Source organism: Cibotium barometz, chromosome 45 (genome assembly GCF_041138505.1).
Source record: "Cibotium barometz isolate CiBa-2024 chromosome 45, ASM4113850v1, whole genome shotgun sequence".
Classification (NCBI taxonomy): Eukaryota; Viridiplantae; Streptophyta; class Polypodiopsida; order Cyatheales; family Cibotiaceae; genus Cibotium; species Cibotium barometz.
Genome location: NC_141090.1, coordinates 43,264,221 through 43,319,675, shown reverse-complemented (window position 1 = coordinate 43,319,675; position 55,455 = coordinate 43,264,221). Strand labels below are relative to the sequence as shown.

The 55,455-nt window shown below is 41.3% G+C and overlaps 1 protein-coding gene across 3 annotated transcripts; it reads right to left on the bottom strand.

Moving 5' to 3' along the window:
- Window positions 1-16,415: 16,415 nt before the first annotated feature.
- On the bottom strand, window positions 16,416-50,852 carry LOC147612794 (protein S40-7-like). Of its 3 annotated transcripts, XM_086783407.1 has the most exons (3): window positions 50,676-50,852; window positions 50,260-50,438; window positions 16,416-16,828 (listed from the first exon to the last, which is right to left on the bottom strand). In XM_086783407.1, exons 2-3 carry the CDS (start codon window positions 50,315-50,317, stop codon window positions 16,560-16,562), a joined length of 327 nt encoding a protein of 108 aa, XP_086639533.1. In that variant the 5' UTR covers window positions 50,318-50,438; window positions 50,676-50,852; the 3' UTR covers window positions 16,416-16,559. The 3 variants fall into 3 exon arrangements, with proteins under 3 accessions (XP_086639533.1, XP_086639531.1, XP_086639532.1); XM_086783405.1 differs by lacking the exon at window positions 50,676-50,852 and having other exon boundaries at window positions 16,416-19,548; window positions 50,260-50,433; XM_086783406.1 differs by lacking the exon at window positions 50,676-50,852 and having other exon boundaries at window positions 16,416-18,354; window positions 50,260-50,433.
- Window positions 50,853-55,455: the final 4,603 nt, after the last annotated feature.

Genomic DNA, 55,455 nt, shown 5'->3' with positions numbered 1-55,455 from the left:
TTGCAAGATATAGGTTTAGTTCCAATACAAATTTCAGCTTCAAAATAATCGACAATCATGGATTGGAGATTGTTTATGCTAGTAATGCTTGCTACGGAGTGCGAGGGGTGGGTGGCCTAATGAGGGCCACATCTCCTAAGACAAAACATTGTGGCTAGGCTTGGTGTCAACATCCCATTCATTACATCTATAGTAATGAAGGAATCTAGTCGGATTGGTTCCAGAGAGAGAGGATCTGGAATTGGATATTTTTGTGGCCTCTTAAGAATGGTTTACGGTATTAGTCAAGGGCTTTAGTAGGCGCTAAGGTGTTCTCATTGGTTCTATGATTGGATCTGGAATGGGATCAGGGATTTGCTCAAGTGAGGTCAGTTGCTTGTACTCGACCACTTGCTCAAGTATTAGCTCTAGTTCAGCAATGCGCCTTCCTTAGAAGCTCTTGGGCTTTTTTCATTTACTCTTTCTCCAACACGGGATTGGGGTAATCTTTGAGTTTATTTGGAAGGTTTTTGTAGTCAATGGGTTTCTTCTCTTTGGGAAGTGCTGGTTGGAACAAAAGATCGCTTGTGGTCTTCTATGAATGATCTTCAGAGCTATCACCTGAACCACTTTCATTGTCACGATGTCGTTGTGCTTGACAATTGATCATGCATTGCATGTATGCACGCTCTTCAAGGTTTCTAACATTTGGGGCTTGTGCCTCTAGCAACACACATAGATGCAGCAAGCAAGGAGAGAGACATAGAAGCACAACACTTAAATTAGATTGATGAGAATGAGTGAAGTATGAGTGAAGTGACATGATAAGGTCATAACACACTCATAAGAGTGTGTATATATGCTTGGGGGAAAAAACCTCCTAAAGAGGGAAAAAGTGTCCCAGCCCATTATAAGCCTACATCCACACATCACTACCCAAACCATCACTACCATATAAATGCTACAATATCTATATCAATGGTAATGATATACTTAGAATGAAAGCTTGTCGCTTAGATATTATTTGTGAGATCTAACATGTATTTCTCATTGCTTTTTAGAGACATCACAATACATGTGCCAACTAATAGCAAGATCATAAATGATAAAATTTTCAAGCTTTTTCCCTACCGTGTGCCTCTGCATTTATAGAGGGGGAAAAAGAAGTTAAAAATAGCTTACCAATTAGACCTTGAAATATGTACAAGTAATTATATTAAATATACAAACCATTTTATCCCTCACATATATTTAATAAAACATAACACACAAAAATTTGAAGTTTAATTAGTCAGAGAATTCATGGATACATTACATGCTCAATCCAAATATGAAACATTCTTCTTACCTTCATCTTTGTGTCATTGTATATTGATTATTGTTCCAAGTCACCCTCAACATTGAATCATTCTCCAAACCTAATTAGAGTCGATTCAATACCATATTATCACGCCAAAAAAACTTTAACTCAACTTTTAAGTGAAGAGTCCTACCATCAAGAAAAAAAGAAAGTAGCGTATTTAAAAATACGAAAGGTCTTTTTCTTAAATGAACAAAAAAACCTTTGAGATTCTTCCCTAATTCTCTTGACATGTTGTCGACCAAATAATCATTAGATTTTTTCTTTACAAGTTCCAAACATAATGAGATTAATAAAAAAATAAAGAATTTTGAGTCCCACTTTCGCATGGTCCTTTAATTAATAAAAAAATAAAGAATTTTGAGTCCCACTTTCGCATGGTCCTTTAATATCATATATTTTTCTTCAATCTCGACTCCTCTATGATGGAATTAGATGCTTTGAGCAAAGAAATATCTTTGAGTGCTACAATAAAATATGATTATAAAAAATAACACATTGCTTAAATTTTAAAAAACCAAAAAACGTAACGCTATGGTTCTTTCTTTTAATCTTAGACCAAGAAATAACTACTTGATGCACTTAGCTTATGTACTTATCAAAGTCTCCCCACCCCTCATTAGTGTGTGACATCTCCATATCCAGAGAGCAAGCTCCCCCCACTAACCTGTAGATTTCTAGATGAAAACCATGCCAATATCTTGATCTCTTACAAACCTAAAGATAAACTTTTATCAAGATAAAGGATTATACTTTTATCTATGTTTCGAAGATGGAATTGATTTTTGATGACCTTCCAAAGATTCCATTTGCAAGGTTGTGGGACCCCAGAGGTCGTTGAACCCTTTTGTTTTGAATTTTTAGGCTTACTTAAAATAAAACCCGAGGGATTCACTGTTAGAAAACTTGTGATATCACGTGAGTGTACAAGAGGGTTTTTTTTTTGAAATGAGGCATAAGCTTATAAGGTAGGGGTAAGGCCATGTATTTGGGTGAATACTAAATCTTAAATTAATTTAGGGGGAGGGGGCCTTGGGGGGGATGGGGTTGGCTATAGCAACATTAAGGATATGTCATAAGTACTTTTGATGAACATAGTTGTACAAAATTCTTACAATGTTTTGGTAGCATTCTACTAATACTTTTAGCAATGAAATTCTTTGAGAACATAAGCATTCCAAAAACCATTCACTTGTACTACATTAGGGATCCCAAGTACTTTTAGTTATGTTAGCTTGTTATCACTTAGCTTGGGGAGATGTTTTGGACACCATGTGTATGTTGTGTCATTGTTTCACATCACTTTTATGGTGCATATATGGTAATGATATCAAGAAATGATCACAACATGCTTTAATAATAATAGGATGTGGTGATTTATAGTGATGATTTCCCTAGTACTTAACATCTACTTCTTAGTAGCATGCATGAAGTACTTATGTTCGCTCAATAAGGTTCAAAGTAACATAATTTAATCTAAGGAGAGAGAAAAAACATAGATATAAGGAGGGGGGTGACATAGTCATTTTTAAAGGTATCCTTAAAAGCTCAAATAGGGGGGGTGTTATCATCTTATGAGCATCATATATAGGGGGTTTTCTTGAGGTTCATGCACGCAGGTGACATCGCCCTTTATTGTGGGAAATAAAATTCCATGTTTGGAATGTATGTTAATATCTAGATGGATTCTTGAGTTACTCTCGTAAATCTCACTTGTATGTAAGTATTTAAAATCTAAGAATCATCATTTGTGGTTTGAATAATGGGATATGCTCATTCTTAAACTATGTAATGAATTAATTTTTTAGGATATACATGCTCACACTTGTGAGCGTGGCTCACATTTGTGAGAAGAATGCGGGGGGAGAGAGAGAGCTTGAGCTCCTTATAAGCAAACTTCTTCACACACACACACACACACACACACGAGAGAGAGAGAGAGAGAGAGAGAGAGAGAGAGAGAGAGAGAGAGAGAGAGAGAGAGAGAGAGAGAGAGAGAGAGAGAGAGAGATGGATAACTAAGAGTAGACAATCACACACATGAGAGAGATGGATGAATAATTTTTCTTATTTCTTCTTACTTATCTACCACCATAACATAAAGATAAGAGCACATACTATATGACAAAGTACTCTACTACTAAAACATACAAGGTCTATACTTTGAACTTGGCTATATGAGTGGCACTATAGCTATGCCATAACTCAATTAACCAAAGTGGCTATCATATAGTATGTAAACCATTGGTGGCATATTACCTTGCCCCACTGGCATAAGTGCAAAGGTGTCATCCATATCCGCACTACTTGAGCTCACGATATCTCAACTATATGCCCCCAACTTCTAAACCTATAAAGCTTCTTTATAGTCAATGCCTTCATGAAGATGTCAGCCACACGTTATCTTCTATGCTGATATAAACGAAATCCACATCATTTGCTAGAATTGTCTCCTCATAAAATGATAACATACCTCAATGTCCTTTATCCTAACATGATACATTGGATTATTGGCCATATGTATGTTGTTCATGTTGTCCTATCCATGGGCTGATCCATATTTGCAAGTAGCTTCTACTACAGCCAAGCTACCTCATATGTCACCATATGGAGCTTCTACTATAACCAAGGTACCTCATATATCGCTCGCATATATCGCTAGTAGTAGCCCTATATGTAGCCTCTGTACTCGAAAGAAACCATAAGATCTTTCTTATTGCTCTCTAGCTACCACAACAACACTCCTAAAAGGGAACAAAAAGCTGTTAGTAGATCTCATGTGTAAGACACTACACGAGTCCAATTTACATCTGTTTACCCATATACCTATACATGTATACTAGCCTTATAGAGAAATTCAGAATGTAGTGTGGACTTTATCTACTTGAGTATCCTCCTAGCTATATCTAAATGTGTCTATCAGGGCTTGCATAAAATAACTTACCAAGCCAACCAAATAGCAAATCTAGGCTTGTGATAGTCATGTAAATCAAACTATATACTATGTGCGTGTACATAAGTAGGTTCCTCCAAGAGATCTCCACCAAGAAATCACCTGTATCTACAAATAATATCATGCTGTACACTGAGATTGGTTTACACCTTGTTATTCCATACTTGGACAACAATGTCCAAATGACACGGGATCTCATGTACTTTTTGAAGAATAAATCAAAACTCACATATAAATCAAGGATTAAAGCATAGGCTTGAATTAATTGACAAAATTGAAGCATAGCTTAAAATAAAACAAGAGATAGAGTAGACATCACCATCAACACAGTATTAGGTGCAATCTCCCCCCTTATGTGTGTAGCTCCACTTCCATGACATGAGTATTTTGAGAATTATATTCAATATATAGCCCAAGGAGCTATTAATAGTTGTGCGTATAAAATAGGGCTTGCTTTTCCACTTTGACAAAAATAGCTCAAGCACTAGAGCTTGTTCATATACTAAGTGTAAATAACTATAATCCTTTTAACATATGTGCTAATAATATAGCAATGCCACGCACAACGGCATGAATAATTTGTATAACCTTTTGGCAAGTGGCCAACAAAAATAACTCGTAAAATAACCTTGTGCACACTCGCACATTAAATAACCTTTTGCACATTCGCACATAAAATAACCTTGTGCACATTCACACATTCAATTTATTAAGTTGGTTTCTGCACACAATTAATCAAGCATATTTTTTATAATTATTGTGCATAAAAAATATAATAAAATATATATTTTTAACACTCATGTTTGAAGAGCAACTATCCTCAGTTGTGTAGAAGAAATTAAATAACACAAAATGTTGCAACAATAACATCGTGTTCGTCTGGCTAGTGGATGACATAATCTGCAAGGTAAACCTAGATGTCCGAACATGGCTAAGAGGCTAATTAGGCATGGATCACAGATTCTTATGGACATGGAATACCACAAACAGACTCATAGGTTTAGTGACCGAGCATGGCTCAGAAACACAAAGGCATGGCTCAGAGGCTCGGGTGAACATGGACTCCATTAATAAAACTCGTGCCACACCTAAATCGGTGACCCTCGCACTTGTAAGATTCCTCCCTAGCCTCTCAAAATGTCCAGCATCTTCCCCTGTAATCAATCCCCTCTTCAGAAATATAAAAGACCTTGTTTCTAACTGTTTTGACTTAGAGAGAGAGAATATTCTAGAGAGAGAATATTCAGATTTTGAATATTTGTAGATAGAAAAATTTCTTATCTTATTAAAATAAGTTCTCCTAAAACAGAATTTCAAAAAGAACTTTCCAATGTGCAATTAGAATTAATTGAAAATGAGCATGAAGGACCTTAGCCTAAGGGTCTAGATTTTCAGAAATTTTTGGATTATGGTCCAATTAAGGTTCCTATGGGCCAATAGCATCAATCCATGTGTAGGGAGGAGATAAATCCAATTTTGTAAAAGAAGATACCCAAAAATGAGTAAATGCTCACATAAGATGAAGAGTTGACTATGTACAAGGTTTATTAGTAAGAAACTATGAGTAATATAAAAAATATGAGATATTTTGGGTATCCAAAAATGAGTAAATGCTCACATAAGATGAAGAGTTGAAAATGTACAAGGTTTATTAGTAAAAAACTATGAGAAATATTAAAAATATGAGATATTTTGGGTATCCAAAAATAAGTAAATGCTCACATAAGATGAAGAGTTGAAAATGTACAAGGTTTATAAAAACTATGAGCAATATTAAAAATATGAGATATTTTGGGTATAATAATTTCATTTTGACACATATGTAAGGAAGGGGAGTTTTTTAAAGGAGGTGCATATTTCACATGCTTGAATGAGTTTTAAACTAAAAAATAATGTGATATTTTTATCTCTCCTCTCTCTTGAACCAAACCAAATCAAAATGGAACCAAACCGAATAAAAAAGGAACCAAACTAGATCCAAATCTAGTCCAAATTCAACCAAACTGAATTTAAAAAATTCTAGAATTCAGTTAGCTTTGGTTAGAGCTTCCCTCTCCTATAAATAGGACATGAGTCCTTTGAAAAAAAGGAGAAGAATTTTACTATACTAGAGTTATGTTGAAATAATGCTAATTTCTACTATTCTCTAAAATTCTCTCCGAATTGAAGAAATTGAAGCTTCCCTCTTTCTTCAATCCCCATTGGTGGCTCCATCAACACACTTAACCAATTGATTGGTTGGGAGCCTCTACCGTGAACAAAGAATCAAGCAATTTGTAAGGTAATTAGTGAATTTTGATCATTTTTTATAATTTCTCAATGTTTCTCTCTTCTCAATCCCTCTCAAGCTTGAGAAGCTTAATTGGAATGGTTTTTGAATGCTATTGAAGTAAATTGATGAATGGTAGTGAAGAGTTACATAATTTGATGAATGCTATTGAAGTTAATTGATTAATGATAGTTAAGAATTACATAAATTTTTATTTATGCTTAATTCTAATGGTTTTTATGTAATTTCTCTCTCTCACTCAAGAAATGGTCAAACTCATGACCCATTCTCAATCCAAATGAAGCTTTTCATAAAGCTTAGATTAATCTATGCTTGAGGTCAAATTAATGGCTTTTTTCTATGCTTTTAGTTTATGTATTTCATGAATATTGATGATTCAACCCATTATTGGGTTAATGATCCAATTAGAGATCATTCTAATCATTTTCTTAATGATAAGCTTTATCCTTCAAAATAAATTGAGATTTATCAGTCATAGTAGCGGAGCTATGGCAAAACTTTTATAAAAATTACACATAAAATAATTTTATTCAAAGCATGAAAAGAGAACTTTCTACCATATTCTAGGAATTATCATCCTAGATTAATTGAAAGAATTTTATTGTAATCATCGAGAAATTGATTTTTATGTTATGCATAATTGATGATTATTTTATTGTAAAAGTGTTTCTTTTATCATATTTGGATTTCATGCAGAGGTATGCATAAAAGTTGATTATTTTATTATAAAAGTGTTTCTTTTATCATATTTGGATTTCATGCATAGAGGTATGCATAAAAGTTGATTATTTTATTATAAAAGTGTGACTTTTATCATATTTGGATTTCATGCATAGAGGTATGCATAAAAGTTGATTATTTTATTGTAAAAGTGTGACTTTTATCATATTTGAATTTCATGCATAGAGGTATGCATAAAAGTTGATTATTTTATTGTAAAAGTGTGACTTTTATCATATTTGGATTTCATGCATAGAGGTATGCATAAAAGTTGATTATTTTATTGTAAAAGTGTGACTTTTATCATATATGGATTTCATGCAGAGGTATGCATAAAAGTTGCTATTTTATTGTAAAAGTGTGACTTTTATCATATTGGATTTCATGTATAGAGGTATGCATAAAAGATATTGTTTTTATACTAAAAGTGTGATTTTCATCATAAATGGATTTTATGCATAACTTAGATGCATAAGAGAAATTCTTTTATTTTAAAAGTGTAATTCCTATCAAATTGAATTTATGCATAAGAAGATGCATAAAAGATTGATTTTTAATTCAAAAGTGTCATTCTCATCTAAATTGAATTTATGCATAGGAAGATACATAAAAGATTGATTTTTAATTCAAAAGTGTCATTCTCATCTAAATTGAATTTATGCATAGGAAGATGCATAAAAGATTGAAATTCAATTTAAAAGTGTCATTTTCATTTAAAATGAATTTATGCATAGGAAGATGCATAAAAGATTGATTTTTACTTCGAAAGTATTAATCTCCTTAAATAGAATTTATGCATAAATAAATGTGTAAAGAAATCTTATATCAAATATAAGAATTCTCTTGTATTCTATAAATAGATATGAGATGTGACAGGATGTGATAAGAGATGTATAAGATGTGATAAGAGGTGATAAGATGCTTATGAAATAAGTTAGGAGGTGATAAGATGAATTAAGATGTGATAAGATGTGTATGAGATGAGGTAAGGCGAGAATGGATGTGATGTAAAAGATTAGATGTGAAGGCATATGGGGTTATATGAATGGAAATGTGAAAATGGATGTATGTATGTGGATGTGTGGATGTGGAGATGGGAGTGTGGATGTATGAATGTGAAAATGGATGTATGCATGAAGATGTATATGCATAGATGTGAATGTAGATGTAGATGTGGATGTATAGATGTGAATGGGAATGTGGATGTAGATGTATGTGAATGTGGATGTATAGATGTGAATGTGGAATGTGGATGTGGATGTATGTATGTATGTGGATGTATAGATGTGAATGGGAATGTGGATGTGGATATAGATGTGGATGTATAGATGTGAATGTGGAATGTGGATGTGGATGTGGATGTATGTATGTATGTGGATGTAGATGTGGATGTATAGATGTGAATGAGAATGTGGATGTGGATGTATGTATGTATGTGGATGTGGATGTATGAATGAGGACGTGATAATGGATGTATGCATGTGGATGTGGATGTGGATGTATGGATGTGGATATGGATGTGTATGTATGAATGTGGATATGGGATGTGGATGTATAAATGAGGATGTGAAAATGGAGGTAAGCATGTAGATATGGATGTATGGATGTGGATGTGGATGTGGATGTATGGATGTGGATATGGATGTGAATATATGATATGTGAAGTGAAGGAATCTGAAGTGAAGAGTTGGAAAATGATGTGATTGGATGAGTACACATATAAATGGAATGTGGAATAAGTAATGTGAATTAATGAAGGATAATGTGGAAAAATGAGAGTTAATATAGAAATTGTATCTGTAAACTGTTTGTAAATGCTGTTTGTAAATGGCTGTTTTATGTCAAAAATGCTGGGGAAGCATTTTGATCGTCTTGTGATTAAGGTCGTGGAGACCTAACTGATAAAGTTGCAACTGCTGACGGAGAGTCAATGGAGGACGTCTCCTCGCGTAGCAAGGTCGACCGAGGTCTTGACCAGCCTCGGTTCGATTAAAATGGTGAGCTTCCGGTACGGTGGATGAGGGACCAAGGAAGCGGCCTATGAGTGAAGCGCTAGGTCACCTGCGAAGGATCCTAGAGGGTGCTGACCATACGGTGCTCGGGCTCTGGGTCGCCCAGGATACCCACGCGTGCGTCGAGGAAGATATTGGAATAAGGAGTAAGAGTTGTTTTCTGAAACCGGGCATGGATCTGGTTGATTGACCTTGCTGGTCTTCAATGGATGAGTCCATGGCTCTTTATATGGATCTGTTGGTTGATCTTGCTGATCTTCAACGAGAGTCCATCTTGATAAGTGATTATATTGCCGAGTATTATGGGCTAGGAACTATTGAAACGGCCCCTAAGTGGACAGGTGGTGAGCGTTCTAGTTGCCAATGATGCCATAGATACTTTGATGAAGGAATGATGGGAAATTGAATCAACCGGATAAATTGGAAGATTGTGATCAGTGATACTATGGTTTCATTAAAAGATTGTTTTAAAGTTAGCTAATGTTGAGAAAAAGGCAAATTCTAATTGGGTGTGTAAGTGGTGTGACTAGTTTTATGTTTGCATGAACTTCCGGCTAGGGGGCCTTGGAACTCTTTTCCTTGGTACCCGGGACAAAACCTAACCAAATTCCTAATTGGATCCCATCACTACAGTGGTTGGGCGGTTGGCTAACCCATGGGACTGGATGGGATTAGGCTGGATTGATGGATCCGTAAATCGAGACTCAACTTTTGTTATTACGATAGATAAAGTAAATCCCCGACAGTAATTGTTCTATGGATAGGAATCAACGGCTGTGCCTCTTGAATGGGAAAAAAAGCGTTGATCCCAATGATCCAAGTGCAAGTTTCTTCCTTGATCTGATCAAGTATCTTGAAGATGCAATTGGATCAGCTTGATCAGAAATGATCTTGACTACGTTAGAGTAAAAAGTTATCCTGGAGGAATCGCCCGTGCTTTCCGGGTAAAGGAAGTTTTTCCAGGTTCGGTTTTGGAACAACCGACGGATTAGTCTCTTATCCGAATATCCGTGGGTGAGGCCTCGAATGTGGGACCCCTGTCTCACGCTAGAAGTGCTACTTCCGCTGCCAGTATCTTGAATCCGTTGCTCGGTGGGAACAGGGATCTCACAGTTGGTATCAGAGCGAATTGGCTAATAAAGATCAACTGAAAAGTCAAATATGTCAAAAATTTATCAAGTAGCACAAAAAGGTTGTAATTGTGTGATATAATTCATACAAATTGATATTCAATCTAAAGTTCGTAAATTAGTAATTGGGTCTTCAAATGGAAGTACTGCAATTATATGGAACCCTGACTTGCTTGAGGCCTAGACATGATGGTATTTACCTTATAGTTCCAAGTAGCATGACTACCCGTATATACCGAGGGTATAACTGCAGCTCTTTACCGGCAGTATATACGAGTAAATCTAAGACTTGAAATTATAAGCATTAATGCTATCCAGATGATGATTTCGAATGTGGTTGATATGATTTTTAATTCTGTTTGAGAACTGATGAGTTGATTTGGATTCTGATTGAAAAATGTTGATCCCTGAAATTTGGTTGAAATGTAATAAGCTGAACGAATCCTCAATGAGGATGAATGGGACGAGTCCCTGTGATGATATTCATAACTGGAATGATGATAATGATTTCAGCAAATCACTATGAGATTAGTGGATTGTGCTGTCAAATTGCTACTGTTAACTCTTATCACGGTAGATCAAGTTAAGGGATGACAATTTGAGAAATTGCTTAACTTAAAATTCCGTGGAGGAATGTTCAGAAAGAAATTTTTCGGTCTAATGGACCATTATCGTGTTAAAAATATGGATGATATGATCTGAATGAATTGTTATTGATGAGTTCTATACAAGGGATACTTATCCCCGTATTCTGTTGGGTTGACCAGAATATAAGGAACCCCAGAATAAATTGGATCTTAAGAAAAAAGAGTTGTTCTCTACTTTGCGAGATGAGGACATCTCGTGCCTTTTTAAGTGGGGTAGAATGTAAGATTCCTCCCCCAACCTTCGAGGTATACAGGAGTAAGAATCTCCCTTTTTGATCTTATAATTATTCCCTCTCTAAAATAAAAGAAAGATTCTGTTTAAAAAGGGAAGACACTTTTCCCATAATATCTTCTTAGGAGCCCGCCTGTTTTAAGGATTCAGAACAATGAGTTCAGAAGTGAAAATCGGTGTTTTGGATACCAAGGTTTTGGTTCTCATTCGAGTACGGCCCAAAAGAAGTTCTTTATCTCTTGGGGAGTATAAGAAGTTATCCCCCAGATATTGTGAGCCTTATATCTGAATTCAATGAAAGTAGGTGACTTAGCCTACAAGCTTCTTTTACCTCCTCATCTCAAAGTTCTTAATGTATTTCATAGAAATATATGCCAAACCCAAATCATGGAAAGACGGTAAAACTTCAGTGGCAAGATACCGTTGGCTTCTAAGTTACGCTAGTTCCTTTCTTTATATAAGTCGTAACTTTTACCTGTCGCTCATAGTAATCTTACTTCCATCGATCTCCCTTCTTCTTAATCTCCTTCATGGCTTGGCAACAGGAATTAGTTTTATCCATGATGATTTCTCACCTTCAAGACGCAAGCGAGTCTGTGAAGAAAGATTTTATAGAACAGTATGAGCCCTCACTTTTTCCTCACCTAGGAACTTCTGTAGCTCAGACCAAATGGCGGACCTATCAAGACATAACTAGGGTAACACCCTGGGGTCAGCAGCACTTTCGTAACAATGTCCACTTGGCCATGGTTATTGAAGCTTTGGGTTTGGGTCCCCGATACTACTGCGTCATGAGATCAAGACATCTTGAGTTTTCTGAGCGGGTCTTCTTACTGGCGTGTTTTCTTCCTCATCAGAAGATATGCCTTTACCCCGTTTTTGGCTTGCCTCTCAGAGGTCCTTTTGTTAGATCACCTCATACCACTGAGATAGGTGCGACAATAACCAACAGAATTATTCCCATAGATGAGTTACCTTATACGTGCGCAGCTTGTGAGTGCTGCTTTTGTGATTATATGATGGACGGACTTATGGAAGTGTAAAGAGTTCTTCTATCTTTACTGTGTATGTTCCAAGAATGAATAAAGTTTAAATCTTGTTCTTGTCTTGACCCTTACTCTCTTTGAGACTTTTTTATTTGGTGGTTAATCTTAATTAAATTTTTCTCTAAGTCTCATGTTCGTGCATCTTGCGAAATTATCCCAAGTTTGCGAGATGAGGACATCTCGCGTTTTTCAAGTGGGAGAGAATGTAAGATTCCTCCCCAGCCTCTCAAAATGTCCAGCATCTTCCCTTGTAATCAATCCCCTCTTCAGAAATATAAAAGACCTTGTTTCTAACTGTTTTGACTTAGAGAGAGAGAATATTCTAGAGAGAGAATATTCAGATTTTGAATATTTGTAGATAGAAAAATTTCTCATCTTATTAAAATAAGTTCCCCTGAAACAGAATTTCAAAAAGAACTTTCCAATGTGCAATTAGAATTGATTAGAAATGAGCATGAAGGACCTTAGCCTAAGGGTCTAGATTTTCAGAAATTTTTGGATTATGGTCCAATTAAGGTTCCTATGGGCCAATAGCATCAATCCATGTAAATCTGCTTCATAAGAGAACTTAAATATGCATAAAAATATAAAAAGCACATGGACAGAAGAAGACAGGATTAGGTCCTATACTCAATAACATTTGACAACAATCCTGCCACACAAAGGGACATCATTCACAAGCCAATTACTTCAAATGATGACTGTTGCTTCAATGAATCAAATGAGGAACTCAAAATCATCATCTCATTCTGATGATTAAGTCTACGTTCCTCTGGATCCTTATCCCTCTTCTCTCCCATTATTAACATCTCTTAGTGTCCCCACTAACAAAAATCACATGTAACCTTGCTGATGATTTGCCAAAGTAAGCAAAAAAAAAAGACACAAATATAAAAATGTAATCATTCGCAAAAACCCCTCACCTTGCTAGGAGTTTCCAATACACCACTAACCTCTTCATTCATTAACTAGCTTTTCTTATTCCTTCCGGAGGAACAAGGACCATTGAACGTCATTCAACATCAAAGCCATCAACAAAGCTTATTCCTTCTCCCCACACAAAGGTCTTCAACGCAATCGCCCCCATCTCAGGAAGGGGGGAATGTTAATCCAAATCTGGGATTAACAAGAGCTACCGCCATTATCTTATATCAAGGAGTCACGGTAGATACACCAAAGGGTTATACATTCAAGATATGAAGCAATAGTGTCCAAAGCTACAACTTGGACGGGCGCCCGTAATGGTGTGACGGAGTATTTATGGCGATTCCCGCTTCAAGAGTGTGTGGTAGCAAGTTAGGATGAAGTCCTAAGTGATGTACTTCATGGATATATTATAGGAGTAGTCTCATCATAATAGCATTAGGCCTCTTATGAGCCTAAAATGCCCGGCCAGCCACAGTTTAAGTGAGTGTCAAACTTATGGGCATGTATATAAGTGAATTTCTCTCATAATACAACATACTCTCCCATTGTGCAATTGAGTCTTGCTCTTGCTAATCTCTTTCCCACCCACCCATTTGCTATGGGTAAGGAGCTTTGATGGTTGAAAATTTATGACTGTCTATTTTGATGATTTTGAAAAGTGCATCTTGATGACACATCCACGTAAATTTTATTTATGTTAATAATTTTCTAAGTTATTGTACCCATTATTTAAACTTCTCCACTACATGCCTTTGTGGGTAAAATATACTAACAATATGATAGTTAGTTCTTGATGATTAGTGGATTCTATAATCATTGATATATCATTCCAAGTTATAGGTTAGTTTTTTATGAGAAAGAGGAGGAATCAAAAGGTAGAAGAATCCATATCCTTCCAAGTTATAGCTTAGTTTTTTATGAGAAAGTGGAGGAATCAAAGGTAGAAGATTCAATATCCTATAATGGCATACTCTCTAAATTATAGCTTAGTTTTTTATGAGAAAGATGAGGAATTAAAGGAAGAAGAACCAATATCCTACTCTCCTACTTCAAAATTTAGTTTTTTATGAGAAAGATGAGGAATTAACGGAAGAAGAATCAATATCCTACTCTCCTACTTCAAAATTTACAATCTCTACCTCCTCTAGCCCACAATAGTAGATACCTAGACTTTCAATGACTACTAATGGGATTCACTCATGACATGCCATCGAAGATGGCTAATGTGATTCACTCATGACATGTTAAGATCTATGAGAATTGTTTGTACTCTACTAGAACGATTATATTTAATGCATATTTTCCCCAATCCTTCTATTTACCTTATAAGACATGACTTGAAACTCTTCTACCAAAGTAGGCTCTCAAACATTTATCTTTCTTGCCCAATAAAGAGGCAATCCCTCCAAGTGGTTTAAGGGAGTGTGAATTTAAATATTAAGGCCAATACTCTATTAAGGAGGTAATGATAATTCAAAGGCTAAAAACATAAAAAGAGCTATCATTTTCGTACCCAAGCAAGAAGAAAGGCCTCTAAGTGCCTTGATGGGGTAAGCACTCAACTAACTTAGCTTTTAATACACATCAAGATTTAACTTTGCACATGCCATCATATTATTATGAGGTATAGAATGAATGAAGCCAAGAAAGGAAATTCGCATTGGAAGACTTCATATTATTATGATGTATAGAATGAATGAAGCCGAGAAAGGAAATGCACATTGGAAGACTTCTACGAATTTGATTCCTTGGAAGACTTCTACTACTTCTTCATTGATTCCTTGGAAGACCTGTACTACTTCTCATTGATTCCTTGGAAGACTTCTACTACTTCTTCATTGATTCCTAGGAAGACCTCTACTACTTCTCCATTGATTCCTTGGAAGACTTCTACTACTTATTTGATTCCTTGGAAGACTTCTACTACTTTCAATAACATTTAAATATTGGTTCCTTGTGATAACCAAGGTTTGTTATTTGAATCTTTTTTGTGATAACCAAGACTTGTTATTTGATTCCTTGCAAGACTTTTACTACTTACTCAATAATATTTAAATATTTTTGCTATAGGGACAACCACTTCTTTGGCTTCTTTTGATGTACTTATTGTCTCCTTGTTGAGAGCCTCAAGGTTCCTAGGTGTCAAAAAGAGGGATAATGGTGAAGTGGAACGTGAGAGTGTCAATGGAAAAGAGGTTGCAAACACAAAAGTGAATCTAGTGTAGGTTAAAGAAGAGGGTGCAACTAGTTTCATCTTGAGGAAGAGAGTACTATAGTAATTGAAGGATATATATACACAGTACATCCCTCTAAATACCATATGCATGATCTCTTTATAAATCATTAATCCTATCTAATCTTGCCTTTATACAAATATTGGATTTAGATGCCTTTTACATTGGGATACCTTTTAGGTATCCCAATGTATGGTTATTTGAAAAACATTCTTATAGCTAGTGTCTAATGATTAAGTTAGGAATAGCTAAAATAGCTTGAGCTATTTAGCATGCCTTCTTCTATTTTACATTGCACAAAAGATGGAGAGTTACCTACAACATGTACATGCTAGCACTTAGACCCGTTACTTTGAAATTGATCCAAGTGTTTTTTCCAAAATGTACTTCAATGAGATAAGATTTTGACTACCACCTAGGCCCTTAAATAAAGGAAATACCCAAGCGCACAAGCTCTTATTATATATTGAATTTTAGAGGAACAAAAGTGTTACTTTGTGGAGTTGCTTAATATTGGAGTGAGTAGAACTTGCATGTGCTTTGTTAATAAAGTGCATTGACCATTTTTAACTAGCTTTGACAACATTATCCACCTTCAATCCCTTCTACCACATTTTATTAATCTTTGGTTTTCTTTAATGAATGCATTTGTCCATGCAACAAAAGTGCTTAACTTATGCTTCACCTCAATTAGTACCAACCATTCAAAAATATAATATATGTACGAGCTTCTTACAAGCATAATATCAAATGAACTCTTCATATATGTATATATATATATATATATACATGTCACAATTGGATTGAATGTTGATGCTTGTAGAGTAAACTTCTTAGCATTCATCATTTCCAACAGAGTCACTTGAAGGTTGTAGTACATTTTGGTGGTGGTGACTAGTTCTATGTTGGCTTTTTAGCATGCCTATGTATGCACGTGGTTTTCTTGCCTCTTCAATTCATGGTAAGCTTTTTTTTCCCACTTCCTTTGAGGCACTCAAACACAAATACAATTTGTATTGATGGGAGAGGTTAGCCAAAGAAGCCTGTGCTCCTCCACACAGCATTCCGGACATTGGTGAGGTCTCTGCCTTTGAGTGTCCTGCCGATGCCTTCAACCATAGAGAAAGCTACCACCTCGCTTCTTGCAGCAATATGCTGGCGAGCTACAACCTCATGAGGGGGGGCATTAACGCAATCCTCAACAAAACTCCTCAAAGGGCGGGATGCTTTGCAGGGGACCTTCACGGGCGCAGAAGAAAAGCTGCTGCCATGATTATAATCCAACCTTTGCGCCAAAACTGTGTACAAATCACCACCAGCATCAAAGGCATATTGACCAGCTTGATTGGAGGGCAAGGTATCATCTTCCTCCGTACGCTCGCACATATGTGGGTCGATTGAAGTGGCGACATCAACTCCACCATGCCAGCCAAGATTACTAGCATTAACAAGCTTCTCTACATCATCGGCATGGCAGGCGGAGGTGGTCTGGGTAGCCATGATTGATAGCTGATGTATGCATAGCCTATGCAGAACAGGCCGGCACCCACAACCCACAACGGCCTAATAAAGAGCTACCTACATCCATATCTTGATGGTGGTTGGGCAGTAGAAGCATACGACGCGAAGACAGGTTTGAGTCAACAAGAAGAAGAAGGGGGAGGCTTTTTATTATCATGGTGGCAAAAACCTCAGGCTTCTCCAAGAAGACGTGTTTCATTATTTAATAATAATAATAACATTTTTTTCTCTCTCTCTTTCTTTCTTTGAATAATATCAAGGTTTGAGTAAAAGACTGGAGACCCCAACCAAGCGTGATCTCCAAGAAAAAAAAACAAAAACAAAAACAAACCGATTCCCAATCATTGCAATACTTCCTTGTCCCACCATATCCTTGCATCAGCAGCAGCAATGCAATGCAATGCAGTATATACTCCATGGACCCTCCCTCAAACACTAAACTCTCCTTTGCTTCTTCTTTACTTAATGGCCTTACACTTGTGACGTTGCTGCACCACCTCTTGCAAGTTTGTCGCTTTAACCTTCTCTTTACTACTTGCATATGCTCCATCCTATGCTTTCAGCTCTAGTGGCCATCTCACCATTTTTTTTTTCTTTCTTTCTTTTGCCATCGACACCGCACATTCTCTTCCCCATCCCTTTTCACATTATCCACTCATTATATCCATTTCACAATTGTGCATGTTTGACCTAGTTACACCATCTTTTTCATTGTATACATTCCTCGATGTTCAATCGCTTCTTCCCAATCCAAGTTCGACTGAACTATCTACAGAATGCTCATTTTGTTGGTGATGAGCACATGTAATAATGATTTATACTCACATTCTTTTTTTTAAAGTCAATCCATGATGCATGGCCATACATCACATCATCATTTAATGGTGCATTTCTCGTAAAACAATGTCCCATCTCAGCATGACTTTCATTGACACCAAGTGTCATAATTTTTCTCTAGTGTATCTATGACATTCTTCATTATGAGAAAAAAACAACTTCCCCCATTTCCAAAAGTAGGCAAGAAATAATCATTTAGCACATCCAATAACCTTAGTTAGTTCATTTATTTATCATAAAATTATAATGCACCATTTATTTATCATAAAATCTTTCATAAAATTACAATGCACCATATTGATGCCACTTTTTTGCCGCCCTTTAATGAATGATGATTGTTCTCTTTCATCCAAGTCCTCATCCTTGATGTGATAGGCATCTAGTTGCTGAAGAGAGTGGAAGTTCACCATTCAATAGCCTCTTGAACCATGTTCCGATAATCACTATTGATGAGAGCCATGCACATCTGTACCATTCAACCTCTTGCTTTGGGTATTAGCAGTTCATTGTCATGGTCAAGTTATAATCTAGATCACCTATAGAAGTGAATGAACCTCGTTAATTTGTTTGAGAAAACTTGTAAGTCAACGATGCTCCCTTTCTTCTCTACCCTTTGATATAGCTATGAATAACCTTGCTCCAATAGAAGCAAGGCATGGGGTAGGCAGAAATTATTGTTCTTCCCTCAAGCAAACATCATTGTCTGTAATAGTTTGCAAATAATACTACCCTCATGCTCAATGGGAATGATGGTAAGTTCATGAATGCTTGGGATAGTGTCATTGATTTTTGCATAACTTTAGGGTCTTTGATTAAAAGGGAGAAATGTATCATCTAGGCAGTGAACAAAAATATCACTAAACTTCAACAACAAATATAAATCCATTTTCTAAAGAAGGATAGATCCTCACAATCCTTGGAATCCCTATGGGAGTTGAAGTCTCCAATGACCTTACATAACCTGGTTGAAAAGAAGGATTCCCATTGAACCAATCCATATCTTAGTCTCCAAGGGAAGGTTATCATCATCAATAGAATTGTGGTGGTCATTGTCTTATTGTCTTTTATTTCCTCTATTATTGGAGATCCTCAAAGAAATAACTAGAAAGGCTTGGAAATCTTTTGGGAAGTATAGTTTGGAATAGCAAATAAGCAAAAATCAAATGAAACATCTGAAGAAAGCTGGAGGGTGGGGAGTTTATCAACATAAAATAGGTGATTGATGGACTAGACACCTTTTTGAAAAGCTTAGTTCGGAATAGCAAACAAGCCAAAATCAAATAGAGCATCTAGAAAGTTGGAGGGTGAGGCATTATCAACATCAAAAAGGTGGGTAAATGGTTCGTAAGAGCAAGTCTTCATAATAGAGAACATTTACAAAGTCTCTCCCTTAATCTATGTAACAGGTGGAACAACCTCCCAGCACAAGTTTGTTAGGCTTATAAGTCAACATTTACAGAGTCTCTCCCTCAATCTGCACAAAAGGTAGAACAACCTCCGCAGTAGGGAGTTATCCTCCTTGAGCAACAATCGCCCATCTCGATGATCAAGGAGGAGACTTGAGAGCCTTCTGGCCGATGGAGCACTCTTAATCTCGAGGTATCCCTTGGGAAGGCTGGCACCCCCCATTCTACACCAAGGCTCACCGACACGGCTTTATCTGCCAAAAGGGTGTGGTCGAGTTAGACTCGATCCGCATTTATCGATTGAACTGGAGAAATGTAGTGTTCTGTGCTCGACATTGCCAATGGCTTGCAAGAGGTCCTAAAAGATGCTGCCACCTGCTGACTTGTGTAATATCATGGTGGTTAAAATCACTATTTTACCATATGCTTACAACTTGTGTATATATCATGTTTGATCACTATTTTACCAAGCTTACAACTTGTGTAATTTCGATACTATATACATGGCCCATGAAATTAGATTTACTAGCTTTTGAGCCGCCCTAGACATTCCTTGGATAGTAGTTGAATATTGTAAACATGAGGCTTTGTATATAATCATTTTGGAGCAGTGAGAAGGAACATATTTCCATGATCATAATTTTAATTTTAATCTCTTGAGCTCTTGTGGTAGTAGCTTGCATGCTTGCCTATTGGATGGATGCTATGATGTATGCTTTGATTTGTTCCTTGCTTTCTTCACTCACTCGGGAATAGGACTCAAAGAAGGGAGATCCCAAGTAGGATTTGTTCCTAGGGGAACATATTTTCTACATGACCCAACCATTCATGGGTATCCTTACACCTTTTGGTAGCATATGCCACAATGCCATATTTGTATTCCTGACTAGTGAAGGTTCCTCATCACACTCCCACCTTCGCTTCCTCAAAGGGGGGTTTGTTGGGTATTTTGAAGCTTCATGTTAGTGTACCTGCTTATGTGAACAGCCTCTAAAAGGACTTAAATATGTGTGTGTAAGTGTGCATGTGAACCACTCTTAGAGTGGATAAGATAAGTGTGTATGACATAAACAGTGATTTCAGTACCTTGCCTGGGTATTTTGAAACTTCATGTTAGTGTATCCATTTATGTGAAGAGCTGTCTCTCTCCGTAGCTGTCTCTCTCCGTCTATGATGAAGAGGTGAGCATCTAGGAAGTTATCCTCCACCCCATATGGAGTTTCTCCTGACTCCAGTCTGGACTAGGAATTTCCCACTGCACGTTTGTTTCTTGGGGTGTGCTTGATGGTGAACTCAAACTCTTGTAACAACGTCATCCATCTGGCTAATTTTCCTAGCAGGTCTCATTTGTTCATCACCAGATATAAGAGTGCTTTATGGTCCATATGAAATTCAAAGACATTACCTAACAGATAATGCTTGAATTTTTTGATCGAGTAGATCATCCCCGTGATGCCTTCTCTATGAAGGAATAGTTCCTCTCTATGGTGGAATACATGGAACGCATGATCAAAATTTGGCCGTTGAAGAATTGGTGTTGATGACACTATCCACTTCAGCTTTCGGAACGCCTTCTGACAGGCTCCTGACCATACATATTATGCATCCTTCATGGTCAGACTGCACAGGGGTATTGGCACGTCCTGCAAATGAACATCATGAATCTATTATGCCGTTTGATCAATCCCAGGAATCTGGCTAGCTCCTTGGCATTCTTGGGCAGCTGTAATTTTACAATGATCTTGACTTTTGGGCAAATCTATTGCTAGTCCTTCAGTAGACACTATGTGTCCCAATAGAGATCTTCTTGTGGACAACAAAGGCACACTTAGCTGGATTGAGGCTAATTTGGCTGTTCTACACTTCTCCAGACACATCATCAGGTGCTTTATGTGGTCTTCTTTTTTTCCATACACATTGAAGTCGTCCACGAAGACCCTCATGAAGGTGGTTAAATATTTGTAGAATATTTCTTGCACCATCCTCTAGAACATGGCTGGAGAATTCTTTAGCCCAAAAGTCATCACATTGAAGGCAAAATCCCCCCCATTCTCTTACAAAGGCTATTTTCTCCTTATCCTCCGAAGCCATGCGCACCTGGTTATACCCCATCCAAAAATGAGTATGTCTCATGTCCTTTGCTACAACATCCAATAGAGAATCTATGAATGGCAGAGGAAATGGATCCGACATGGTGGAGGCATTCAGTTTTCGGTAAACTATACAGACTTTGAGCTTCCCATTCTTCTTAGGGACGATTCATGACTATGGGTGATAGCCATTATGCTCTATCAATTAGACCTACTCTCATTAGGAAAATTATGAGCTCATTTTGGGGCCCTCTTAAGGAGTTTCATGCCCTCTTTCTCTGTCTAAAAAATGGAGCCACAGTGAAATTTGAGTATATCATTCCCAAAATGTTCAGAGTTGGTAGATTTAGAATGTACTCTTCAAGATCTTTCCAATGGTATGTAACATGATGGGGTTCTAACATAGGATAGTGAAGCTCCCCAACAAGTGGTTTCAAAAGTGATTATGTGGCATATAACGTTACATTTTGGCATCTTAAATCTTGTTTGTGGTGTATCTTGAGCATTACTACTTGAAAGTTGTCGGAGATTGTATATTTGAAATCTACTCATCATAGGCTTCTCACAATGATATGCCGCATGGAGGGGTTCTGACATAAGATTGATAGGACCCACCATGGCCCGATTTTTTAGAGAGAGAAAGAGCATGAAACTCCTTAGAAGGCCCCAAAATGAGCTCATAATTTCCCTAATGATGTCCGATAGGAATTGCATACTTCTTCAGATTGATCTTGTGCTGATAAAAGCTGGGATCAATTCCTTTCATGTCATAGTAGCTCCATGCAAACACATCCTTGTAGGATCTCAACCGCTCCAGGAGTTTTCCTTTGAATTCTTGATTCAGTTTTACACTGACTCTCACTGTTTTGGGCTCTTGATCATCTCCTAGGTTTACTTCCTCAAGATCATCTTCTTGGACCTTGATATTACGTCTCTTCAATTGGTCTTCTTCCTGCTTGAGAGCAACCATGGCCTTCTCCTGCTCAGCTTGTATTTCTGCTATCCTATCCTGAGTGTCTTCCTCATCTTCCTCTATACTTTTTTCATTCATCAGCACCTCAGAATGAGTGACCAGGACTTTTGAATTGTTCTGTACAATCCCCGCTCAATATCTACTTCAAAGAGTCACAACAGATCTGGATTTTCTTTCAGGATCTATTCTTCCTCGTCATCTTCCACCTCTTCCAAGTAGTTTAAGCCTTTTGCATGCAATGGTCGGCTGGCCAGATTTAACTTGTCCTCCCTGCAACTGAGATGCACACCTTCTTTTTTCTTCTCTGGATTGTAATCCTATCCGTATCCTAGTTGTGTTTGATTCTCCCACTTCAAGCCACAGTCTTCCCAGAGCAACATGGGATATGTACCCGCAATCTCAATCATCTTCAAGACTATAAACATTGCAGTGAACATACATCTTGCCAAGTCAATTTGTTCTCCCTTGGTGATTCCAACTAGTCAGAGTCTTCTCTAATTGGCCATCCATATCTCGAACAGAGTAGGTTGCATATCTATAATTCCTAGCTTCTTTGCCAGGCTATTTGATATTATATTTACTCATCATGATCCTCCATCCATGACCCTTGACACTATCTGCCCTATGATTTTTAAGGTCACCTCTGGAAACGGCTATGTCATAGTCTTAGAATGTTTTCACATTTGTGCACTCTGCGGTCAAATTCTCCATTTCTTGTGCGGGCATCTGCTAGCGCTGATCTTTCAGTTGGCACTATGGCCTGGAGCAGCTTTTGCCTGTAATTGGGCACCAGATTCCCTATTTGATCCAACGTGATGTTCAGCTTCATCTTGTTGAGATCCTCCCACATATCATATTTCTCCATGGGGTTGCTACTCCTTGCTTTATGACTGGGCATACTCTGGCCTATGTACACTTTTTCTACTTTCTCATTTTCTTTTTCCTAACCTTCCCTTGTCCTTTTCCTATCCAAACTTAGTCCAAATTCCTTTCCATTTTCTTTTGCAAGGTGTTTCTACTAATCTGGGCAGTAATGGGCTCTAGTTGGCACTTCTGCACCCTTTCTTCAATCATCTGAACATCACCTAATGTCTTCCCTTTTTGACTAGGCTTATCTTGTGTATCCATGTCAACATGCTCATATAGGAGCGGGCTTTCCTACATTGTCTGCACCATTCCTAGCGCACTTTGCATAAGCTTGGTGATTTTCTCTTGGACCCTTTGTTGCCCTACCCACTGTTCTGGCTTCAGCTTTTGTTCCAGATCGGAATTCTTGCCTCACTATCTTGAGAAGTCCTTGAGACCTTGTCATAGCTATCACCACCACTAATGGCTTTTCCTGTTGTTTTCATGCCCATTCATCCACTTTTACCATATTCACCACTGCATCAGTTCTTGTAGGGTTTACCTCTCTCTGTGGCCTTGCCTCTTGGATTTCCTGATGATGGCATTGCAATATGGGTTTTCCTGTTGTTTTCTTGCCCATTCATCCACTTTTACCATATTCACCACTGCATCAGTTCCTGCTGGGTTTACCTCTCTCTGTGGCCTTGCCTCTTACATTTCCTGCTGCTGATGGCATTGTAATATGGGGCAATCATTTTGCCTTCCTAAAGCCTCCAACTACCTGCGACGGTACCACTCACTCTGCTTGAGCTTCCCTCATTTTCTATGCTCTATCCATTGCACTACTATATACCTCCCTAGCACTCATTCTTGACGCGAGGATACTCCCTCTCGTGATCTACCTAGACTAGCTCTTCTACATCAAAAGTGTTACAGGAGAGCATGCATCAAGCTTCTTATGTAGAACTAACCTCTACCTTCCTACTCTCCCTACCTAGCGTACCACTCCCCAACAGGATCGCCAAAAGTGTTAGTGTTCGATCAAGACCCGGCACTTACGTGGTTTGCTTGGCCGCCAAACATAAAGGCATATGGATCCGTTGACAAATTCAAGGCCACACTTGTTGCAAAAGGCAAAAAAAGGGATTGATTATGATGAAACTTTTGCTCCCACTTTTTATATGAGCACTATCCAATTTGTTATTACTTTAGCAACCCATCATGGATGGAAAGTACACCAGTTAGACATCAAAATTTTGTTGAATGGACTCATAGAGGAAGAAGTTTATGTGAGTCAACTAGTTGGATTTACCTAACCTAGTCAATAATAGAATATATATGCAAGTTTATTAAAAGGCTTCAGGTATCAAGCTTCAAGTTTAACAAGCTTCAGGTAATATCAAGCTCCTAGAGTTTGATACCTAAAGATTCATGCCTATTTGACTAGATGATGACAAATGGAGGACTGTCACACCACCTCAACTTTATCTTTGGGTAACATTCAGTATTAGCAATGGCATTCAACCTTTTAGTTTTAGTGCAGCATTCAATAACAAGTGTCATTTCCTGTCAAGGCTCAACACACACCAGAGGTGCCCACAATGTGTGTATCTGCTGTTTGTTTGAGGTTTGTTAGAGGTAACGTCTCCAACCATCTCAAAGCATCATTGCCTCTCAAGGATCGCATAGATCATAGGTGCCCACATTGCGTGCATCTGCGGTTTTTTAGAGGTAGCATCTCAAGGCATCATTGCCTCTCTCAAGGCTTGGCACATGCAAGAGAACATGCAGAGGAGAGCACATCATCAATGCATTGAGACCCTAGAGTAGCAGAAAGAAAGACATGTCCTAGCCAGCAGTAGAGGAGGAAAAAAAAAAAGAGAGCTCACCTCAGGGACGAATCATTAATTCACTGAAACCCTAGCGCGTAGCGTGTATCAAAATTTTTTCTAGTTGAGTAGCCCTTCTAGCCTTAGCATGTATTTGTATGTCTATTATCCCCAAATCTCCTAGCTTCTTACTAATGGTTAGAAGAAATACCTTCTCCCATGCCAATCAAAGGGCTAGCTTTGTGCTTGACTCTGATATTTCTTCATCCGAGCAGATCGAGTTGGGAACCTTACCACCGATCTAAAGCAGATTCGTTGGATTGAAAAGTTGAAGATGGTCCTTTTATTTTGGTTCGTGGGTACTTCCAAGCTCGACACCTATGTGACTATAGATGGGATTCGCATACCACAGGATCGCTAGGTGTATGACTGAGTGATGCAGGTCTTACCAGTCGACAGAGTAGCCGTGTTGGGACCTAGCCCAATCCAGTGTCTAACCATCAATTTTTTGAGTCTTAGAAACTACAGCGGAACCCCCATATTTCACCTATGTGGACCGCTCTAGCCTTATGTCATAGTTGAGCTTAGGATTTCCCTTCATGGACGAATAAGACTATTTATATTAGTCTTTGTAATAAAACTTGTCCTTGTAAATATTTGAGAAATAAAATGATTTCAATGTTTTACTTTTAAAAAAGCTTAAGCGTTGTGCAAAGTATGAATCTTGTAATCTTAAAAATCTAATCTTACAATGCTGGCCAGGATGATCAGCCTCCACTTCCCAATGCCCTATACACCGATATCTAGGAGAAGAAGCTCCTGCTCAAGTAAATGCAACGTCCCTCCTTTAAGGGGGAAGGTTCAAAGATTGAGAAGGATGCCGAAATCTGGATTGAAGCAATGTACGATTATTTCTTAGCTGCCGGTATTGGAGCAGTAAACCAGTCTATGCTTGCACGGTTTCGCCTCATCGGAGATGCTAAACTCTAGTGGAAACAATGGTGCCATGAGACAAGGGAGTCATCGAGCATTCTCAAACATGGGAAGACATCAAGCAAGCCATGAAGGAAAGATATCTTCCCCCATCCCATGAGTCCATAAAGATGAATGAGTTTTTTAGTCTCAAGCAGTGCAGCTTAACTCTCGAAGACTACTATTCCAAATTTATTACTCTCCAGAAGTATGCCCCAGCTATGACTACTTCCCAGCAAGTGGCTCGTTTCTGCTACCAAGGTTTAAATGAATCCTAAGATTCCCACCTCAAAGCAATGAGGCCAAGTACATTACATGATGCTCTCATACAAGCAAAGCCTCTTGTGAAAGAACTGCGGACCGACAAAGCTAAGCCTCAAAAGAGATCTTACCTTGAGACAAACAAGTGTGTGCCTTGGATAGATACATGTGTAATATTGTAGAGTAATACAATTTTTTCCCTCCCTTTTGTTTGCATGGACTGGACTCCATTTAGTATTTATTGTTGTAAGTTGGCAGTATGTAATATATACATATAGACTGTAGAGGGGCTTAACTTCAACTGTGGTTGTGATTCTAACTTGTGAGGGTGAGGTGTGTCCAAACAGAATGAGAATGGAGAACAAATGTAAAAAATGTTGTATGATGTCCCAAATGATGTAGCTGCTCAACTTTACTAAGGATCTGACCTCATTTAATCATCATGGCAAAGAGATGCATGTTCAGTGCAAGACTACACCTAGTCTTGAGACAAGGCTAGTCGTGAGGCTATGGAGGAGGTTGCAAGGTGCTTAGATTTTGCTATTGTGGTTAAAGATGAGCAAGACAAGTGTGAGGTGAAAAAGCTTTGGGGGCGCACCTTGTTACATATTGACATGCCTAGGGTTAGGGCTAGGAACCTGATCTAGCCCAGGTTAGGGTCCTGTTAGAGCTTAGCTGGGACGTGGGAACTTAGAGGCTTCACACATTTAATAAAAAATCTCTTTTCAAATGATGAACAAGCTAACCTGGCCATTAATTCCTTGTGGGGCTCCCAAGGGGAGAGATGGGGCCAAGCTCTCTAGGCTCGTTGTACGCGTCTCTCGAGGTCATATTTTGGCGCTTCTGTGAAGGAGCCATTCTTCTCGCCGCCTTGTAGCCCACATTTTCGTGATTACAATGCTTCAATCGGATCACAAATCAAAGCTCGTTTGCTCAAGTTATGAGCAAAAAACTCCTAGGTGAGAACCACCTCTAAGAGTCAAAAAGCCCTTCCTAAAGTCACCGCCGCTAATGGGGGGGAAGGTGTCCTTAAGCTGGATTTGCAGGGAAGAAGGCTGCACCTAGAGGGAGAGAAGGAGAAGTCATCCCTTAAAGTCTATTCACACGAGGGGAGGAGAGAGCAACTAAGGACACTCTATGAGGCAAAAAAAATATATGCAAAGGGCTTACTTGGAAATGGGAAAAAAGGGCTTGATCAAAGAGGGGTGCAGAGTGCTATTGGGTACAGTCCCGCACAAAGTGTCAGGTATGGACTGTCGGATACAATCACTGTAAAAAGTGTCGGGCATGGGCAGAGCAGGGTGTTGGGTCTCTCGACCACACGGTGCTGGGGGTTTATATAGATATAGATACGGGTATGGGTGCAGGGAAAGGAAGAGCAAAGCATGGGTGTAAAGAATGGTATATGGTGAAAGTACACCGACATGTGGCTTGGATGGGCCTGGGGAAAGGAATGGTACTTGTGCATGGATAACAGCTATGGTACGCATGTGCCTTCCGGGTCAGAGACAGCATGGGCGTCCATGTGGCGGTCTGTGTGAACCGTACACTAGGGCGATCGGCTTTTGGTCCTTACATGGGCGTTGTATGGGTGCTCGGGAGTGTGTATGACATCTTTTTGGGGCAAGGACCCTAATTTGGGACGTCAACCTTAATATGCATGCCGAAGCGCCCGACAGTGTGAAAAAAAAAATCGACGAAAATGTCCAAGGTGTCTCCTTGGTTATAGGGGGGCAAACCGTCCCGTCGATCGAACACCTGGTCGAGCATTTATTAACGTTCAAGTTTACGGTACTTTAACTAAAAATAACTAAAAATTTACGTATAGGCTTGATCCGATGGATGCAGTAAAATTCTATACTAGCGTAAAATCACGTGCAAATGGGCATGTTACATCCTTCCCCCTTTAAAGAAATTGAGATGTCCTCATCTCGTCATGAATTCGGGGTAATCCTTTAAGAGTGTCACTTCATCTTCCCAAGTTGTATCCTCTTCAGAGTAATCTTTCCACTCTGCTAGATGTTCTACAAGAGTTCTATTATGGAGTTGCCTTTCTCTAGAATCTATGATCCTACTAGGCTGCAACTCAAGGACTCCCAGAGTTGGGATTACAACTTGCTCATCATCGAGAATCTGATCGAGACTAGGTACATAAGGCTTTAACAAACTTACATGAAATACATTGTGGACTTTGATATGGGCTGGGAGAGCTGGAGCTTCTAGGCACTTCTACCCAAACACTTGATAACTGTATAGGGCCCACAATATCTTGGGCTGAGTTTCTTATATTTTTCAAGTGACAGAGAGCTATGCTTGGGTTGCACTCATAGAAGAACTTTGTCTCCTTCCTTGAAGATCCTTTTAGACCTCCTTGTGTCAACATAATGGTTTTGCCGATCTTTAGCAGCTTTAATATCTTTTTGGATTTCCTTAGTCTGTTCCTCCATCTCTTCGAGCATTTTTCTAGATGCCTCAACTCTTATGGTTGGATCAGAGAAATTTAGAGGAGATAAACATTCTTGCCCATAGAGTGCTTTGAATAGTGACATTCCTATGCTCTGAATTATAAGATGTATTATAAGCGAATACTACCATAGGAAGGTATTGAATCCATCTTCTTGGTTCCCACCCGCAATATGCTCTGAGAATGTCTTCAATTACTTGGTTGACTCTCTTAGTCTGGCCATCAGTCTCTGAATAATAAGTTGTACTAAAGCAAAGCTGAGCTCCTAAGGCCTGAAATAAGGACTCCCAGAATTTTGAAGTGAAATCAGAATCCTGATCACTGACTATCCTCTTTGGGAGACCATGAAGCTTGAAGACCTCCTTGACGAATAACCGGGCAACATTAGAAGCTTTAAAAGTTTTCTTTGCTGGTATAAGATGAGCTACTTTGGTAAGCAAGTCCACCACCACTAAAATGGAATCATATCCTCCTTATACAGTGGGGAGACTTGTGACAAAATCCATACTAATGCATTCCCACTTCATTTGGGGTATATCCAAGGGTTGAAGCTTCCCAGGCATCTTGACTCTTTCAACTTTGATCCTTTGACATGAGAGACATTGCTTCAAGTACCGAAGGACATCATTTTTCAAGCCCGCCCAATGATAGCTCCTCCTTACAACATTCAATGTTTTTGCATAGCCTGGATGCCCTGCAAGCAGGGCTATCTTAAGCTTCATGGAGCATTAGCTTCTTTAGATCTGGATCCTTAGGAATACATAGCCTATGATTGAAGTAAAGGCTCCCATCATGGATGAAGTATCCCTTGATTAGATTTTTCTTTCTCTGAAGTTCCCCCTTCTTCTACTAACTTCACCATCCTTTGGTAATCTGGATCATGAGATGAGACTTCTTTGACCTTGTCCGGTATGGGATCATTTGGCATCGAAATTGCACTCAAGAAAGATTTACGGCGACTGAGTGCATCTACTACCACATTATCCTTCCTAGGGCAGAATTTGATGTCGAAGTCATATTCTTGTAAGATTTCAATCCATCTTCTCTGCCTCATGTTGAGGTTAGGTTGGGTGAAGATCCACTTCATACTCTTGTGGTCAGTTACAAGTCGGAATTTGTCCCCCAAGAGATAATGTGTCCATAATTTGAGACAATAAACAACTGCTAAGAGCTCCAAATCATGGGCGGCATAATGTTCTTCATGTTGCTTCGGCTTGCAAGAAGTATAAACCACTGGTCTTCCTTCTTGTCCCAAGACACCACCAAGTGCCTGACTACTGGCATCAGTAACCACCTCAAATTCCCTGGTGAAATCAGGAAGTTTCAAGACTGACGCTGAGATAATGATGGTTTTGAGCAAATCAAAGCTGACTTGATGGATTGGCAACCACACTATTTTGCAATCCTTCTTAAGAAGATCCGTCAAGGGTGCAGCTACCAGGGCATAATCTTTGATGAAAATCCTATACCATCCTGTGATTCCCAAAAATCCATAAACTTCACGGACCAATTTAGGGGGTGGGCATTCCAGTATATCCTCTTGACTTTGGCGGGATCTACTGAGATACCGGTAATCTTGGGAGACAATGAATCCAAGATACTCAATCTAATGAGTAAAGAAGGTACATTTTCTCTTCTTGGCATAGAGTTTATGTCTGCGTTATGTCTGCGCAGCAATTGCAGAACTCTATGCACATGCTCCTCATGCTCTTCCACCACCGACTTGGAGGATACTAAGATGTCATCAAAGAAGACAAGCATAAATTCATCCAAGTAGGGATGGAATATATCTTGCATTAGGCGGTTGAAGGTTGTAGGAGCATTGGTTAACCCGAATGACATTACAGTAAACTCATAGTGGACGTAATGGGTATTGAAAGCTGTATTGGGTATATCTGCTTCCTTGACTCTGATCTGGTAATAACCAAACCTTAAGTCTATTTTTGAGGAAACTTTAGCCCCATGAAGCTTGTCAAGAAGCTTGTCGATGCAAGGGATAGGATACTTATTCTTAACAATGACTTGATTTAGTCCCCGATAATTTATGCAGAGACAAAGAGTGTTGTCATGTGCACAGTGGGTATCTACCGTGTGCTATACGCATGCAAGACTAGTTTCGAGGCTTGGGGAAGCTTGGAACTAGGCAGGCTGATTGACGAGCTGAGTTAGGGAAATACTAACGGGCGGGCACCCAAGTATGGACGGGCGGGCGGCCAAGTGTGGACGCCCGATGACCGGCCAAGAGCCTATAAAAGGGTGCAGGTTAGTTATTGTATCATAGAGAGTCTCGCGAGTTTGTGAGAGCTCTATGGTCTTGGAGCCTGGATCTAGTGCAGACGTGCACCTGCTTTATGCAGCCGAGGCCGGCAGCAATCTCGAGGCCCGCGAGGGCAGCTTCGTGGCGGTATGGGACGTCACGAGGAGGAGATTGGTCGGTACGTCAACCTAGTTAGCTCAGCTCGTGGCTCGGTGGGGACAGCCAAGACTGTGGGCTTGCAAACGGTTGTCATGGTTGGGAGGTGAGTCAGGCCTGCACCCCCTTGCTTGTTTGTTTGCAGGATTCGAGTTTCGAACCAAGATCGATCACGAGGGGATCCGTGAGGATTTGACAGTGGTATCAGAGCATACCTCGTGAACGAGCAAGTCGGTAGGTAGAGAAGAAGAGGTCGAAGTACGGTATGTGTTAAAAAAAACTTGCTGTTTTTCTGTGCATACTGCAGTTTTCAGATTAGTATGTGTTTTTTCTTCATCAAAGAACCCCATGTTGATGGGAGATGGTAGGTTGAATAGGGTTGATTGCTTTTGCATAGAAGAGGCATGTTTGTTGTGCAGTCGTTTAACCTGCAGGGAGAGAAACAGAAAAACGAAAAAGCAAGTTTGCTTTTCGTTGATTGAACGAGAGAGAGAGAGAGAGCAAGAGAACTGCTGGATCACTTAATCGTTGGCGCGTGGGTTTGCTAGCGAGTTTTGTTGATGTGGTAGGCGAGCAGGTGCGTATGCAGGCGGGCGCATGGGCCTGCATGGCCAGGCGGCCAGGCCCATGTAGGCGCCTAGGCCAAGCGGGCAGGCGCCCAGGCCAGCCCAGGCCTACGCAAGCGCCCAGGCCAGCCCAGGCCTACGCAGGCGCACGTGGACGGGTGACCCCACCTATGCAGGGCTGGCGCAGGCGCACACGCACATGCAGACAGTTCTGGTGCCGGCAGCCATGACGACAGCAGCAACCGCCAGCTCTCCACATCAGCAGACAGCATCGGGCTAATCCAGGAGGGAAGCGAAGGAAAAAAAAACACGTAAGGAAAGCATCGTTTTTAGTGCTTTCGTTTTTGTTTTTTTTTTAGGGGAGTTTAAATTTTTTTTTAAAAAAGGTTTAAAAGTCCTCCCCTCTCTAAGGTTTCCAAGGTTTTTATTTTTTTAAGACAAGAGAATATATATATCCATATATATATATATATATTTATTCAAGAAAAAAAAAGAAAAAAAACACAAAAGCTAAAGTAAAAGCTAAGCATAGCTTTTCGAGATTTTTTGGCTTTTGGGAAACCTTTATAAACCCCCTCACGTGGGCTTCTTGCCACACATCTCGAGTTCTCAAGTTCTCAAGTTTTCAAGCTCTCAAGCTCTCAAGTTTGCTCGCACTTTCATTGTGCAAAGATCGAATTTTCTCTCCACGTACCCTCTTCACGATGTCGACCCGTCACCCAAGAATCAGAGTTGGAGCCCCTCGTGGAACGCGAAGGCTTGCCGGCTACGGAAGGCACTGATGCCGATCTTTTTGACGAGTTCGTGTCAAAATCAGATTTCCAAGAGTTCAAAGTAGCTCTCAAAGCTTCTTCGACGGAACGTCAGGCACAAATCGCAGCCCAGATGCAGGCTTTGCAGAACTCCATCGCTCTCTTGACCACTACCCTCTCTACTTTCTCGGGAATGGATACCTTGGCTTCTGCTTTAGGCCCCAATATTACTCCGGAACCGTTCGGGGGCGAGCAAAAGCAGAGAACCAAGGAGATCGTGGACACTTGGCTACACAAGTGGCAAGTTCACTTTCAGCTTCATCCATATGATGATGGAAAGAAGATACAGTTAGCAGCAGGTTTCCTGTCCGGCAAAGCTTTGCTTTGGTGGAAGGAACTGAACCCAAAGCCAACGACTTGGGCACAATTCGAAGACATTTTCAAGAAAGAATTCCTCAAGAAAGAGGATGATTATGATGTTGTTGCCCGGTTTTCAGCTTTGACCATGACCTCGCAGCACCTCACTTATGAGGTCTACCTCCAAAAGTTTCGTGACTTGCAGATGCAAGCTACAAAGATGGATCCCACAACTCTGTTGGGGTTTTTCGTAGCTGGTTTACCAGACTCGTACCGATTACAGGTTAAAAATAACAAATGTAAAACTTTGGACGAGGCCATTCATTCAGCTCGTATCTATGATGATACGATGGTCTCTTCCAAGTCAAAATCCGTTACCGAGTAGGGGAACAAGCATAAAAGAAAGTTCTCCGCACCTATGGCTAACACGACTGAAGGCAAGTCTTCGGACCAACCTTCGAAGAATACAAGTTCGACACCAGCGAAGAAGAAACGACTCCTTAGGGCTTTGAAGCTCAAGAAGGAAGGACATTGTTTTATCTGCGAAGAAAAAGGACACATGCGTAATGAGTACCCAAAGAAAAAGGGTACCAAGTCAAACGCAGGACCCAAGCCAAAGGCAGCTAACCAGTTGTCTTTGACAGGTACATCCATTACTGTACTTTCTCGCCCTAGTACTTGTTCTGATTGTCTGTTCAATTCTAAGGTATTTGGCATGCATGATCTTCTCCGAGTTTATGGAGAAGTGAATGGCCATAAAATTCACATTCTGTTAGACCCTGGCAGTTCGCATAACTTTGTTAACTACAAACTTGTGCAGAAATTGAGTCTTGATACGACACTTAGCGACCATACCTATGAGGTACGTCTACCTGCGGGCAGACAAGTTTGGGATCGCAAGGTGGAGATGCTTCCAATCCAGATTCAGTACTACAAAGATACTCTGGAATGCTATGTTATGCATCTGGAAAATGTAGACTTGTTATTAGGGATTGAGTGGTTTAAGACTCTTGACGTCCAGATAGATTGGTCTAGTCATATTTTTTCTTTTCAGCATAGGGACACCAAGTACTCTATTTTAGGTGATTGTATTCATCCCTCTCAGGGACCTCTTGTAAATACAATTGATTTTGGAAATATAATGGATTCTTCTTTGTACACCGCTTTCCATTGTGTCTTGATTCCACTTTCTTCTTTTCTCATCCCTTCTATGGATGTGAATGAATTAAGTGTGTTTGAAAGCAAAGAATTACAGAAGATACTTGATTCGTTTCAAGATGTATTTCCTAAGGAACTGCCATCGGGTTTACCACCTGAATGGGCAGTAGATCATCGTATTGACTTGATCCCTGGTGCTCATCCTGTGAGTATTCCACCTTATAGGATGAGCCAAGCTGAGGAAGATGAGTTGGCTAAACAACTCGAAGATTATTTGAGGATGGGCCAGATCCGTTCAAGTAAATCACCTTGGGGTGCACCTGTGTTGCTTAGGAGAAAGAAGGACAATACTTGGAGAATGTGTATAGATTACAAAAGATTGAACAAGCTGACAATTAAGAACCGTTATCCTCTCCCTAGATCAGATGACCTAATTGACCGATTAGCAGGAGCGAAATATTTCACGAAGATCGATTTGCGTACTGGCTATCACCAGATACGTATTCATGAAAGGCATGTCGAAAGAACCGCCTTTCGGACTAGGTATGGCCATTACGAGTTTCTCGTATTACCTTTTGGGTTAACCAATGCTCCAGCCACTGTCCAGCAAATGATGAACGATCTTTTTCGTGAACATTTAGGGAAATTTGTGGTGGTGTTCCTCGATGATATTTTGATATATAGCCATACTCTTGAGGATCATGTCAGACACCTCACGATTGTCTTATCTATTTTAAGACAGAATCGACTATATGCTAAGTTCAATAAATGTGAGTTCTTTATGACCGACATCATTTACTTGGGACACAAGATCACTAGAGATGGATTGAGCATTGACTATGACCGAGTTCAGAAGGTTTTGGACTGGCCTATACCGCGAACAGTGAAACAACTTCGTTCTTTTCTCGGTTTTGTTGTCTTTCTTCGGAAATCTGTACGGGAGTACTCTCAGCTCACACTACCGATGACCGACTTATTGAAAGGTCGTGGACATAAGTCCAATCAGCCTATCACTTGGAATAACGATTTGGATATGGCCTTCAGACTTTTGAAAGATAAAGTCAAGGAAGCACCTATCTTAGCATTGCCTGATCCTAGTCGGCCTTATGTTCTTGAAACTGATGCCAGTGAGTATGCTATCGGGGCTGCTTTATTTCAAGATGGTAGACCGGTTGCTTTTGAAAGTAAAAAGCTAGACGACACTCAATCTCGTTGGCCAACCCTTGAGAAGGAGCTTTATGCTGTGATTCATGCTCTCAAGGTTTGGAGACATTATTTATATGGCTCCAAGTTTGTGGTATTGACTGATCATCAGTCAATCAAGTATGTGTGTGATGCGGACGATTTGAGAGGCAGGAAAGCTCGTTGGGCAGAGTTAATGCAAGATTTTGATTTTGAGATCCGTTATCGGAAAGGGTCCATGAACAATATTGCAGATGCGCTTAGTCGGATTAGAGAGGTGAATACTTTGTCGTTCACTGAGATTTCTACTGACTTATTTCAGTCATTGAGAGGACTTTGCAGGACTGATAGTTATTTTGGTCCATTTTGGCAGAAGATCCAGGACGGGAGCTCATTGATTGACCAAGACTCGGTGACTGCGCAGTCTACCATTCAGGCTACAGGAGGTCAGTGGACGATTCGGAATGGTTTACTATTCCGTAATGACAAAATTTGTGTACCACAGATCCCGGACATTAGGTCCAAGATTCTCAGGGAGTGTCATGACGCCCCTTCTGCTGGACACCCTGGCGTACACAGGACACTATCTTTAGTGAAACACACTTTTTATTGGCCGAAGATGAAAGGGTATGTAGAAGATTATGTTCTCAAGTGTCAGATTTGTCAGGCAAATAAAGCTGAACGCTTTAGACTGGCTGGGTAGTTGCATCCTTTGCAAATCCCAGGTAATAAATGGGAAAGTATTTCCATGGATTTTATTACCGGATTGCCAAGAACACATCAAGGCCACGATTCTATTTGGGTTGTGGTAGATCGCTTGACAAAAATGGCTAGATTTTTACCGACCCGGAAGAATATTACAGCTACGCAATTAGCTCGGCAGTTTATCGAGCAATTGTTTAGACTGTACGGGTTACCGCAGGACATAGTCAGTGATAGGGACTCTAAGTTTACGAGTGAATTTTGGAAACTTGTTTTCGAGAAGTTGGAAACAACTTTGAATTTGAGTTCCTCTGATCATCCTCAATCTGATGGCCAGACTGAAAGAGTGAATCAGATTTTGGAGGATATGCTTCGAGCATATGTATCCAAAAGACAGAGTTCATGGGAGGATTATCTTCCTATGTTAGAATTTGCATATAACAGTACTAAGCATATGAGTACAGGGTTTAGTCCTTTCATGCTTATGTACAGTTTTCAACCAAGATCACCTGTTACAGTAGGATTCTCAGGACTTCAGCATGATGCAGCACGTAATTTTTTGCAAGATATGCAGGAAATGTTACAAGTTGCAAAGGAATCTATTAGAAGTGCTCAAGACCGAGACAGGTTTTATTCTAATAGACATCGTTCACCTAGAGAGTTCTCTGAAGGAACGATGGTGTATTTGCGAGTTCCGAAAGATTCCGAGACTTTACGAACAGGCAGATCTCCGAAATTATCCCCTAGATACTGTGGACCATTTCGTGTTACACGACGGATTGGTTCATTTGCATACGAATTGGATTTGCCTTCTCATGTGAAAGTTCATCCTGTATTTCATGTCAGTAGACTTAAGGAAGTACTGGGTGGAGCAGATCAGTTAGTTACTCCTCAAGAAATCATAGATGAAAAGATTTGTTCCGCACGAACCTGAAAAGATTCTTGGCTTTCGTGAACGAAGATTGCGTCATACGCTTATCACGGAATACAAGATCAAGTGGAAGGATCGTGTTGAGGAGGACGCTACATGGGAGACATTGACTTCTCTTCAGAGAGATTACCCTGGCTTTTTAGTGAGCTCAGGAGTGAGCTCTTAGAGGAAGGGGAGTATGTCATGTGCACAGTGGGTATCTACCGTGTGCTATACGCATGCAAGACTAGTTTCGAGGCTTGGGGAAGCTTGGAACTAGGCAGGCTGATTGACGAGCTGAGTTAGGGAAATACTAACGGGCGGGCACCCAAGTATGGACGGGCGGGCACCCAAGTGTGGACGCCCGATGACCGGCCAAGAGCCTATAAAAGGGTGGCCAAGGTTAGTTATTGTATCATAGAGAGTCTCGCGAGTTTGTGAGAGCTCTATGGTCTTGGAGCCTGGATCTAGTGCAGACGTGCACCTGCTTTATGCAGCCGAGGCCGGCATCAATCTCGAGGCCCGCGAGGGCAGCTTCGTGGCGGTATGGGACGTCACGAGGAGGAGATTGGTCGGTACGTCAACCTAGTTAGCTCAGCTCGTGGCTCGGTGGGGACAGCCAAGACTGTGGGCTTGCCGACGGCTGTCATGGTTGGGAGGTGAGTCAGGCCTGCACCCCCTTGCTTGTTTGTTTGCAAGATTCGAGTTTCGAACCAAGATCGATCACGAGGGGATCCGTAAGGATTTGACAAGTGTCGTCCTTCTTCTTTTGGAAAAGAACGGGTGCTCCCCAAGGAGAGATACTGAGGCATAAAAATCCTTGCTCTTTAATGAATTGGGAAAATTACTCCTTAAGCTCAATGGCTTCAGGAAGAGACATTTATAGGGTGTTTTGGAGATAGGTTGAGCACCAGGGATCACCTCGATTTCATGATCGACTTCTTGAGGAGGCGGTAGCCCTGTGAGCTCGTCAAGAAAGATGTCAGAGAATTCCTGGAGCCAAGAGGATTCTGTTTCTTTACTAGGTTCAACAGCTTTGTTGAGCTTAACTAGGAAAACTTGTTGTCCCTTACGTGCTCCCTTGAGAAGATGCTTTGCCTTAACTACCCTAGACTTAGGTTTACCTGTCTTCCCTTGAATTGATACTACTTGGCCATGTTCATTTTTAAAAGTGATACTCCCCTGGTTATAGTGAATACTAGCATTATTTGCAATTAACCAGTCCATCCCAAGGATCCCATCATAAATTCCTAACGACGCGACTCTAAAATGGCCATGAGTTTGCTCACTACCCAATTCAAAATCAAGGTTTCCTACAGAATGTTGAGACACTACTTCCTTCCCACTAGCTAGTTCTACAATCATTCTTCTAGTTGGTTTTTGACCCACGTTCAATTTTTGTAAACACCTTGGAGAAAGAAATGAATGGCTACTGCCAATTAATCAAAAGTTGGAATGGCTTATCATGATGAAACCCACATAAGTAATCAGTCCTGTCCTTATCTAACATAGACAAATCAGTCTTAGACTCATCATCTTGTGCATCCTTTACATAAATCAAGTACGCGGAAAGATGCTTTTTCATTACTGATGAAATCGCCGAAGCGGATACAATAGGAACAGATTTCCCTTTGAGTTTTACATCCAATACATGTTCTTTCCCTCTATGAGTCAGAGTGATTTTCCTATTATATGTATCCACCACCACATGTACTCTGTGGAACAATGGCATCCCCAACAAAACATCACAGTCATCAAGTGGCATGATGAAGAACTCTTCGCTGTCCACATAACCCTGCAAATGAAGCCTGAGCTTCCCAATGATAGGAGTAACGGGTTCTGCATACCCTGGACAAGCCATATTAGCCTCATGTAACGGCCCCATCTCCTCCGCGCGAATCCCCAATCGGCCAGCCAAATCTGGTGAAATGAAGTTGGCTCTAGCACCTGTGTCAAAGAATATCAAGGCATTCTGATCTCTCACTTTGCCCCATGCCCTGCACAACTCTGTCTCTTCACCACCTGGCTGTTCCCCCACAAGATCAGGAACTAACCCTGTAGAAGGTTTTGGTTTCTCTGACTTGGGCTCTCCTTTATTGTCAGTCCTTTTGGGACAATTAAATGACATGTGTCCCTCTTCAGTACAGTAAAAACATTTACGAGCACCTCTCAAAGCTTGTCTTTCCTCAGAAGTTCTCTTGGGCATTGGCAACTTCTTATACTTCGTCTCTGAAGACCCTTTAGCATCACGAGAAGCATGCCCCGATTTTTCAGCTTTCTTGCTCAAGTTCTGTAATATGCGGAAGCTTCGGAGAAGGATCGGTACTTCAAAACTCAGAAAACAGCACTCTTTTCGCGACGGAATTAACGCACAAACTGAAAGACGATGTGCAGAAAAATAGAGAGAGAAGGGGGAGATGGAGAAGGACACAGTATTGGGTCCCAATTACCCTCTGTAGGGCCCCCACCACGGATGGTGTATTTGCTTTATTAGAATGATGTAAATCTGAAACAAATACAAAGTACTTGACCTTTTCTTGGCTGGAAAACCTGCCCTTGACCTTCAGTCCTTCACCCCTTTGCTTTAGCAATGTTCTTGGCTGTCCTGGCCCTTGGTTGCTTGGAGCACTTGGTGAATTATGAGATGACTACAATGAATTCTTGGCTGGGCTTTTATACTTCTCATATCATCCAGTCGGCTGGCTTCAGGGAGCTCCACGACTGAATTTTATTATTAAAGTGTTTTCACACTATGTTAAACACTGTCCAGCCTGCGCATATGTTCTGGGACAGCATCCCGACTGCTGGGCATGCTGCGTGGAGGTGTGGGACTGCTCCCTACACCTGGCCGACTAGCTGGGTGGGGTAATAGACCTGTAGGCTGCCTGTCCAGCAGCTTGAAAGCTGGCCGACAGCCCCTTCCAGCCCAAGCCATGGCTGGTGGGCACAATGTGGGCCCTCCTGGCCCCTTGGGGGTGGTTCTACACCTCCCCCATGCCCACACTACAAGTGCAAGTGCAAGTTCTTCTAACTTGGGGTAGCCCTATGGGCTGGCCCCATCTCTACATGCAAACCTACATGCCTACAGAGGCCTGGCATCCAGTTGCAAACCAGATACACAGAACATCTGACATCATTCCAGAGGGAAACTCACAGCGCGGACTGGCACTGCTTCATGTGCAGGACAATGCACACCTGACCTTGGACTCATGTGCAGGACGATGCACACCTGACCTCGGACGACTGAGATGGATCCCTGGCTGACTCGTCCCGGACTGGGCTCACATGGGACCAGTTCACCATCCCAGGTCCTGCACCTACTGTACAGAAATGTCTACGTGGCATCCAAGTGCGGGATGCACGTGACAAGTTCTTACTGCCTTTAAACCCAGATGATCCTCCAGTGAGTAACGCATTAGCTGTCATAGCATTTTCAATCATCTGTGACATGTTCGTTACTCTTGTCTTGATACAATAATCTCGCACCTCTTTGGGCAGCCCACAACAATACTTCTCTACCTGCTCAGACAAAGGCACTGCACGGTAAGAAGTCACTGGGAGTAAAGCTTCCCAAAACTTCTTGTTATAATCTTCCAAATTTTCACATTTTGAAGCATCCAACTTGTGCCATGCGGTCATAACATCCACCTCAAATGTAGATGTGAGCCATACGGAAGAGAAAACCTGTTTAAATTGTACCCAAGTAGTGGGTGCTATGCCCTGCAAAAGAAGAGTAGACCACCGCTGCAAAGCATTGCCCGTGAGAAAAGTGGCAGCTTTCCTCACCTTAGAGGACTCTGTGTAATTCCCACCAAAAAAAGCAGCATCAAACTGCTGTAAAAAGGTGAGTGCTTTAAGTTTATCTTTGGCCCCACTGAATGTATCAAACTTCACTGCAGCTCCCCCTTCCTTGTAATCCTTCGCCTTTCCCATAGGCGTTAGATTATCATATGGAAGTGGCTTTGCAAGATTGCTGCCCCCAACATTCATGCCCATCATTGGGTCAACATTACCCATTCCCACACCTGGCATACCATACATTCCAGCCATGTTTCCAAACATTCCATTATGCATACCTGGCTGCATGCTGTTAGAAGTCATCTCCTGTCTATTTGTATACACCAGGGCCTCTGTTGTGGGTGTGCCCGCCCGTATATCATTTTTCCACACTCCCCGTATTTTTTCCCTATTTTTCCCATTTTTTCCTAGTGGCTGGAGGGCTGCCAGGTGATGCCAGGAGCACCCCAATGCTGGCCGACTGGACTTTCTTCAGTCGTGTGCATCTGGGCTGCTGGCTGACTTGTTCTGACTAGGCGTAGGCATCTGTAGCTGGCCGACTGCTATTTTCAGCAGTCGTGGGAATTTTTCTCAGTCGTGGGCAGCATCTGAAGCTGGCCGACTGCTCACATGGAGATGTATATATTGCCCCTAAGCCCCCACCACTTTCTCATTCAGTTTTTCGGGATCTTGTGTATAGAGAAGAGTTTACACACCTATCTCTCTGTGTTTCTTGTGCTGATTATTTTCTGCAGTCTACTTGCTCTTGTCTACCCAAGTTTGGTTATCATTTCCGCTGCATATTCTGACATGGTATCAGAGCCCTAGGCTCTAGGAGATCTTGGGCGTTTTTCTGAGCAAGAGGGGGAGCAACAGGTTGCTGATCGGTGGACTGTTTCGGGCTGAACGGGAAGAGAAGGTGCAAGAGGAAGGCGGGCAAAGGGGCTGGACAGCCACTTGCATATTTTCAGATTTCAGATTTTTTCCCACCCGCCCACCCTTTCAGGTTACTCTCCGAGATGGCAAATTTACTAGAGATGGCCGAGAAGCACGTGAAGATTCCGACTCTCCCCACGTTCCCAGTGGATCGTCAGTTGGACGGGTCCAATTATGGCATCTGGAAGGTCATGATGGAGTCAGTTCTGGAGTCATATGATCTTGCTGATTTTATTATCATAGGGGTGCCACAGCCGGAAGCTGAGGAAGGGGAGTTATTATCGACGAGGAAGGACCGAGAGGCACAGGCACACATGTGGGACCGTGTCAACGCCAGGGTCCGGTCATTTATATTCCTCAATTGCACACCACAGGTGATTAACCATGTGAAGCACATGACGCTGGCGAGAGGCATATGGCAGCACTTGGCTTCTTTGTACAACAGGGTGTCACCCATGAAGCGGATATCCTTGGAAGTGCAGATGCGGGTTATGAACCCTGCAAAGTCTTCGACGATGCGGGAACACATTAACAAGCTGCAGGCCCTTCAGCAGGAAGTCCTTCAAGCTGGGAAAGAGATATCATCCGAAGATATGGCCATCACATTACTTTCCCACTTGCCTGGTCAGTATTCTGCTTTCTATTCCTCGTTGATCACGAGTGGCAGGCTCAGCACCATTACTTGGGAGGAGCTTGTGCCAATGGTCTTGGACCAGGAGGAACGTTTCACGAACCCTCCTCACGGCGGAGGTTCGGAGGCCTTAACTGGCCAAAAGTCGAAAGGCCGTAATACCAACAAGGGCAAAGGGAAGGCTTCACCGGAGAAGTCTTCTGAGAAGAAGCCTGATCCAGAACGAGAGAAGCTGAAGGCCGAAAGATCTTGTAATGATTGTGGCGAGAAAGGCCACTACTGGAGGAAGTGCCCTAAGCGGACTGGGAAGAGTGTTGATTCCTCAGCCTTAGCTGCGAAGACTCCGGCATTTGTGCACTTAGAGATGGTGGACTCCGATGATTCATCATCTTCGAGCGAGGAGGCAGTTGGCTTCACCGCGAAGGATACCCGGGAATGGATTCTCGACAGTGGTGCTTCCAGGCACATGACTCCATCCCGTGACTTCTTCCTAGATCTGAAACGGCAGTCAGGTCGTATTTTTATTGGCGATAACTCCACTATTCCGATACATAGTGAGGGCCGGATGGAGATTATTCCCGACGGCAAGGGGGGCAAGCATGCTTCCCGTGTTCTTTATGTCCCTGCTCTGGGCTTTCATCTTTTGTCAGTGCATGAGGTATGCAAGACTGGCTTTCGGGTGGAATTTGAGGAGCATTCTGTTGCTCTAAGGGACCGTGAGACAGGCAAAGTTGTTTGGGAAGGCGGTGTGGAGAATGGCATCTACAAGCTCTCTGCACTCTCCTCTTTGACAGGCTCTCAGGTCGGAGATTTGTGGCACTTTCGTTTTGGCCACTTAAATGTGGATGCTTTGAGGCGCGCCTTCCGGGACCAAATGGTGGTTGGCTTGCCAGATGTTGGTAGTAGGCAAGGACGCTGCAGTTCTTGCATACGTGGTAAGCAGCACAGGGAATCCTTTCCGAAGCAGGCTTCCAGGCGGGCTTCGAAACCTTTGGAGTTGATTCACACTGACTTGTGTGGACCACAGCAGATACCATCCTTGGGAGGATCTCTCTACTTCATGCTGCTTGTTGATGATTGTACCAGATTCACGTGGGTCTACTTTCTTTCACAGAAGGACCAGGCTTTTGCTCAGTTCAAGGATTGGCACGTGATGGTGGAGAAAGAGTCTGGATTTCAAGTCAAGACTCTCAGGGCTGACAAAGGAGGTGAATTCTCCTCGACTGTATTTTTCCGGTTTTGTGCAGATCATGGCATCAAGAGGGAATTGGCCAATACTGGATCGCCTTCGGAGAATGGAGTTGTTGAACGTAAGAACAGGACTGTGGTAGAGATGGCGAGGACCATGCTGGAGCATCGTGATCTTCCTCGTCCACTTTGGGGTGAGGCTGTGGCAACAGCTGTCCATACCATTAACCGCTCTCCGACGACTTCTGTACCCCATATGACTCCATTTGAGGCATATTTTGGCAGGAAACCCGATGTCTCGCACTTCCGTGTGTTTGGGAGTGACGCGTATGTACATATTCCGAAGAAGCAGAGGGGGAAGCTTGACTCCAAGTCCCGCAAGCTGGTATTTGTGGGGTATAACTCTCTTTCCAAGGGATACAGGTTGTATGATCCAGAGAGGAACGAGATTGTTGTCAGCCGGGATGTGGTCTTTGACGAGCATGTTCCAGCATCCACTATCGAGGAGCCGCCACTTCTTAGAGATCCAGAGGAGTCTGATGATGATTCCCAGTATACTACTCCAGCTAATCCACCTCAGTCATCTCACAGGAGGTTGAGCCCGCAGCTGGAGTTGAGCCCCCGCGATCACAGGAGGCTCCACGATCTGTTCGAGTACCTAGGTGGTTGTTAGACACCCTACGGGAGTCAGGTGTCACGGAGCTACCCTCCGAGTGGACCACAGAGGACGGCCCTCGAAGATCACATCGAGTCCGAGATAAAAGCAACACGGCAGAGCTTCTTCAGGTGAACTATGCTCTGATGTCTCGTATCATGCGGGATAAGGAGCCCACTTCCGTAAAGGAAGCCCTTTCACAGGATACTTGGAGGAAAGCCATGCAGGTGGAACTTGATGCCATCGAGAAGAACAACACTTAGGAGTTGGTACCGAGGCCGTCGAAGCGGTCAGTCGTTGGTGTCAAATGGGTCTTTAAGACCAAGTACGCGGCTGATGGGTCGGTGGACAAACACCAAGCCAGGCTCGTGGCTAAGGGTTATGCTCAGCGGCCAGGCATCGACTACGAGGATACCTTTGCACCAACAGCGTGGATGACCACGATTCGGACCGTTCTTGCCCTTGCTTCTTCTCAGAGGTGGCCCGTGTACCAGATGGATGTAAAATCTGCGTTCCTTAATGGTGACCTGCAGGAGGAGGTCTACGTTGAGCAGCCTCCAGGCTTTATTGTTCCAGGATCGGCAGGGATGGTTTACAGGTTACGTAAGGCCTTGTATGGTCTTAAGCAGGCTCCGCAGGCTTGGAATCAGAAGATTGATTCCTTCTTCATTCGGACTGGATTCCAGAGATCGGTTGCAGATCCGAACCTGTATCTCTTTCGGGAACGCGGCATGGTCACACTTATCATCCTTTATGTGGATGATCTCATTCTCACCGGTGGTCATGTGGAGCACATTGGAGCGACCAAGGCTGCCTTGTCAAAGGAGTTTGAGATGACCGATTTAGGCTTACTCCACTTCTTCTTGGGATTGGAGATCTGGCAGACCCAAAGGGGGTTTTTCGTCTCTCAGCAGCGGTATGTTCATGAGTTGCTTGAGGCCTTTGGGATGGAGAACTGCAAGCCTATTACTTCGCCGATGGACCCGAACACAAAGTTAACTGTTACAGATCCTTGTGAGCCAGTTGATGCCTCGCAGTACCGGAAGTTGGTTGGTTCATTGATCTGGTTGCTGAACACCAGATTGGACTTGAGCTTCTCCGTGGGGCTGTTGAGCTCTTTTATGCAGACGCCATTGAAGACTCATTGGGACGCAGGATTGCGGATCTTGCGGTATCTGCAGAGTACGAAGGATCTGGGACTCTTTAACACAGGAGGGAATGGAGTCAAGCTCCAAGGTTGGAGTGACTCAGATTGGGGAGGAGATCCAGACACGAGGAGATCTACTTCAGGATACACTTTTACCCTCGGCTCAGGAGCAGTTTCTGCGGAGGCTGCTAGGCGAGATGGGGTTTCCACAGAGGGAGCCCACAGTCATCCAGTGTGATAACCAGAGTTGTATAGCTATTGCTCGGAACCCGGTTTTCCATGCCCGGACCAAGCATATAGAGATACAGTATCACTTTGTACGTGAGAAGATCTTGGCGGGTGACATCTTGCTACTTTATTGTTCGACAGAGGACAATGCGGCGGACCTCTTCACGAAGTCTCTACCTCAGGCTACGCTCAGGCGGCACTCCATCTCCCTGGGGTTGGTTTCACAGCCAGGAGCTGAGAGGGGGTGTTAGAAGTCATCTCCTGTCTATTTGTATACACCAGGGCCTCTGTTGTGGGTGTGCCCGCCCGTATATCATTTTTCCACACTCCCCGTATTTTTTCCCTATTTTTCCCATTTTTTCCTAGTGGCTGGAGGGCTGCCAGGTGATGCCAGGAGCACCCCAATGCTAGCCGACTGGACTTTCTTCAGTCGTGTGCATCTGGGCTGCTGGCCGACTTGTTCTGACTAGGCGTAGGCATCTGTAGCTGGCCGACTGCTATTTTCAGCAGTCATGGGCATTTTTCTCAGTCGTCGTGGGCAGCATCTGAAGCTGGCCGACTGCTCACATGGAGATGTATATATTGCCCCTCAGCCCCCACCACTTTCTCATTCAGTTTTTCGGGATCTTGTGTATAGAGAAGAGTTTACACACCTATCTCTCTGTGTTTCTTGTGCTGATTATTTTCTGCAGTCTACTTGCTCTTGTCTACCCAAGTTTGGTTATCATTTCCGCTGCATATTCTGACACATGCCACCATACATATTGCCTTGCATTCCAGGTTGCATGCCTCCAAACATATTTCCTTGCATACCGGACTGCATACCACCATACATATTCCCCTGCATACCAGGCTGAAAATTAGCTCCAAAAGGCCCGTGCATACCCATGCCTCCTCGAGGGTAACCCCCAGTCATGGATTGGAACACAGAGCCACCACCAAAATAACCTGGATGCATATTCTGCTGAGGAATTGATGGCTGTCCAAAGAAGAAACTCTGTGAGTTTGCTCCATAAGCATGCTGCATGTTCGGAAACTGGCCAAAAGATGGATCCTATGGGATGGCACCACTATGACCCTGAGGAAGGTTCTTAGAACGAACCTTCTTCTTCTTCTTTTCGGGCTCTGAACCGGATCTCATAAATTCAGCAAACCTCTCACTTTGTGTGAGCTGCATAAATACATCCATAACACCAGCCAAACGATCTTTAAACCGAGCATCATCATCCTCTTTACCAAGTACATCTTCTGGCTGTGTTACATCCTCATAAGGCTCAGCATCTGCAGCCTGTTCTCCTGCATGAATATCCTCACATACATCTCTCTCAGGAGAAGTCTCTTGCTCTTCCTCTTCATGATAGAAGTACTCATCCTCTGTATCAGACATGTTGCTGAATTTTTCAGCAATGGCTTTTCTCGAGGCAACCACGAGCTCACCCCCTTTAGAAAGTTGATGATTGGTCCCGGCAACACGGAACCTTGAAACCAGCCTCTGGTAGAAACCAAAGTGCGGTGGACTAGCAGTCACCCTTCCACTTGTAGTCTAGATATGAAAACAAAATAGATTGGAGCTAGAGTGCCCAAATCTGAAAACAAAGCGACACCTGTTGGCCCCAAAGCTTGGCGCCCCTTGCAGTATTTCTTTATTCAATTTCAAAAGTATGAAAGGCTGAGTACAACAAAATCAGCCAAGAGAATACGCCTGTATGTCCAATCTGACAGCCCACAATACCTCTTAGCACAGAGGATTCACACACACAGATCTGTGTCTCAAAGCAACACTCTATGCCTCCCTCTGATCAGCCAAGACCATTTAGCAAGGCAGCCATGAGCATACATCTGACATATCTCATGCACATGATTCAACTTCTCAGCACAAACATACATTCACTGTTCAATCTCTGTCTCCACCCTTTTCAATCTGCCATACCCCTCCTCTCACAAGGGGCCAGATAGCTCAAATCTGCAAAACAGACATAAGGCAATAGAAAGAGAGAACCAAAATCAGCTCGTGGATCTGCACTGGAGGAAGTGGTTGTACCAGTCTGTACTTGCACACTTGTTTCAACAACTTTGCTTCACACGTGTGGGTGTACCTGTCTGTACCTTCCTCTCTGAATCCACCTCAGTGCTGTACCTGACTGTACAGACCTGAAAAACTGCACTGTACCAGTCTGTACTTACCACGTGTCACTGTACTTGCATGCACCGCTTGCAGCCAGTCCCTGTACTCGACTGTACCTGCTCAGCCAGATCAGCGCCACCTGTACCAGATCTGTCCAGCGCCGCCAGCACCTGTACTGTCCAGCGCCGCCAGCTTCTGTTCTGTCCGTACAGCTGTACCTGCAAACAGAACCTGCAGCAGCAGTTCTGTACCTGTGCGCAGCCTGTACCAGCAGATGTACCCGCAGCAACACCTGTGCGCAGCCTGTACCAGAAAGTGTACCTGCAGCAACCTGTCCGTACAGAGCTGTACGGCTGGTTTGCACAGAAAAACAGCAGCCAGAATTCTGCAGCAGCCGACTAGTTCTCTTCTTGCTTTTCCACGCTTCCCAACAGCACGTATGCTACACGTTTTTCCAAAAAGAAGAGAGAGAGAGAGAAGAGAGAGAAGCATGCACTCCAAAAGTGGAGTTGCCCCCTCCCCATACTTGTCCTAGGGCCCCAACTTTAATAAATATTAAAGTTCCCTAGGGGCCACTAAGGCCTAGGGGCAACCTTCAATAAAACATTAAAATATTAATGTTCTAGTTTCCCCCTTCACACCTAGGGATGTCCACACATCATTATCTCTGTCCGGGCACCCCACATGTGAATCATTCAATATTTTGACTCAGCAACCACCATGCCCACACTTGTGCTGTTCCATTTTCACAGGGCCATGACATCTTACACATTCTATGTGTATGAGCCAACAAGAAGAGAGAGACTGAATTTACAGGGCTAAAGAGTTGAAAAAGCATGCTTCCTTTAGTTTTGTGCTTTCAAAAAGCTAGGGATTAAGATTGAGCCCTCTTTTGCTTTAGCACCCAAAAAAAAAGGACTCTTTTGCTTTAGGGGTTAAGATTAAGCCCTCTTTTGCTTTAGCACACAAAAAAAAGGCTCACTTATGCCTTTTTTTAAAAACCCTTGCTTTCCCCATGTCTCATTTAGCCTTCCTTTTCCAAATGGCCCACCACAATCACATGTGCACGACCAACCTTGTACGTAGCCCTCTTCTTTGCATGTTGTCCGAATTGGCTATGCAACCTACCCACACTACTGCCCTTGTTGGCCAAGCCACTACCCATGCTACAATGGGTGCCCTGCATCCTATGTTGTTGTGTGACTTGTGCCCTGTTACGGCGCCTGCACGGCCTACATCGCCTTCTATTGCTGGCCTCTCCCTTGGCTAGCCACCTTGAGTTAACCGCTCATGCTTGCTCTTGCCTTGGTTATTCAGGCCACACATGGCAAGTCCTAGGGTTTGTTGTGGGCAAGCCCCAAGCCACCCTAACGCTAGCGCTAACCTACCTCCCTCGACACTAGGGAAGGCCATGCCCAAAGATCATCTGACCTAGAACCGAAACCCTAACAAGGCTATACATGCATGTGGGATTTGGGACTTTAAAATATTGACAATTTAACACTTGACAATTGAAACTTGAAGGCTTAAACTTGAAACTTGAAACTTGAAGGCTAACAACTTGAATATACATAGTACATAATACATACTATGTACTATATTTACTAATAAGTATGTGTAGTGCATTGGTACGTAGGACTTTTTTATAGGATAGTGCTGACTTCCCAATATGAGGCCCAGGTTCGTTACAGCCCGAGCCTAGTACCTACAGGGTACAAACCTCAAATTTTAAAAGCAAGAATGATACGCCAATTTCATACGCCGTTTTACCATACGTTATCAAACATTTGCTTCACCAATCATACGAGTATGATATGAACTATGCTACATGGTACCAATCATACGAGTATGATATGAACTATGCTACATGGTACCAATGGCCCCAACCTAGTGTCCCATTCCACTAGGCCACCTTGTGGCTCCATGGCCATGCACCCCTAGTAGCCCTCTTGTCTACTATGTGGATACCTCAATTACTCATAAGTGTAATCACCAAGGTCACTTATATAGCTATTATTGACCCTTGCTTTATTTATATCCTTTCTTGCTTTATTTATAAGCTTTTAGCCATTATTAGCCCTAGGCTATTAATTATAAGCTCTTAACCAATCTAGACCTCGCCCTACTAACGACCTTAGCCCATGTGTGAAGCCTCTAAGTCCCCAAGCCGCAGCTAAGCTCTAACCCTAACCTAGGCTAGACTAGGTCCCTAGGCATGTCAATATGTAACAAGGTGAGCCCCCAAATCTTTTTCACCTCACACTTGTCTTGCTTATCTTTAAAAATCTAAGCACCTCGCAGCCTCCTCCATAGCCTCACGACTAACCTTGTCTCAAGAAGGGCGTACTCTTGCATTGAACATGTGATTAAATGAGGTCAGATCCTTAGTAAAGTTGAGCAGCTACAGCTTCTGAGACATCCTATAACATTTTCCACATTTGCTCTCCATTCCCATTCTGTTTGGACACACCTCACCCCCTCACAAGTTAGAATCACAACCACAGTTGAAGTTTAGCCCCTCTACAGTCTATATCTATATATTATATATTGTCAACTTACAACAATAAATATAGAATTGAGTCCAGTCCATGCAAACCAAAAGGAGGGGGAAAGCTATATTACTCTACAATATTACACATGTATCTACCCAAGGCACGCACTTGTGCCTGTACAACCACACTCACTCTATGAACACATGCACAAGCATACAAACTTAGCCTTGCTAATATTAACAAACTTCTTGCATTACAAACTTGAAAATACTTAGAACTTACACCACACATGCACAAACATAAGAACTTACATTGGGGGCTTGCTGAAATACCGAGGGTACATGGAGTGCTAGTTGGTGATATGCCCATTTTTCCAGGACCTAATACAATTGCCTTCGGCGCAGAGACGGATCCTACTTAGACGACCCACTTGTGACTCTGGAACCTATCTCGCTCTCCTGCAGAGGAGATTCTGGAACCTCGACACACACTGTTTTTGGAGCAAACCCGTAAAGTAGAATCAGCTAAAAAAATATGTTGTTTGGTGCCTTCAAGCCTATCTTTTGCTTGTAAAAAAAATGAGAATCGCATCTTCCAAAGCAAAAATTGTTTCATCGTCTCATTGCTCTTCATGGAACAAAACAAGGGAACACAAATGTTACATGAGAATTCAGCAAGAATAAAACCACTCACATTCTGCAAGCATGCTTAATAATCTAAGCCGTACCTAAGTTTAGTAGGCAACTTGGCCAGCAATCAGCTTTCTAACCTCATGATCACAACCTGTCGTGAAAATAAGTTCCTTTATACGACATACATACATGTATATGCACATATATGAATGTGAGGGTGCGCGCACACACACATCTGTACACACACGCATGCGCGTGTCTGTGTGTGAATACAGCAGCAACATTGTATTTGCTAATTAAAACTTTGAAAATAACCTTAGTGTTTTGTCTAAACAATTTAAAAACAGCTTATACCATCTTGATGAAGTTTTCCACCCATTAAGAAATTCTTGAACTAAAAAATAATAATTACCTTGGTTATTAAAAATCATGCTTCATTATCAAGCCTATAGTATAAACACCCAAAAGGAGAGAAAAAAATAGACCCCACATCATACGAATCTAGAGGGGGTACCGGTCGGAAACAAAGTAAAATGCGTACAATGATTCTCAGGCAAATCTGTGAGTTCCTTGGGGGAAAGGAGAGAAGAGAAGAGAGAGAGAGAGAGAGGGATCTTTGGGACCTCCAAACTTATCTAGGCGCGCGTGACTTTATGAAAGCCTAGAGCAAATGTAGAAACTAAACATTCTGTGTTTAAAGATTGTTTAGTAAAGTGGAAAGATAGACCAGAAGAAGGATAAACTTGGGAAAGAGTGGCTACACTAAAGAAAAGGTTTCCTGAGTTTCTTTTCGAGAACGAATTTTTTTTTTCAATTGGGAGAAAATGTTATGAGACTGACAGGAAACACTAAAAGGTAAGACTAGGAAAGATTATTTATATGTAAAAAGTTTACATATAAATAAGGTTCAGGGGATTTCAAATAGGAAATACCTAAGCAATGGTTAATAGGCATTAAAGTTAAAGTAAAAAGGAAATTAAATGGTGCACAATGGAATCCCAAGGGACACAGAGGAGGGCACCCCCTTCTAGGGGTAGTTGAAGAGGCATTGGTTAATGTTTAGCCAATGAAAGGTCAAGGAGCTAAAGTTGGAAGTCATGCACCACGTAGGCCTATATAACCATGAGTTTAGGATCCATTTGAAATATGGTTGGGTGAAGAATCAAAGTGCTAGTCTTATAAGTCCTCAAGCTTATAATGCAAGGAGCATTACAGGTGCAGACACTACATGACAACAAATTGGCCACTCCTTTGGCTAGCAGAACACGTGCAAGATTTTTGCAATAGCCTAACAGTTAATAACATCTATATTAAGAGAACTAAGGATGTTTTATCGTTCATCGTGTTATACATTGATAACATGCTGGCTCACAGGCCCTAATGATGATCGTATTTCACGATTTTATAGCTAATTTAGAGAAATCTTTTGAGATGTTAGATCTTGGACCGTTGTACTATTATTTGGGCATTGAGTTTTGGCAACGTAATGATGGCATTATGATGTTCCAGAGAAAATACATAGATGCATTGTTGAAGAGGTTCAATCTTGAAGATTGTAAACTTGCAGCTACACCTATAAAGCCAAGTTTACGACAAAGTCTTGAAGATGTAGGTGACCCTTTTGATGCTGGCTTGTATCAAGAAGCTGTTGGATGCCTTATCTTTTTGTGTAACTCCAAACTTGACATCCAGTATGTGGTCTCAATATTGAGCAAGAGAAAGGCATTGACTATGATGAAACCTTTGCATACACATGTCGTATAACTATGATGCAAAGTATCATTGCATTAGCAGCACATAAAGGTTAAAATGTACGTCAGTTGGATATCAAAACTACTTTCTTGAATGGAGATTTGCATGAGAAGTTCTATGTGTCTCAGCCTCATGGTTTTGTTCTGAAAAGTCAGGAATCAAAAGTATGTAGATTAAAGAAAGCTTTATATGGGCTGCAGGCTCCCATAGCATGGTACGAAAAGATTCATGCATACTTGGTTACACAGGATTTTTGTGACAGCCTAACTGTCAATACCCTCTATATTAAGAGGACTAAGTATGTTTTATCGGTCATCGTGTTATACATTGATTACATGCTGCTCACATTTAATGATGATCATATTTCAGCTTTTATGGCTAATTTAGAGAAATCTTTTGAGAATTGAGTTTTAGCAGTGTAATGATGGCATTATTGTGTTGCAGAGAAAATACATAGATACATTGTTGAAGAGGTTCAATCTTTGAGACTGTAAACTTGCAACTACACCTATAGAGCCAAGTTTACGCGACTAATTCTTGAAGATGTAGGTGACCCTTTTGATGTTGGCTTGTATCAAGAAGCTGTTGGATGCCTTATCTTTTTGTGTAACACCTGGCTTGACATGCAGTATGTGGTCTCAATATTGAGCAGATTTATACATAGCCCAAGCACAAAGCATTGGCAGTTTGTCAAGCAAGTGTTCAATTATCTCTACAGGGCACCAAGCACTTCAGGTTATTTTATCCCAAGGGGATAAATCATAGTTTCATGCATTTATAGACTTAGACTAGGCTAGATGTTATGACACACGAGTGTCCACGAGTGGTTTTTGCTTTCGCCTTGGTGATTCATGTATATCATGACTCAACAAGAAGCAACCCACTATGATCACTTCTAGTTGTGAAGCTGAGTACAAGGCAGCGTTTACAACTACAATTGAGTGTGTTTGGCTTAGGTGCCTTATTGCTAATTTAGGTATTGGTGAGTCCTCATCCACTACCATCTTCATTGACAGTCAAAGTGCTATAGCAGTTGTGAGGAATCCAGTTTTTCATTCTTGCACAAAGCACATTGAGGTGCACTATCGTTATGTCAGGGAGAGATTTGCTATAGGAGAAATCAGCTTGCCAACACAAGACAACTTGGCAGATTTGTTCACAAAGGCTCTCCCACGAGAAAAGTTTGAAGCTTTTCACAAAACTTTAAACTTACTTCCCTTTTGAGGCTAGTCTGGGCTCCCTACTATCACAGTCCAAAGAGCATGGCACATCTCTGTACTTCTAGTGTCAACTCACCCCTTGTTCACATCATCACTCCAAGAGAGATTTGTAACCATATTTAGCAGTGATGTGTAAACACACTAGGACCAATCGAGGCACTTTTTTCTTCTTTAGGAGATTCTCTCTCGTGCTAATATACACCCATCTTAAGGTATACTTATCATCTTTATATAGCATACATTCATTATCTATCTATCATCTCATTGTGTGCTCCATTGTGTGTGTATGTGTGTGTGTGTGTGTGCACGCGCGCGCGCGAGCGTCGCATTCCTACAACCCTATTTCCAATAGCACTCTTAACAATGTTCAAATTGAGTAAACACACAAGATCTAAGGCTTGATACAAAGGAGGCTCTTGGGTAGAAGTGTTTATTAATAAACTTGGCCTAGCATTCCTATTTAAAACTCAACATTGTTCATAATAGGATGACCCAAAGTAAACAAAGTTGAATTTGGATGAGATGAGAGGCAAGGTCGATATTAGGCTTGATGCAAAACTCTTAGAGCGAGGTTTTCTATAACAGACTAGACCTAGCATCAATAATCAAAATTCAACTTTGATTAATAGTACGTGACATGGTAGATTCTTTCATAGTAGTATTATATCTCAAATTGAACATATAAGGTCAGTAGTGTAAACATACAAGATCCATAGTGTGAACCGGATTGCAAGAGCTGACACTAACTATGCTACAACTCTAAAAACCAAAGCAACTATTATACAAGATGTAAACCGCTAGCATCATATCAACCATGATATCACCAACCATGCCAATGGCATAAACAAGGAGATGTCATTCTAGCTAGGCATTCATATTATCATTAGTGGAGCCCAATATCTCGACCACTTGTGTGTATACACATCTATATGTAGATGCATTCATATGCTTGTAATGGATATGCACGCATGCACCCATATACACATGTACACTTACATTACAAAGAATTAAACTTTATAATTGTAAATGTATGTAGGTAATGAATGATCCTAAGAAAGATTTAAGGTTACACAGTATGAATATGAGTCAATGCTTGGTGTGTCAATGCAATGAAAATGCATAGCCATACTTAAATTTAAGTGCTTACGGTCACAATGTAAGGATGGAGAGCTATGGCAAAGCTTTAAGAAGCTTCAAATCCACTGTAAAGGGGTTTATTATAGGATTGACAAAGTTAGAAAAGAAAGAGTATAACGTAACATGTGCAATGAGCGTGAATTGAAACTAACATGAAGGTAGTACAACCATAAAAAACTAAGCGTTACAAAATCATGATGCATGAAAAGAACACATCAAGCTATTGTAAAATAAATATGAAACAAGTACGATACGTTTTTGATTTTTGGAAAGAAATATAATTGTGAAAATTAGGTAAAATATCATGGTACAAATATAAGTTAAGCCAATAGAAGCATTTGGAGAAGAGTGCACATTTCATAGCTGTAAATACAAGCACCAAAAAAGCGTCACACTAATGAATATTCCTACATAAAATCCTCAGCTTAAGAAACAATATCTTGAAGAAGCTACACATATTTCGGGAAGATATCCGTCTCATAGTTTTTGGGTAATCTTAATTTTGATGCCTTGGTGAAAACTCTATCTTGACAAACTTGTTAGGCTATACAAATCGCTCGCTACAGCCCTATTACCTTCTAAAAATTTCAAGCTTAAAAAAACATGGCTGTCATATACATAATTGAATATTTCTGCCTCTAAGTCGTGAGGAAAATCGGATGTTAGAAGAGTATCCAATTCATAAATATTCAAATGAAAGCAGTACAGAAAGGTTATTGGGAATTAATCCTCTCATGACTTTGTGGCCTGATAGCCACCTTACACC

What these genes read in the sequence shown, in the direction of transcription:
- LOC147612794 (XM_086783405.1), bottom strand. Translation starts at nt 17,030, where the DNA reads ATGGCTACCCAGACCACCTCCGCCTGCCATGCCGATGATGTAGAGAAG.